General features: G+C 35.2%; 1 protein-coding gene across 1 annotated transcript; it reads right to left on the bottom strand.

Moving 5' to 3' along the window:
- Positions 1-4,569: 4,569 nt before the first annotated feature.
- LOC149567783 (26S rRNA (cytosine-C(5))-methyltransferase NOP2B-like) lies at positions 4,570-43,179 on the bottom strand. The gene is made up of 17 exons (XM_089821032.1): positions 42,676-43,179; positions 42,457-42,602; positions 41,986-42,049; positions 41,712-41,845; positions 41,472-41,555; positions 37,230-37,304; positions 37,079-37,150; positions 36,892-36,965; positions 35,538-35,590; positions 11,514-11,623; positions 11,230-11,298; positions 11,026-11,100; positions 9,972-10,064; positions 9,756-9,835; positions 7,513-7,612; positions 5,244-5,500; positions 4,570-5,124 (listed from the first exon to the last, which is right to left on the bottom strand). Exons 1-17 carry the CDS (start codon positions 42,965-42,967, stop codon positions 5,064-5,066), a joined length of 1,839 nt encoding a protein of 612 aa, XP_089677158.1. The 5' UTR covers positions 42,968-43,179; the 3' UTR covers positions 4,570-5,063.
- Between the last annotated feature and the right edge of the window lie 28,910 nt (positions 43,180-72,089).

Consider the following 72,089-nt stretch of genomic DNA (forward strand, 5'->3'; position numbering starts at 1 on the left):
GACTTTCACATAGATTCTGGCACACTAAAGTTTTAATATACGAGACATTGTAACTGTTAATATATGAGCACAATGGCAGTAGAAACTGTTAAAATTTACTATAATTTTATTTATTAGGAAGTATAGAGGTTACATAACCACATCTTAACAGCATATATTATGTGATTAGATACTTACATTTTGCTTTAGTAGCATGAACTAGTCATCCTGCGTGGTCTAAGCTCCGCTATATATTGCATACTTTTGTAACCTTGCTTGGCAACTTGACTTTAGTTTTATTTTATTCCCATCTAGAAACATTTTACATGTTTTGTGCCCACCTTAAAACACCAATTTACATTAATCAAAACAGTATGCAAAGATTACTATTCAATTTTTATCACTTGCACTAAAAGGAGATGCAATAGATACTCCAATAGTAACGTATAATTAAATAATTTATCAAATATGATAAATTTAAAAAATAATGAAATAATATCATAATACAATTATTTATGTTATATTATTATAATTTTTTATAATATTAAAATACTTTTAAATGTGATCAATTAGATATGTTAATTGTAATTAGTTATTAAAATAAGCCAAAAAAATCCTTTTTTTTATTTTTCAAAATCATAAGCTTATCATTTATTTATTATAATAACAAACTTTAAAATAATTAAATGTGCACAAATAATTACTATATCATTTTGTAATTCCTATTTTTTTAAATAATTGTTTGAATTGTAGTTCACTTTACTTTTTTAAATAACTAATTTTTAATATCATAGAAAATTCTTTAAAAATTTATAATGTGTTAAAAGAAATTGAAATTCTTATTATTTGAATTTCTATTTGGGTACTCTGAGATAAATATGCTTGAGAATAAAATGATTCATTATGATTTATAAATGAAGATTGTTTCTAAGCATACTTAAGAAAAAGGACTTCTCAAAATTTTACTATGTGAAATTTCAATTCACTTCTAATTTTACAATAACTTACAATAATTTTACAATAACTTACAATAACTTACTGACAAGCCTCCTACTTATAACTAAAGTTTGAAGACCACTGACAAGCCTCCTACTTATAACTAAAGTTTGAAGACCACATCATATTTGATGATGTGATACATATTTTTGGCTAAACATTTAAATAAGTCTTAAAAAAATCAAAAAAAATCCACGCATTGATGTCCGGCCTCGTTCAATTTGTCATAACCTCTGCTCTTAATTCAGATTTGACTGCTCAATGGATGTTTTATCATTAATTAAATTCCAAAATTAATGTAGTATTACTTATATTCCTACAATTCCAAGTTGAGGCCAACACCCAGTGCCTATTCGTAATGACTGCTACTCAGCTTTCACAATGCCATTGATACTCTGCCATGGTTAGCAAATAAATTTTAAATTATAAGCTCAAGAAAATAAATATGAAAAGAGTTTGATGATGAATGACATTCGACGTTGTTTCAGAAATATTTGCATAAGTAGAATCACGAAGTTAACATGCCCTTTCTGAAATGCCTTTCATCTGAGCGACGACTACAGGAAACATCTCACTATTGATATTAAAAGCATTTTACCAATTAGATGTCAGTGTCTGTCTAAACCCCAAATCTGTAAAAGGATCAATATGCAGAAAACATGTGGTACAGAAAGTTGATCTCTGGAGTCCATTAGTGACGATTTGATGCAATTGTTGAATTTTTTAATTCTCAGAATGGTATGCCATGCCTTCAAATCTATATTTGAATACTACACTCCTGGTTCCTGTTTCTGTAAAGCCAACAACAGATTAACCTCCTTCTCTAGTAACCATTTCCATCCTAAAAGCTTCATTTCAAATTGGCTGATATACATGTACTACATCGCCCACTCGTCATTTTTCACATTGTCAGTTTTCTGGCAGCTCTTTTAGACTTTTTTTTGAATATTTTGCGGCTGCTGTATGAAGGCCAGCACCAGCGACAACAGCAAATCCAACATGGCATCCCCAATCGCAGTGTTCAATTCTAAATACACCATGTGTTCGTTTTCATACCGCCTGCTAAACTTATCCATTTCCTCCAAACTCTGGAATATTTTTAATGCCCATGCATACTCCAATGTCATACCCCACAACAAAATGTTACCCTTCTCTCTCCTTCCGTCCATTTGCTATATCGATACCTGCAAATTTGCATCGTTCTTGATTTTAAAACTCTTTAATTCAATATTCAGTATTTTTTTCAAGATTTCAACCAGGGTCCTTGCTGAAAGCATTTCAGGGAATTCTCTAGGGATTTTTCAGCATTGCTCAACCATATGAGTAGTATTAAGGATGGCATATGTTGCTCAAACATTGAACATCTAAGATGCTACATACAGCATCCTTCCTGTCTTCTTTACTTTCATATTGCATATAGATCTGATTACCTCTGCTCCATCAGTACATGCAAGTAGACGTGGATCTCAAATCTTAAAAAAGCCGCATGCACCCAAAAGTTAATAAAAAGATACTTGATAACCCACAAAACCAGAGAAATTATCTACCTCTTCCATAACCAAAAAATCCCTACGAAGGACAAAGGAGGAGCTCGTCAATGCTCTTCAATGCTACTGGGTTATTTTTCAGTTATTTTTCACTTTAGAAAAGGGGAGAGATTTTGAGTCATCGAAGCTCATGAGACTCTGTTTCTTTCAAACATTTCGTCCAACACTTGACATTCACCTGTTTTGGAATCTAGGCTCGTTCTGCAACTATCACATTGTTAATGAAGTTGAACCTCATCGTAAGATATTTGCAACTTCCCACTTTAGTATCAAGCAGTTTTCATTAGTTTATTAGCACTAATGTCATTCTGTAAGATTTAACTGCTGTACCCCTTTTCTATTTAAAAAAGGGGACTGATTTTCCTGCAAGAAGATGGCATGAAAACTTAAAAAATCAGAAGGATGGACAGTTAAGTTGCACAAACCATCCTATGCGCCTGCACGATAGGTGGTAGTTTGCTTTCAGTAGAACTTTAGAAGATTTTATGTAAAATTTTCTATTTAATGTCAGTTATATTATTGTTCGCATTGTTTGTCTTCGGGGTCTGGAAATTGGCGTCATCAAAGGCAGACTTATTTTTTTCCTCTGACCTAAGCTTATTAATTTTAGGCACAGCACTTACGCCCCCTTTAAACCTGTCCAAAATATGCGAATCTTTCTAGAATCCTGTATAAGATGGTTTACAACCATATGAGAATCTTATTTTTTCTCGATTATGCTCGCTTGAAGCATGCATTTGATTAGAATTTGCTTATGAAGCAAAGATTTTGGTATGGAATTTTTTTCAAATATTGGTGCATGAGACTCACAAGTCCACTAATCGATCTTCAATAGAAGCATACAAAATCGCTTGTTAAAGTAGCCCAGATGCATCCTATATCAGAGTGCGAAGCACCCAATCATTTTTGCTAACGCATCGTTTATGTATAATTTCACCCCCCTATGCACATCGACAGAAATAAATAGAGAGGCATCAACGATGTCATCACCATAAACACCATCTTTGTCATCCACCGAATAGAAGTCGAGCATAGTGCTTCCACTCTGGCTCCACTTTTGTGGACTAAGATGCTCTACCTCCAGCTCTGACAACACCAGCTCAGATGCATCCTATATCAGAGTGCGAAGCACCCAATTATTTTTGCTAACGCATCGTTTATGTATAATTTCACCCCCTACGTACATCGACAGAAATAGATAAAGAGGCATCAATGATGTCATCGCCATAAACACCATCTTTGTCATCCACCGAATAGAAGTCGAGCATAGTGCTTCCACTCTCGCTCCACTTTTGTGGACTAAGATGCTCTACCTCCAGCTCTGACAACACTTACATGGTCAAAGTCCACCGAATTCTTCTTACCGACAACACTTCAAAAAGTATTTTCCATTGCGTGCTACATAGCAATCTCCAATGTGATTCCCTCACCCACTAAAAAAAATAGCCTGTCGGCTAGTAATTTTGTTACCTCCACAAACTAGTTACCATAATTGTCTATTCTTAAACGAATGATAAAAAGGTTGAATATTACCAGAATATTACCAAAATCACCAAAGAAGTATGAAGACTGGCGACTTTGACTTGACGCAACTATATACAGTCAAGCTAGCTAGCTGGTTCCATTAACACTTCTATCCATGCAATTTTTTGCTTCAGCATTTGAGATATTTTCTTTTAATGTCCCTGTTACATTCAATTTTGTGGAAAGAAACCATTCATCATCATCCTTTACTGCGATTCAAGGCTGCTACTGCAGAAACTTAGGGGTATTAATTACTGTCACCCACTTTGAAGGGGCTCCATCTGTGACTGCAAGTTCCATAAAAAAATCATATGAAGTCCCCTGGGTTCAAATTTCAGAACATACTGGCAGAATGGCACCATCAAGTATGCATTTAAATGTCTATTTTGTATCATCTAAATGTGAGTAACATAATGATGTGATATACAGCTCAATTTTCTCCAAGATCATTATAGTCATACTAACATTGTCAAAAACTACTAGAGTTACCATTGTCTTTATATAGTATATTCATACCTCTAAATTTCTAATGTTTGAATGGTCACGGTAATTTGCCATTATAGAGTCATATAGTCAAAAATTAAACATACCAAGTTACCAACCATGTGCAGCATTCAGGTCTACCGTGACTAGGTCAAACCCTAAATGGAAATATATGTAGTGACAAATTACTTTGCCTTGGAATATTATAGCAATACCCTCTGCATGAAATTCCTTAGTACATCCTTATCCAGCTAGGACAAAAAAAATTACGCTGCAAGTAATTGGGATACTGTTTGATCATTCATCATACACAGCTCAACAAGCCATTATGTAAAATTACACCTTTTCCTAAGTATACAAAAATGGCACTTCAAAAGATGTTATTTAGACCCCCTTTTGCCAAAGATGACAACCATACGACAGATTGTATCTCAATGTTGAAACATTCTTCCCTAGTTTTTTCATGTTTCAACTGCCTTGTCTTCCGTCTCTGATTCAGTTTACTCGACAATTCCTTCAACTCGTTCTCCTTTATCAGGATCTTTCCTCCTGCTTGCCTGTTTTACCTTTCCTCAAGGCCTCCCTTTTCTCCTCTCTGTACATGAAATCATCAAATAGTAAAATTAGCTAAGTGTCATTATTGCAAATTTCAATGGCGTGTAAAGAATAATAAAATGTGTCACAAAAGCTTTTCTTCTGCATAAGAATATTTACCTGACTTTGGAAATTTCCTCTCTGGGTGGATATTTCTTTTTCCCTTTTGAAATGTGACTAACATTTGATTTCTTCATTTTAATCTCAGATGACTTGAAACTTTTATTGATTCCAGAAGTTGCATTATCTAATTTTTTACTCTTAGTTGTAGCATTTTCCACAGCTTCTTTTACATCATCTCCATTATCAATATTACCTAAATCTTCTGCTCCTGCTCCATCTTTTTGAATTCGGACGCCATTGCTCATTTTTTTAAGCTGTGCAACATTATAAATAAATAAACATATGTCAAAAATCTATGAGAATTCCTAAAGAATAGCTTTAATCAGGGTCTGTTCTATGCCCGAGGAAAAATATATATATTATGCTATTCAAATATCATTTTCATGAATAAGTACTCTTGCACGTCTTTATCAATACTACCTTCAAAGCTATTGATGATTAATTGTCTATGACTAACTAAAACTTGTAACTTGTTGCTTAGGAATGAATTAGATCTTTCATCTGCTTCGCCCAAAAGAGATGATATGGCTACAATTTTCCTTGTACCTATCAGAAAGCTTTTAATCTATATCATAGTTCCATGGAGTTCTCTGATGGGCGACAGGGGTACATGGACAAGTTTTGGGGACTGGGGGCTGAATTTGGGGACAGTGCGGGCAACTGCAGGGGGTATGAATGCAGGGGGAGGGAGAAGCCAGTGCTGATATAGAAAAATTAATTGAAATCTAGAAGGCAAAATCTGTAATATATCATCTCTGTGAGTGCCCCATGAAAGATCAACTACTTTTCACAAATAGACACTGACATATTTTTGGCATGACACGTAAAGCCATGGAATCTTCAGTTCAGAATTTTGAAAGATAATTGACACAATGCGTTTGATTATTTAAAACACTTACGAATTTGGTTGATGCATCTAGAAAAATAGGTCTTATGAAAAGATAATGACCCATTGTACCATTCCTATAATTGTTTTAACTTTGTACAAGATTGATATTTGTAATCTAAATCACTTTCCACAGAAAACTTATATGCACAATAATGATCCTTGATTGCCATATCTATCATAGTTTTCGAGCATATATCCTGTTACAATTAAAGTACTTGCCAAAAAATTTACTTAAGCAGTGAGGGACCGAGGATACCTTTCAAATCATAATATTTTTTGAGGAATCTTGATAGAATTTTATTTTTTAAAAAGCTTGATTTGAGAATAAAAGATGTTTCTAAGATCTCCTATAAATACTCTCAACTCTTAATAACCTCCTGACACATTTATCCAAATGCTGCCGATGAATTTTCATTACTTTTTTGGCCTATACTCTTCTTTCGTGTTAGCTCCTACAATTTTCACTTGAATTGCTTTGTCAACACTGGTCTAGAAGATTCACCCTTTCTCGTGCCAATTTCAAATGCCTCTTCCCCATCTTCATTCTCTAATCCTCTGAAAAGTAATTTCATGATATTATGAAAAAATTCTGTGACTTGTTTTAAAAAATCTATGGCAAAAGTATGCTATCTTCGCAGGAGTCAATATTCAAATGTTGCAATAATCCTCACATCATTACTTATCAAATGCATCCACAACATACCAAAGAAGTCCCGATTATATTCTTGATTGCAGTGAGATTCTGCATTTTTAACTCCCATTTCAGTATTCTATGTGTTACACTATCAGAAAATGCATGTCAGAATCTCTTTTAAACCAAGGCACACTCATGTATTCACAAAACTATTAAGTTATGCCTTGTTCTTGTTTCAATAAATCTTTTGCATCTCTGGTCAGAAAACTACTATTCCATAGGCTATTAAAAACTTACACTGTTTCTTGCTCGCATTCATATTGGAAATATTCTTGTATTAGACTGTCTTTTTTATATGATTTTATACAGCTTTCATTTGCAAATCTACGCCACATACATTAGAAATTTAGAACTGTCCTTTGGCTATGCTTTTTCGTAACTACAATGAATACCCCAAATTTAACCAACTAATCATTAAACCAATATCCCACACCATGATCAGACTTATCACAAATAGATCTAGAGTCACATTCAACAAAAGTGGTCAATGTTGTGTTCCATTTAAAAGCATGTCATCCACTATAGTACATCTTTTCTTATATATGGAATCCACACACCAGTAATCTGGATCTCATATAGCAAACACAAAATAGAAAACAATGCTACCTCTGAATATTCAGCAATAAATCAAGAAATTCAACTCTTATCTAATAAACACAATGTTGTAAACCTTGTACAGTTACCTTGGCAACAAAAAAGCCATCCATGTTGTGTACGTGAGGGTAGAAACGCCTAGTTTTTTCCAAAGAAGGATGAAAGCGATGCTCGCGGTAACGCACAAATCTGTTTTAAAAAAATTAATGACTAATGGTTATTATTAAATAACCTCTTTTTAACAGAATAAGTCTATAATAATTTGATAACATTTGAGATGTAATACAACAGAATTATGAGCCCATAAAAATATTACCAGAAACAAAAAAATAGAAAGTTCCACTTGGAGGATGTAGACTAAATTTTGAAGCTCCTCAGAAGGGAACCTGTCCCAGACTGATGCTGAACAGGTTCTAAGAGATACATAGTGTGACTTGGTTCTTGGGGACCTCAAAGAATCTGGGCAACACAAAGAATAATGACACAGAGTGAAAGGCCACTCATATTGGATCAGAAATTACTTTTTTGGCTGGTTCCATGGTAATCATCATGGAAGGCACTTGCAGCTTAAAACAGCTCTCAAAAAACAATCCTCCAGAAATTTAAAAAAATAGAAAGTTCCACTTGGAGGATGTAGACTAAATTTTGATAGTTCCTCAGAAGGGAACCTGTCCCAGACTGGTGCTGAACAGGTTCTAAGAGATACATAGTGTGACTTGGTTCTTGGGGGTCTCAAAGAATCTGGGCAACACAGAGAATAATGACACAGAGTGAAAGGCCACTCATATTGGATCAGAAAAAAAAATTTAGCTCATACCATGGCAATCATTATGGAAGGCACTTGCAGCTTAAAACAGCTCTCAAAAAACAATCCTCCAGAAATTTAACATAGTAGGCATTGTTGCAAGGAGCAAAATTAAGTTGGACATTGCTGACAAAACACGCAAAATAATTGACAAATATTTCCTCATTCAAAGAGAGAAGATTTACCTAGGCTAGTGAACAAAGATCATTCCTCTTGAGATTCATCATAAAATGCAATTGGTAATTATTCTGATATTTGTGCTGTATTAAGAGATAGAAGGAAAGGGATGTTTACCATCTGCCAAGCTCTCAAGAAATTTGTTCTTCCTCAGAAGGGATAGTAAATGATTTGTGAAAGGATGGAGTTGGATCGTTATTCCACATTTGTTTTCTGGGCATCAGATGCTGCTTGTGAGCAGGTTTCTCCTTACTGACTTCATTAAGGGGTAGGTGTGAGTTTGATCTTCATGGCTGCACACGGTGTTAGATTTTATAGCAGGTCAAATTGCTAGTTTCTTTGCACAAATGGCTACACTAGGGTGGTCTTTCAAATCATCACCTACCGAAGATAATTCAATACTCTCAAATAGCAATGCTTGAGTGTAGCAAAGACAGGATAGCACATAAGGGGCAGTTGAGAGCTTGTGCGAACATCCTTGTAGATTTCCAGAATAAGTTTGAAATAGGTGTCTAGAATGTAAGAATCCATGAGAGCCTAGTCGAGCTTTTGGTTTGTGAGGAAAATGAAGTATGGGAGATCATGAGTTTAAAGAACAGAGCTTTATCTAAAGCAAGGAGGCATCAGTCACCCTAGCTATTAAAGCCATGAGCGGAGATTTTAGCACTTGGCAAAGATGTTAGCACTCAGGCAGAATTCATGCAAGATTTAGGAATGGTCATCAAGCACATTGTAGTCCCCTACAATAAGGGCCTATTGGAGGTCATAAGAGCCTTAGACTTCCAAGACTTGAAAATGACAACTTCCAGAGGATGGTGCACAGGGCAGATATCATTAATATTGTCCATTTTGAAGGTTTGGATAAGATGTAGGTCAAGTGAACGTACACTCAGTGGCTGTGTCTGGGAAAGTGGGGGTGAATTGTGTTTACGATAGATGGCATTCCCTCCCTTGCTAGGCAGGGTTGGGGACTGTCCAAGAATACATGACTGGAGGTTGCCAGGTCTGTGGATGCTATAACAGGTTCTTTTGTGTAGCTTGGCGCTGGAATCGCTTGTTGTTCAGTTACCTAAGTCCCAGATTAGCCTGTCAAGGCTCTTTATCAAGGCTGTTTATACAATTTTCTTGTTATGCTTCTATGGTCTTCCTCTTTTGTCGCATTGTAGATGTCTCTAGTTTGACCTATTATATACCCTATTTCAGCTATTTATACAGGTTTATTGTTGAGTATGTAGTAGTTTAAATGGTATACTTTGGGTTTGGGCTCAGGGCCCAGAATAGAACCCCAAAATTATGAAAAAAATCTTGCAAAACAGAATCTCTATGACGAATTGAGACATGAGCACCCACCCAGAACGGCCAAAGTCCAAACCACATGGGACAACTCTTACATCACGCTTACGAAGTGCATAGTCCACGACTGCCTCATTCTGCAAAAACAGGTGAAGATAACAATAAATTTATAAGTATGAATTATTGAAGCTGAATTGCATAGACCACAAAATATTTTGCTATATAAAATTTTCAGAAAAGCATTGCACAATACAAATCTCCAGATTTTTATACCTCTGCAACCATTATTGAGCATGTTGAATATACCACATAACCCCCTGATTTTGAATTTGCATCCACCATGTCAATCGCGGCCAAAATTAGTTTCTGTAGACAACAAAGAAAAAGATCTAAAAACGTAAACAATTTCAACAGCTACAACTTCAATGGTGGCTATTCTCCAATAAGGTAATGAGCAACAACTATTAAATTTAATATTAACAATGTTTTCCATCAATTATGAGGCATTTACAGATAGTATTGCTCAAATGGTTATTGTGAAATTATTAAAAATGGAATTGATTGTATTAACAACACACACTTAAATATAGTTTTACAAACGCTAAAAATAGTGTGAACCAAAAGCAAGGTTGTCTAATTGAAGACATCTAAATATATACAATTTAAAATTATAAAAAAGCCTAAATGACCATTAACTAAGGTTCTAGAAAAACAAGCTAAATATAGCAAGAACCTAGGATAATTAAATTTTTGTCTTATGTTGTAATGGCAAGCAATAAACATGTTAACCCTAATCACCTGTTCACTTTCTACATAAACATACTAATCCCATAATAATTTATCTGTGAAGCATTTTAAAGATACTATCAGATGAATGAAAGAGATTATCAACATTACAAGAAATCAAAGAGTTGCACATGGTTTTATAAATGTAAATGGTAAAGGTTGCCTATATTCCTATATTCATAAGATTTATAATATGTTCAGAGATCTTTATTGGCTAAGAGATTCAAGGGTTACAATGTGATAGAAGATTTTATGGCATAGTGTCGACAGTGAAAATTACTCCTAAATTTGACCAAGTTCAAGCATGTGTAGAATGAACTACAGCCAGATAAGTCTTCAAAAACAATAGGCTATTTGAAATTCCTTTTTTAAAACAAAATTACTAAATTTTAGAAAAATGTGATATTCTTCCTGAGGAAAACATATTAACTGGATCTACAAAATATTTTGGCATCAAGCACTACAATATTCACCAATATAGGTGCCTACATATGTCTATCCCAAAAATTAAAGGTGTGCTCTGAATGCATGCACCATGCACCTTTTGCAAAAATGAACATTTGGAAGTGTCCTCAGCACTCTTGTTAGTCTTAACTCTTTCATCTTTTCGTATGACCTGCAACCAAACAGGAAACAAAATTCAACAAGATCACACAACCTAGGAACAGATATTATAAGATCAACTTTCAAATATGACTACATTCAGAAAGGCTGTCAATTAGAAGCGTTTTCTCAAGTAACTCACACCAGTCCCACTACAGGGTGCATCTAAAAGCACCCTGTCCATTGAATTCATGCTCAAAACCTTTGGCAACTGCAATAAAATGCACATAGTCAATATCTATAGCATTATTGCCTCATACATCAAACAATTATATTTTTTTAAGGCATGGAATACTAGGAAAAGCATTGGGAATAGCAGTACATATTGCAGAACTCCTCTAAATTGTCACTTGAGCAAATGGAAAGGAATACAAACATTTGAATTCTGAAATTAAAGAAAGAATTGCATTAGCATTAAATAAAAACCTCATTGCCATCATAATTGCAGACAATCGTATTTGTCACGCCCATCCGATGAATATTGCCTGTCAGAGATTTGAGTCTCTCCTTCTTTAATTCATTGGCATATATCATTCCTGCATATAAATCAAAAGACATTGACAACAGCAATTTTTAATAAGGTATTCAATAAATATAAAGTTCAAATCAATAAAATCAGTGCAATGAGAAAATACATGATAGTTTAAATATCACTAATTGAAATTGCAACACTAAAGAGAGGGCCTTTTCAGTTCTTAGAAGTCCATGAACTGTATCAGCTGTGTGCATTAGCCCAATGTTTTTCATATGACACAATTGCTGATGTTCTTTGCAATAGACAAAACACTGTTTCTTTTGTTAGCATCCTGGTCAATGGATGCTTCAACACAAAGCTTTATAATAAAGTTTGGATTCAAGTTTTCAAAGAAAAAGATGATTTTTGAAGAAAGTTGATTGTGGAGTTATTTTAGTTGATATTCACTTGTGGGTTTTGGGATTTTGATGTGGTTCTCAGTGCAGTTCGCAGAGTTTATTCCAGACCTGGCTGTACCCTTCATAATGCTCGTCAAAATCCTCAAAATGCACACAAAAGACTAGGTTTTGAGAAACTTTTAGGGGTACTGTTTTAAACTCATCCAAGAGTATTAAGCAACCAAGTGTGACAACTTATTTTGGCTTATAAATTGGCAATGATTTTTTACAACGCGTCACCTCTACTAAGCTGTACAAGTGACAGTAGGGTTGATATTGGAGTTGTTACAGAATTTTGAGGATGTTATGTGGCTGGAAATTGTTCTAATGTGGACCGCGATGACTTGGAACAATGACAAAAATTCATGGAGTACAGTTTGGACAGCTAAGGTTTGAGTCAGGATTTTTACATTGCCCCTATGAACTGGGCACTCTGTATGTGGAAACAGGGATTCCTAAGTGTGTATCTTGCATGTCAATAAAGCATATTGGCATTCATAGTAACGGGATAGGTGACCTCCCATGAAGTTCTGATGCTTCACCTCTGTGATCATCAGTTAGATGCAATGAGAGTACTAAGTGTTCCATTCATTCTCATGGGAGATAGAATCTTGTTAACCACTACTCATGAAACATGAATCAACGAGTTCAACTCAAAAACTACACAGTTGAATCATAATACCAATGTCACAATTTGACTTGATGAAATATATCTCCTATTTCTCAATCGTTGAGTTTAGAGAGCTTTATAATGAATGTTCCATAACGCACGACACTTGTTGAAGTTTTCACAAATGGGGTCGCAATCAAAGTGGGCTTAGCAACCTTGAAGAAAACTCCAAGGTTGAGTGCGCTTGAGCTGGAGTAGTACAAGGATGGGTGACCTCTTGGGAAGTGCTTCACCTCTATGAGTATCACCTAGATGCAATGGATGCTAAATGTTCCATTCATTCTCATGAAGGATGAGTTCATGTAACCATGAAACATGGATCAATGAGTTTGACTCAAACTACACAGTTGAATCCTAATAACAATATCAAAAATAAATTGTTGTAGGCACTATCTCCTACTTATCAATTGTTGAGCATAAGAAGCTTTGTAATTAATGGTTCATAAGGCACAACACTTGTTGAAGGTTCTATGAATGGGGTTACAAGCAAAGTGGGCTTAACCTTAAAGGAAACTTTGTTCTTAAGCACGCTTAAGCTAGAGCAATACTGGGATGAGTAATGTCTTGGGAAATCTCAATGCTTCGCCTTTGTGAGCATCACCTAGACGCAATGAGTGTTCCATTTGTTCTCATGAGAGTTGTATCCTCATGAACTGCTATATATGAAACATGGGTCAATCAGTTCAACTCAAAAACTACAAAGATGAATCCTAATAGGCTGATAGCAATATCATAATTTGACATGTTGTGGAAAATATCTCCTACTGATTAATTGATGAGCTTAAGGTACTTTATAATGGATGGTTCATAACGCACAACACTTTCTAAAGGTTTTGCACATGGGTTTGCAAGCAATGTAGGCTTATCCTTGGAGGAAACTTCACATTAAGTGCACTTAAGCTAGAGTAGTACTAGAATGGTTGACCTCCCAAGAAGTCTAGGTGCTTCACCTCTGTGAGCATCATCTAGATGAAATGAGTGCTAAGTGTTGCATTCATTCTCATGAGAGATGGCTTCTTGTGAACCACTACTCATGAAACATGGGTCAATGAGTTTGACTGAAAAACTACATTGGTTGAATCTTGATAGCAATATCACAATTTGACTTGTTGTAAAAACATCTCTTATCAATGGATGAGCTTAAGAGGCTTTTTAATGTCACAAGGCACAAAACTTGTTGAAGGCTTTGTAAAATGGGTTGCAAGCAAAAGTGGACTTGAGCTTGGAGGAAACTTTATGGTTAAACACGCTTGAGCTGGAATAGTACCAGCATGGGTGACCTCCTGAGAAGTCTCAATACTTCACTTTTGTGAGCATCACCTAGTCTCAGTGCTAAGTGTTCCATTTGTTTTCATGAGAAATGGACTCTTCTGAACCATGACTTATGAAACATAGATTAATGAGTTCGACTCAAAAACTACACAGTTAAATCTTGATAGCAATATCATAATTTGACTTGCTGAAAAATATCTGCAATTTATAAAATGTTGCTCTTAAGGAGCTTTATAATGAATGGTTCATAAGGCACAATACTTATTAAAGGTTTTGCAAATGGAGTTACAAGCAAAGTGGGATTACTCTTGGAGGAAACTCCATAGTTGAGCGCACTTGAGTTGGACTGGTACTAGGATAGGTGACCCTCTAGGAAGTCTCGTTGCTTCACCTCTACGAGCATCATCTAGATGCAATGAGTGCTAAGTGGTCCATTTATTCTCATTAGAGGTGAGTTCTTGTGAACCAAAACTCATGAAACATGACTCAATGAATTTGATTCAATACATATACACAGTTGAATCCTGATAGCAATATCACAATATGAATTGTTGTAGAAAATATTTCGTACTTATCAAATGATGAGCTTAAGGGGATTTATAAGTGATGGTTCATAAGGCACAACAATTGATGAAGGTTTTGCAAATGGGGTTGCAAGCAATGTGGGCTTAAGCTTAGAGGAAACGTTGTGGTTAAGTGTGCTTGAGTTAGAGTAGTACTAGAATGAGTGACCTCCTAGGAAGTCTCGACCATTTAATCTCATGAGAGATAGGACCTTGTGAACCACTGCTCATGAAACATGGGTCAATGAGCTGACTCAAAAGCTACAAAGATGAATAACGATGGCAATATCATAATTGTAGAAAATATCTCCTACTTATCAATTGATGAGCATAAGAGGCTTACTAATGAATTGTCTATAAGGCACAACACTTTTTGAATGTTGTTCAAATGGGCTTGCAAGCAATGTAGGCTTAACCTTGGAGGAAAGCTTGAGCTGGAGTAGTACTAGAATGGGTGACCTCCCAGGAAGTCTCAGTGCTTCACCCATGTGAGCATCACCTAGATGAAATGAGTGCTAAGTGTTTCATTCATTCTCATGAGAGATGGGTTCTTCGAAACTACTACACATCAAACATGGGTCAATGAGTTGGACTAAGAACTACACAATTGAATCCTGATAGCAATATCAATGCATGAACTTAAGGGGTTTTTAATTGAATGGTTCATAATGCATAACACTTGCTAAATGTTTTGCAAATGGGGTTGAAAGAAACATGGGTTTAACTATGGAGGAAATTTTGTGGTTAAACACGCTTGAGCTAGAGTAGTTTTGGTGTAGGTGACCTCCTGCGAAGCCTCAGTGCTTCACCTCTATAAGCATCACCTAGATGCAATGAGTGCAAGTCTACCATTCATCCTCGTGAGAGACGAGTTCTTGTGAGCTATTAATCATGAAACTTGGGTCAATGAGTTTGACTCAAAAACTACATAGTTGAATCCTGATAGCAATATCACAATTTAACTTGTAGTTGAAAACATCTCCTACTTATCAATTGTTCAACTTAAGGAGCTTTATAATGAACGACACACTTGTTGAAGTTTTGCAAATAGGGAAGCAAGCATTTTAGGCTTAAATTTGAGGAAATTTGGTGCTTAAGCGCACTTCAATTGTAGTAGAACTAGGATGGGTGATCTCTAGGAACTCTCGATGCTTCACTCTGTGAGCATCACCTAGATGCAATGAGTGCCAAGTGTTGTAATCATTCTCATGAGAGATGGGTTCTAAGGTTCATGAAAACATGGGTCAATAAGTTTGACTCAAACTCCACAGCTGAATCTTGAAAACAATATCGTAAATTGAATTGTTATGGAAACTTTCTCATCTTATTGACCCAAACTACACAGTTGAATCTCGACAACAATATCGCAAATTCAATTTGTTATGAAAACTTTCTCATGCTTATAAATTGATGAAATTAAGGGGGCTTTATAATAAATGGTTCATAAGGCACAACATGATGGAGCCTTGTTTTTTGCCAATTAGGGCCTTTATTTGAACACCCTCTCTAAATCTCTTATCCTGTACTTGATATTTTATTTTATTTACATACCTATTTTAGGACAAAGATTTAATGGTCTTTCCAAATAACTAGCCAAGATAAGTATTCTCCTGTATCCCGAAGTCACGGTTTTATAGCCAAGTAATTCTTAATCTTCACATAAATCATTATTCATTATAAGGCAATTCTAAAAATGTCACCATATTCATTAATTTTAACATTCAAGCATTTCAACTTATCATATTCATTAGTTTTAACATTCAAGCATTTCAACTTACTCTGTCTAATTTATTCTTGTTTTCATCTTGTAGATAATGATGCCAGGAATTCATATTGCATTCCCAAGCATTTGACATTAAGTCTAGTACATAAATACTTGGAAAGTTTTAAAACAAAGGCCTAACGAGGAAGGCACCATTATGGACAAAGGACAATCATTTATGATGAAAAAGTTTTTTTATCAATGGGATTGAAAGAACAGAAAAATGCCAACAATGTAAGAGATGGTGAAGGCCTTGTAGTTGTTGTTCGACGCAGTGCAAAGGATTGTTTGGGACTATTTGATTAAGGTGTGCAAGATGTTGAAGTCCAACAAACAAATTGGAATTTGTCAAAACACCACACAAGCTCCAGTGAGATGTTGATTCTTATAGAGTGTCTATGCAAACTACTAAATCATCTGAGATTAAAAGACAATTTCAGATGCAACCAAACGAAGCCTTTTCCGAACCTATGGCATCTCTTCTTGAGGTCGAATCACCAAAACACTTGGCTAAAAATAAGGAAGCTTCTACAAATTTTTATAGAAAAAGTGGCATAAGATTTTACACTCATGATTGTTGGAGTTAAGCTTAATAATGTGTCCTCTAATGGGATGATTAAAAGATCACAAGAGATCCAGCCAATGAAGAAGACATGCAAGTCCTCATTTTCATGACAGAATAATGTCTTTATGTTGGGATTATACCCTATAAGAAAAATAAAAACGAAACAGAGAGATGAACTCAACCCTGTCATTGTTTCTTTTATACATGGGCGTTTATTTTTCAAAATGGCAACAAGAAATATGAACGCAGGTATTTGTAAGCTCCTCGAGCCTGTGGATTATTCAAATAGTGTTGGAGAAACCAAAGGTGTCTATATAGGTATCACTGGTATAACTGAAGCTGTAGGAGCTACTGGAGCCCTCCCATCAAGTGGACCTAATGGAAGCCGAATTCCCAAATCATGAGCCATCATAGGCTGGTCTGTTGGATCAGGAACAGAAGAAACAGACATGAATGGTCCTCGCTACTCATCAAAGACTACATCTCAACTGTAGATGAGACGAGATGTCTCAACATCGATCAGGCGGTAGGCTTAGTGAACACTGTAGCATCCAGCAAGCATGAGTTTCTAACTCTTGGCATCCAACTTGGTGCGTGACACATCAGGGATCGAAACAAAAGCAAGGGAACCAAAAACCTTCAAGTAACTGATTCTAGCCTTGTGACCTAACCAAGCCTCTTTTGGAGTTTTACCTTTGACCGCCACTGTAGGTGATTGGTTCGACAGGTAAACTGCAATGTTAACTACTTCGGCCCAAAACTTCTTCGAAACATGTCTGTGTTCAAGCATGGATCAAGCCATCTCAGTGATTGTTTTGTTTCGACATTCAACTACACTATTCTGTTGTGGCGTGTGGGGTGTAGTTAACTAGCATTTGATGCCATGTGTATCCAAAAAGCTAGAGAAAACATTAGAACAAAATTCCCCCCCATTGACTAATCTAAGAGTAATAATAGATTTCTCAGACTCTTTTTCAACTAAAGGTTTAAATTTTTGAAATACAAGAAATGCATCTAATTTCTTTTTAAGGAAATACACCCATATTTTTCTACTGAAATCATCAACAAACAACAGAAAATACCTCGACCCAAGAATAGAAGGAGCGGTCATAAGGTCGCAAATATCAGCATGAACAAGTTGAAGTACCTGAGAAGCGCATCATGAATCACCAATGGTGAAAGGTGTGCGATGTTACTTCCCAACCTAGCATGCATCACAAACTCCAAGTTGTTGGGTTTGAATCTCTGGCAATCCAAGAACAAGTTCATCCCGAGCAAGCTGTGGGAGATAATGCACATTTAAGTGCCTATATCACTGATGCCAAAGTGTGCTAAAAGAAGACCGCCGAGCAGCCATAGCTGTCCTAAGAATCACTAGAATCGGTAAGTCTGAAAAGACCATGATCCTCAAGACCCACTGCAACAGTTCACTTAGTCACCCAATCAATGATGGTGCACTGATGCGAACTGAAGGTGACTGCCAAGTGTGGAGAATGTCGCAGCAACTGACTGACTGAGAGTAGATTTAGTTCCATCCCTGAACGTAGTACACATCGAGCAATATGAGATTCCTCCCATGACTGAATCTGAATGTTGTCTTTGCCAACAACCGTGTACTCTTCTCTGCCACCAAAAATAACAAAGTTGGAATAAGGTCGGTAGTCAGTAAACCAGTCTCTGCGGTGAGTGAAATGACGAGAGGCATCTAAATCAATGTACCAAGCAAACGACTTCACATGATCTACAGGTCTTTTAACCATGAAGGAGTACAAGGTAGATTCCGCCCGCTCAGTGTGCTTTGCACTGTTTGCTTTGGGCTGCGAACTTGATTGCTTAGATTGTGCAACTAAGCGTTTCCAACATTCAACCTTCATGTGTCCAAATTTGTGGCAGTAGTTGTATTGAATGTTCTTTTTTCGGGAACCATTTGATGTTGAATCAGAAGATTTCTATTGAGATGGCTGTGGAAACTTGCCTTTATCCTTCTGAAAAGATTTCGCAGCAAAGGATTGCTCTATGGAAGTAGAACTGGAGCTGCTACTAAACTATTGTTTCCACCAATCTTGCTGAAGCAGCAAGGTGCAAAGATCAGTGAACTTCAAATCAATACAAGAAGATGTGATGTTAAGAGTGTTGATAAAATGCTCATAGGATTTTGGTAAACTCTGAAGAGTGATAACCACAATATCCTCTTCCTCCATCTTGCAACCGATGGCAAGTAACTGATCATGGACTTCTTGAATCCGATTCAGATGTGCCTGGAGCGATTTGCGCTCATCCATGACAATAGAATACAGAGTGTTTTTCAGAAAGACGACTCTACTTTTGTCAGAAGTCTCATGAAGACCTTTGAGATGTGTCCAAATCTCAACAACTGTCATGCCAAATGGAATTTGAGAAAGTTGATCATCAGCCACGGATAATTTGAGAAGCATCACTGCCTTCCGATTATTCAGATCCTATGTATCCTGATCAGGACCCGAAGAAGTCGAACACTTTGTAACACCCAAAACAAGTAGATCGGTATTCCGATATTCAAAAATTGCGATGATTCGCTGCTTCCAAGTGCCATAATTTTGACCATTGAATTTGGAGTTGTGCTCGAGCATGATGTTTGTCAGAGATGCCATGGCACGTTGTTCAATGAAAAAAGTGAAAATGTATAAAGGCACATTCTTCGAGGCAAAAAATGGAAGACCCAAAAAATTCAAAGAGTGACCCAAAAAGAGCTTGAAAAACCCAAAAGGAATATGCTGTGGTTTTTTGGATTTGTTGGCTCAAAAATTGAAGCACAAAAATCGAGGCACCTAGAAAAACGGACGACAACCCAATTGAGCTCTCAAAAAACCCACCAAGAATCTAAAATCAAAATAATTTTTCAAACCCAAAAATTAGGGTTTCAAAAAACACCCTAGTCAACAAAGATGGAGGCAAAAAAAAGGCAGAAAAAAACATTTGTAGACAGAAAAATGGCCGATTTCTTCTATAAAGATTGGTTTCCTGCCAAAACTTCATAGATTATGAAGAAATAGACACCAAAAAATGGTGTTTCAGGCACTTTTTTAGGAAAATGACAAAAAAACGTGGCTATTAAAAACGTCTCAAAAACACAAGAGTTTGCTTCAGAGCACGACCATGGAAAAGCAGCAGCCTCTGTTGTGTATAGGTGTGATTTGTTCTTCGAAAACAAAAATAGACAAACCCTAGTTCAAAGCAAATATTCCCAACAAATAATTTCGAAAATAACGTCTGATAATTTCAAAAAGGAAATTATAATTTTCGAAAATATTTAAAAACCCTTGCTCTGATACCATATTACGGAAGCAATTGGTAAATACTTGCTTGTTATTAACAAAGACCAAAAGGTCAATTTATACAAAAGAATAAAGCAATGTTTCCTTAGGAAACGATCGTAAAGAATAGAAACATTCTATTCTAACAAAGAAAGCTAAATAAGCGAAAGCTAATTAGATATTTACAATAGATAAACATTAACTAATAATAGACGACTATCTATTATTGTAATAGTTTTCTGCTTCAATTATAATTAATTACCATCTTAAATGAGAGAAGAGAAAAATCGGTTGCTGGCCACAACAAATTATTATATGTTTTAAGCAATTGAAGTTATGATATGTAATTAAGCAATTTCAATGCTATGGTAAATCGATGTTGCTCTAGTTGTATTAAACAGAGGAGCTGAAAACTCCTTATATAGATTTACAAACACAATGTTTCTAAAAGAAACAATCGTGAACTAAAAACGAAATTAGAAATTACTTAATAAACTAAGGACTAACTAAGATGACCATTAAAGAAACATTATAATATTCTAATACCCTCCTTTATTGGTCATTGTCTAATTGTGGTCTTTTGGTCACAAACTCTACAAAACATTTTGCTACTGTTGAGACCCTCCCTAGATCTACAAAATGTAAATGACCAAAAAGCCAAAATTCGTCCATAAAAGAACAGAGAAGGGTGTCCCCTTCTTCAAAACCAAACAATACAAAGCTTTGTTTTTTAGGAAAAAAACAAAAACCCAAAGGATAATTTTTGAGGAAAAACTTAAAAACTCGACAAGGAATCCCACGCAACACTTTGCAAATTACAGAATCAAAAAACTTTCCGAGGATAAAATTATGAAAACCCATCAAAAAATTTTAAGAGAAAAAATTATAACCCATCAAAAAAAAATTTTTAAGAGAGAAATTTACGAAAACCGCCATAAATTCTTAAGCTGACACCAGACTTTGCATGGTAAACCAGCACATACAAGTACATGCAACAAACATGCAAGTACATGCAACTCTATAAAATCATAGATTTTTCCTACAACCAAGAAATCGTGGGATCAAGACACTCAACCAGGCTTGCAATCTCCAGCAAAAATCCTCGAAGGCGAACCACAAAAGTTCCATAAAATACCTCTTACGATTTTTATTTCTAGAAAATCAAAAAACAAATTTCTATGAAAATTTCCAGACCAAAAGAGGCTTGAAATTTTATTAATAAAATCGTCAAGTTTTATAAAATCCCATTGACCAGCTCTGATACCATCTTATAGTAAATCGATGCTGTTGTAGTTGTATTAAATAGAAGAGCTGAAAACTCCTTCTAAAGACAAAAATAGAAACTGCATAATAAACTAAAGACTAACTAAGATGACCATTAAAAAAACGCTATAATATTCTAATATGCAACCGGATTAGGGAATTTGAAGCAATGCATTGGTTCAAATTTGGTTTAGCACCTTTTTGAATACATATAAATATAGATACTCAGAACAAACAAAGGACAACATATAACATATGATATGATATGATATATTGATAAGAGCAAGACAAAGACGGAAAGAAACATTATTTTAGAGGAAAAGAATGGATTTTATAATCTGATTTAGAGATAGAATCATTGCCAAAAGTATACACATATATTCTTATGAACTACAAAATATATTGTTCTCATTCACTGGGAGTGTCGTTATAAAGCTGCAGACAATTTTCATCCTTTACGGTCACTAAAGCAATTGGTGGATTGGTGGATTGTTCCAAGTCTGGTATGACAGATTTACTCACAGTATTTAATGTTTTATAATCAGAGACTGAGAGAGAGGTAAGTGTAATCCTCCATCTTTGTTTGATTGGTCTTCCTACCAGAGAAGTTAAAATCCACTCATCTAGCATCAAATTACGTACATGATTAAGTATTCTACGTTCAGAAAGGTTGAATAATTGATGATATATATATATATATTCATTCTCCTATGAAGTGGCCTATAAAAGTCTGCATTAAAATAGACTCCGTTGCCCAAATAATAAGGCACTGATTCTGAAATTCATTAGAGGATTATCATCTGTTTTGCTGTTGAAAGTAGTGGTTCATATCTATAATTCCTCAATACATTTACAAATTTTTTTATCTCTTAAATTCCATAAAAGCATTTCAATTTTCAAAAAATGGATATTTAAAATGATATCATACGAAGCATTTATATTATGAAGTCATTATTAAAAGTTTTGAAGAGAACATATTTTCAAGCACTTTTAAATATTTATTTACTTTGATGCATTTTGAGGATTCTTTAGATTCTTGCCATTTGAAGAAGAAGATTTCTATTGCATTTGTGATAAAAACAACCTGCAACAAAAAGCCTAATGCCTAGGAAATTGGCTTAGGAGTAGGTGTACCCACCTTGGTCCTGCAGAGGTAGAAGTGCAGAAGACAAAGATCATCCTGGTCAAGTCTTGTCAAGTTGGCCATAATAAAATTGAATATCCCAGCATTGAATTGGCAAGGTTCATAGGATTCCAATCTGTGGATTTGGGAACCAACAAATTGGCGACTCTACTATGGAAGAGTTGCAAAATAAACCTTAAGAGTTTCTGATTTCAGACCAGCATAAGAAGTCAATATTTATTAGTTTATTGAAGCATTTTAGTAATTGATATAATTCAGATTTTTAAAGCATTCACATCTGATATAAAAGGGGTTCTAACTTTTCTTTAAGTTCTCATTTGTATCAAATTTATATACCTTCAAAAATCTTTGTTTCAAATAAGAATTTTCTGTGATTTATACTCTGTTGAGGACAAAACCCAAGACATTTATTTACATTTCCCTTGAAGAGGATAGAACTCTATGATAAATATATTATTTCATGAATGATCAATTGATTTGTATAGAAAAAGAGAAAGGACAGAGAAATTTATCCCTGAAGTATATGTGGGGAAGAAGATTGTTAATTTTGTAACATGTAATCTGATAACAGATCAATTTGATCTGATATGGCATGAACAAATATTGATTTAAGTCCTTGCCTTCTTCTCCTTAAGACATCTGCATCTATCCTTGTGTAATAGTTTAAAACTAATTTAAACTCCTTAGTTTATGTTTGTGTTGAACTCATTTAATTCTTGGAAAGTCGCCAACTTCTAGAGGTTAGCCATAAATGGACTCTGGAAGAGACATGTCCTTTCTAAGGACATGTCCCTTGATTTACATATTTATAGAGGGTAAGGTTGAAGTCTAAGAACACACAAGAACAAAGACAAGTCTGCTCCTTAGTCAATACTGCCCACATTTGTATTGCAGAATTAAAAGACAGAATTCTGAATAATATTTCTAATTCAATTGAAGGCAATGCTTTGAAGTTATTCTCAGCAAATAGAAAGGAGAGGAAGAAGATCAAATCTAGTCTATATTCAGTCATAGAAATTTCAGAAACCTTACATTGTATCAGAACTCTAGTAGTCGAACCTAGGCTCTACAAAATTTAGTAATCAGACTATATATAACTAGCAACTACCTCCTATCTTCAATGGCATACACAATCAGACCCGTGGACAGATTTGATGGGAAAGAACACTTCGATGCTTGAAAATTCAGAATCATGATGATTCTTGAAGAGAATGATGTAAAAAAATTTGTTGATAAACCATCCAAACAACCTCCAGTTGAACCTCATAAATCTAACTGGAGCAAAGGAAATAGGAAAGCCATTCAAATCATATTAGATGGAGTAAAAAATGATATCGTACCCATGCTTACAAAACATCAAACAACATTTGATATGATGAATGCATATGAGGTCAACAATGCAACTAGGGTTCTCGCACTGAAAAGGCAACTAAATCACATACAAATAAAGAAAGGAGAATCAATGAATTCTTACTTCCTAAGGGTTGCCAGTATTAGAGATAAATTGTCAAGTGTAGGAACCATTATTAATGACACGGAACTAACACTAATGGCTATAGATGGATTACCAGATCCGTGGGAAACTTTTGCACAAGGCATAAGTGTCAGAGATAAACTTCCTAACTTCAACAGAGTTACGACGGATTGTCTTCAAGAAGAATCCAAAAAATTAAAGAAAGAAGGGAAACTGAAAATAGACGATGAAAAACTTCATGTTCTTAATACAAACTCCTATAAGGGCAAGAAGAAGCATTTCAAGAAGAAAAAGGGAAATCAAAAGAATGGAAAACCCAAGAAAGATCTATCCAAGATAAAGTGTTTCAGATGTGCAAAGTTTGGACACTATAAATCTAGTTAACCTGAAAATTCTAAACAACAAGCAAACTGTACAAATGTTACTAGGGAAGAAGATAACTATGATCCCGAGAATCGTGTATTATATTCATCACTATCAAATGAAATCTCAAGTAAAGCATGGGTAATTGATAGTGGATCGTCTAGACATATAACAGGATACAAAGAAGCACTAGACTCTATTTCAGAAAAGGTTAATGCCGAAGTTATCATTGGTGATAATTCAACACATTTCGTCGAAGGAATTGGAAACTACATCTTGAAACTATAATCAGGAAATTCTCTTCTTCTCAAAGGTGTACTCTGTGTACCAGGAATAAAAAGAAATCTAATCTCAATTACAGCACTTGAAGATGATGGGCATAATGTTGCATTCGTGGACGGTAATGTAATAACCTAGGCAAAGAACTCTTCAATCAAGAAAGCAAAGTTGATTGGTCAGAGACAAGGATATTTGTATGAATTGAATTCAAAATCAAGTCGACCTATTCAAGTCTTAATTCATGAAGGTGGAGACATAAATGAAATATGGCACAGAAGATCAGGGCATCTAAATTTCAAAACCTTATCAACTGTGGAGAAGATGGTTACTGGTCTACCTAAACTAAATAAAGACCACTCAGGCATATGCAAAGGGTGTGCACTGAGTAAAAACACCAAAAGTCCATTTCATGATAGCACTAGAAAAACAAATAATATTTTGGAATTAATTCATTCAAATTTATGTGGACCTATGTCTGTTCCTTCTCTTGAAGGATCTTGGTACTATATTTTGTTCATAGATGACTTCTCTAGGAAAACATGGATTTACTTCTTAAAGTGCAAAGAATCAGAAGAAATCCTAAAGAGATTTGAAGAATTCAAAACATTAACTAAAAACTTATCAGGACATAAAATTAAAACTCTTAGAACTAATAATGGAGGAGAATACACCTCAGATTTGTTTAAAAGGTTTTGTAAAGAAACAAGAATTAAGAGCGAGTAAACCGTTCCTTATAATACAGAACAAAACAAGGTAGCAAAAAGAAAGAATAGAACAGTTAAAGAACTTGCTAGAGCTATGATATTTGATCAAAATCTACAATATTATCTTTGGGCAAAAGCCTCTTGTACTGCTGTCTATATTCAAAATCGAAGCCCTCACTCTTACCTTAGAGATAAAACTCCTGAAAAGTCTTTACTAAGGTTAAACCCAATATAAGTCATCTTAGGATTTTTGGGTGCCCCGTATATATCCATGTTCCAAAAGAAAAGATAACCAAGTTAGAACCCTCTAGGAGGAAAGGTATTTTAATAGGTATAGTGAAACAACTAAGGCATATAGGATTTTTATACCTGGACAGAAAAGTAGGGATGTAATTTTTGAAGAAGATCTAGCATTCAAAAGAGCCCTAAGTTCTGAAAAACCTTCTCCTTTACCTAGTTCCGAAAGCAATAGTGAGTCTAAGTCTCAACGGGAGAACACAGAAGAAATTGAAGATGAAACTCAAAATCTAAATCTTGGAGAAAATCAAAATTCAAAGAACAGACCACTTTGGGCCATTAAAAACAGTAGAGGAAGCACAAGACTTTGATGCACCTTCAGGAACAGTCAAAGAAAGCAAAAGCCCTAAAAGATTTTCTAGTTCTACAGCAAACATGAATGATTTGTCCAAAACAGAACCAACCAATCCTTCAGATGCTATTAAACATACAGCCTGGAAAGAAGCTATGACAGAAGAATGCCAATCTATTATAAGGAATGATGTTTGGGAAATTGTTCCAAGATCTAAAGGAAAATTTGTTGTTTCTTCCAAGTGGTTATTTAAAATAAAGTATGTTGCTGACGGTAGCATTGAGAAATATAAAAAGCCAGATTTGTAGCTAGTGGATTTTCTCAAAAAGAAGGGATTGATTATGAAGAAACTTTTGCTCCTATCGCCAAGTATACCTCCGTAAGAGCAGTCCTAGTAATTGCAACATCGAAGGGATGGAAAGTTTATCAAATGGATGTAAAAACAGTATTTCTAAATGGAAAGATTGCAGAAGAAGTATATTTGGAGCAACCTAAAGGATTTGAAACTCATGATCCTAACATTTTTGTTTGCAAGCTCAAGAAAGCTCTCTATGGGCTTAAACAGGCCCCAAGGGCTTGGTATGAAAGAATTGATAAGTATCTCACCAGCTTAAGATTCTCCAAGAATGAAGCTGATCCAAATTTATATTATAAAAGATATAAAAATGATATGGTAATTCTGATACTTTATGTTGATGATTTACTAATAACAGGTGATGATCATCTTATAGATCAATGCAAGAAAGATCTAATTAGAGAGTTCGAGATGAAAGACTTGGGACTCCTTCATTACTTCCTAGGACTGGAAGTATGGCAAAATTCTGACAGTATCATACTTAACCAAGGGAAGTACACATCAGACATTTTGAAGAGATTTGGAATGTGGAATTGCAAGTCTATGTCTTCTCCAATGGAGACTAATCTACATAAACTTAAAAGAAGCAGCAACAAAATCACCTTCCATATATTCTAGTCTCTACAAACAGATGATTGGGTCCCTTATGTACTTAGTAAATACAAGACCTGATATTTGCTATGTTGTTAATGCCTTAAGCCAGTTTATGTGTAAGCCAAAGGAGATTCAGCTAGTTGCAGTTAAACACATTATGAGATACAAGGCACTCTTAATTTTGGACTCAAATATGAGAAGGTTGGCTTGGATTTACATGGATTCACTAACTCAAATTGGGGTGGAAGTGTTAAATATAGGAAAAGTAATTCAAGATGTTGTTTTAGTTTAGGATCAGCAATGATATCTTGGATATGCAGAACACAGTCTTCAATAACTCAAAGCTCCACGGAAGCCGAATACATTGCAGTAGCAATGGCCTCTTCAGAAGCAGTTTGGCTAAGGAAGTCACTTGTAGGATTATTTGGGCAAGCCATGAATCCTACGATTATTCATTGTGATAATTAGAGCTCCATCAAGCTTTCGGTGAATCTAGTTTTTGATGACAGGTCCAAGCATATTGAAATTCCTTATCATTATGTAAGAGATATGGTAGACAGGAATTCTATAAAATTAGAATACATTTGCACTGCAAATCAAACAGCAAACATACTCACCAAACCTCTATCTAGAGTGAAGATAGACCACTTCAGAAGAAGACTTGGTATGGTTGAATTGTAATCCATTTGTATTCTTTATATTATTAATAGAATAATTTTTTTCAGGCTATTCACTGTTATGGGCTCCACCATTTGTGTTCATTATTTAAGAGGTGACGATCTCAGAGATAATGAACACTTGTATAACAAAAATTATGTGATGACGATCTCTTAGATAATATGCTGAACAATAGAGTTCTACTGTAAGATCTAGGTGAGTTTAAGATCATATTGTGATGTAGACATTGTTATGTCTTTAAGTCACAAATTGGATAAAGGAAGAATTTTATTATTCTTTGGGGTTTATCCTGTATTCTAGTAGATCTTAAACTCAGGATCATGTTGTGATTTAGGAATACCAGTATCTATGAGTCACAACTTGGATAAATAAAGAACTTAAATAACTCTTCAGATTTATCCTATACATTGTATTCTTTGCAATACTTTTATCATTAGTAGCAGTGATTTGTCATATTACAGATTTAGTAATATGACATTGTATCATGTATTCTATGATACCACATGCTAAAAGGATTTAGATAGATATAGAGTATCAATTCTTGCTTGTTCATCTTTATTGATGTTGCTAGATATGATATCTCTCAGTATGATTATCAAGTTAAGAGGGAGTGTTAATTATGTAACTCGTAACCATACTAATCTGATAACAAATCGATTTGATCTGATATGGCATGAATAAATATCGATTTAAGTCCTTGCCTTGTTCTCCTTAAGACATCAGCGTCTATCCTTGTGTCATAGTTTAAAACTAATTTAAACTCCTTAGTTTATGTTTGTGTTAAACTCATTTAATTCTTGGAAAGTCGCCGACTTCTAGAGGTTAGGCATCAATGGACTTTGGAAGAGATGTCATTTCTAAGAACATGTCCCTTGATTTATATATTTATAGAGGGTAAGGTTGAAGTCTAAGAACACACAAGAACAAAGACAAGTCTGCTCCTTAGTCAATAATGCCCACATTTGTATTGCAGAATTAAAAGACAGAATTCTGAATTATATTTCTAATTCAATTGAAGGCAATACTTTGAAGTTATTCTCAGCAAATAGAAAGGAGAGAGAATATCAGATCTAGTCTACATTCAGTCATAGAATTTGCAGAAATTTTACAAAGATCAGTAAATAAAGGACAGAATAATCTAACTCAATTAAGCTTCGACAAGAAGCAAAGGAAGAACAAAAACAAAGCACCAAACATGATTTTTTCAGGGTGTAGAAACTTCCATGAAAGAGTTAACAGGCAAATAAATTATAATAAAGGAACCACTTCAAATCACAATACTCCTAAAAGAGAAGATGAGAACTTTATCTTCCAAATCCGTGAAGCTGATCAAGAGTATCAGTGTGAAATGACACAGGTTGAAGAGGAAGAAGATGAAGAATTACAACAATAGGATGAAATCTTTAAGGAGATAGCTGATGTTTCACACCAACACCAAGATAATAAAATGGCAAAGATGCTTAAGAGACAGTCTGGTTATATCCTTGAGAAGATGGGAATGTCAAAAGATCAAATTGTATCTCCACAAAAAAAAAAAAACAATGAAAAGAAACAAAAGCAAGAAACAGGAAAATATGATCAAGAGGGAGTAAACAAAACACACAAGTATAATCCCCCACATAGAAAAAATTTAGACCCTCTCTTTTTCAGTAGCCATATAAATCCTCTATTTGATCATGTGGATGATAAGAATGGAAAAACAAACCAGAATGAGAGCTTTGGGAAATGTTTTAGTGATGGTCAGCGTGCTGGAAATTCAGGACAGCATAACAAAGGTATTCCAGAGAATGGTGGTTTTTCTTATAATGGAAATACGGGGAATCCTCGCAGTGGGAAACAAATTAACAAAGGTATGACAAATATGCGTCAAGTACAAATCAATATGTAGTACAAGAATTCAATATTGATATCCAAATAACAAAGTTAGTAAGAGAACAAGGCCTAGCCAAACTCATGGCAAATGCAAATCTAGAGGCAACACAAGTGTATCAAGTTGATCTTGAGCATACAAAAGTCAGCATTGAAAGGTGCCCTTGGTAAGTGAGATAGTTTATATTCTAAGGCATATGAAATGTCATGATAATTTGAATGATAATCAGAAAAGGACTATTAAGCTTCAAGCAGAAAAATATATTTTAATTCAAGGTTACCTCTACTAGAAGAATAGAGAGTTCTATTTTTGTGCCTAAACACATGTCAAACAGAATCTATTCTTAAGGAGACGCATAAAGGAGTTTGTGGTGATCATTTTCCGGCCAAGACAACAGTACATAAGACCTAAAATGCAGGATATTATTGGCCACAACTCTTCAGAGTTTGTCAAGCTTATGTAAAGAAATGTGAGGCTTGTCCAAAAATCTTCAGGAAGTTAAAGTTTGATGGAGCCCTTTCCCCTAAGGAGCTTGCAAACAGAAGAACATTTTCATATGTGGGGAAAAGACTTCATAGGAGAAATTGGTGACAAGTCAAGTCAAGAGCATAATTGGATCCTGGTGGCTACTGACTATTTCACCAAGTAGGTGGAAGCCACACCTAATAGGCAATCTGTGAGAAAAGTAGTTATTAAGTTCTTAATGGAAAATATTCTCACCGGGTTTGGAGTTCCTCAAAAGATTATTGCAGATAATCATGTGTGTTTCAGCTCAAAAGAGTTCTCTGATTTTTGTAAGATGTATGGTATAGCTGTCTCCTATTCATCCCCATACCCTCCCCATGGAAATGGGTAAACCAAATCAAGCAACAAGAACATATTGAAGATCATTAGGAGAATGGTGGATAACAAAAAGAGAGCTTGAGACTCCAAGTTAAACCTGGCATTATGGGCAGATAGGATCACAATAAAGAAATATATTGATTTCTCTCCTTTCAACTTGGTTTATGGTAAAGAAGGAAGGCTTCCCCTGAATAACCTACTTCCAGTATATAAATTCATGACTGAAGAATACTTAGAAGACATAGATTTTATGGAAGAGAGGTTGAATGCACTTGTAGAACTTGATGAAATCAGAAGAAGTGCACAAGAGCAGAATATCATCAAACAGAAGCAAATTAAGTTTTTCCATGATAAGAAGGCTAAAAGCAGATCTTTCAAGGTGAGAGATAGGATCTTGAAGTGGAATGCTAAGGAACAAGAAAAGGGAAAGCACAGCAAGTTTGAAGCCTTAGAGCCTTTCATCATTTCAAAAAACGCAGGAGAGCACTCTTACTTTCTGCAAGATACAAATGGGCACATGCAGGAGTATCTTGTCCATGGACACATGGACAGTACTTTAAGCCTCCATGGACACATGGACAGTACTTTAAGCCATTCTTCTCATGAAGATATTCAGGGGGTTCTCCTTTCCCTTGTTAATTTTCCTTTACATATTTTTATTTGATGGTTCTGACATGGTTGCATAAATTAATTATTGTTTTTGCTTTATCGTTTTGCAGGTCTGCCTCATCCAAAGAAAGCTGGGATACTCATTATACCTAGAAGGGGCATATATCCCCAACAAGAGCCACTGATAGAGCACTAATTTGCAAGCCTTCATTTGAGCACCCTCTCTAAATCCTTTATCCTATGCTTAATAATATATTTATTTTTACATACCTATTTTAGGACAAAGATTCAATGATCTTTCCAAATAACTAGTCAAGATAAGTATTATCCCATATCTCCAAGTCACAGTTTTATAGCAAAATAATTCTTAATCTTCATGTAAATCATTATTCTTCCTAAGATAATTCTAAAAATGTCGCCATACTCATTAATTTTAACATTCAAGCATTTCAACTTGCTTTCTCTAATCTATTCATGTTTTCATCTCGTAGATAATGATGCTAGGAATCCATACTGCATTTCCTGATCATTTGACATAAAGTCAAATATATGAATACCTGGAAAGTTTGAAAACAAAGGCTTGAAGATGAAGGCGCCATTATGGACAAAGGACAATCATTTATGATGCAGAAGTTCTTTATTTCAATGGGGTTGAAATAACAAAAAAATGCCAACCATGTAAGAGATGATGAAGGCCTTGCAGCTGTTGTTTGACGCTGTGCAAAAGATTGTCTGGGACTGTTTGATTAAGGACGTGCAAAACGCTACTAAAGTTCAATAAACAAATTGGAATTTTTCAAAACACCACACAAGCTCCAGCAAGATGTTGATTCTTATAGTGTCTGCGCAAAATCATCTTAGATTAAAAGACAATTTTAAAATGCAACTAAACAAAGCCTTTTCTGAACCTGTGGCATCTTTTCTTGAGGCCGCATCACCAATACACTTGGCTAGAAATAAGGAAGTTTCTACAGATTATTACGGAAAGATTGGCATTAGATTTTACACTTGCGATTGTTGGAGTTAAGCTTAATGATGTGTCCTCTAATGAGATGATTAAAAGATCACGGGAGAGGCGACCAGGGAAGAAGCCACACAAGTCCTCATTTTAATGATAGAATAATGTCTTTATCTTGGGATTATGCCCAATAAGAAAAATAAAAGCGAAATAGAGAGATGAACTCGACCATGTCACTATTTCTTCTATCCACAGGAGTTGATTTTTAAAAACAGCAGCAGGAAATATGAACACAAGAATTTGTAAGCTCCCCAAGCCTGTGGGATTATCCAAATAGTTTTCCGCTTCAATAATAATCAATTACCATCTTAAATAAGAAGAGACAAATTGGCCGCTAGCCACAGGAGGTTATTATATGTTTTAACCAATTGGGGTTATGATATGTAATTAAGCAGTTGCAACCGGATTAGGGAATTTGAAGCTGTGCACTGATTCAAATTTAGTTTAGCACCCTTTTGAATACATATAAATATAGATACTCAGAACAAACAGAGGACAACATATAACATATGATATAATATATTGATAAGAGCAAGATAGAGACAGAAGAAACATTATTTTAGAGGAAAAGATTGGAGTTCATAATTTGATTTATAGATAGAATCATTGCCAGAAGTATACACATATATTCTCATGAACTACAAAATCTACTGTTCTTATTCACTGGGAACATAGTTATAAAGCTGCAGACAATTTTCATCCTTTAAGGTCACTAAAGCAATTGGTGGATTGTTCCAAGTCTGTTATAACAGATTTATTCACAGTATTTAATGTTTTATAATCAGAGACTACAAGAGAGACAAGTGTGCTCATCCATCTTTGTTTGATTGGTCTTCCTACCAAAGAAGTTAAAATCCATTCATCTTAGCATTAAATTATGTATATGATTTAAGTCTTTTACATTTAGAAAGTTTGAACAATTGATGATGTGTGTGTGTGTATTCTCCTGCCTGCATTAAAATAGACTCTGTTGCCCAAATAATAAGGTACTGATTCTGAAATTCATTAGAGGATTATCATCCGTTTTACTGTTAAAAGTAGCGGTTCATTACTATAATTCCTCATTACATGTACGAATTTTTTTATCTCTTAAATTCCATATAAGCATTTCAATTTTCTGAATATTGATATTTAAAGTGATATCACACGAAGCATTTATAGTATAAAGTCATTATTAAAAGTTTTGAAGGGAATATATTTCTAAGCACTTTTAAGCCTAAGAAATTGGCTTAGGAATAGGTGTACCCATCTTGGTCATGCAGAGCCATAAGTGCAGAAGACAAAGATCATCCCGATCAAGTCTTGTCAAGTTGGCCATAATCGATTGAATATCCAAGCATTGAATTGACAAGGTTCATAGGATTCCAATCTATGGTTTTGGGAAGCAACACAATACTTGTTAAAAAAAATTGCAAATGAGATTGCAAGCAAAGTATGCTTAACCTTGGATGAAACTCCAAAGTTCAGCGCACTTCAGTTGCAGTGGTACTAAGATGGGTGACCTCTCAGTAAGTCTTGGTGTTTCATATCTGTCTGTATCACCTAGATGCAATGGGTGCTAAGTGTTTCATTCATCCTCATAAAGATGGGTTCCCACTTCTCATATAGGTCAATGAGCTTAACTCCAAAACTACATAGTTGAATCCTGATAGCAATGTCACAATTTGACTTGCTAAAATATCTCCTACTGGTTCATTGATGAGCTTAAGGGGCTTTATAATTAATGGTTCATTAAGCAAAACACTTGCTGAAAGTTCTGCAAATGGGGTTGCAAGCAATCTGGGATTAACCTTGGAGAAAACTCTATAATAAAGTATATTTGAGCTAGAGTGGTAGTGGGATGGGTGACCTCTCAAGAAGTCTCAATGCTTTACCTCTATGAGTATCACCTAGATGCAATGATTCCTAAGGGTTTCATTCATTTTCATGAGAGATGGGTTCTTTTGAACCAATACTCATGAAACATGGTTCAATGAGTTTGACTCAAAAACTACACAATTGAATCCTGCCAGCAATATCACAATTTGACTTGCTAAGGAAAATATCTCCTACTTCTTGATTGATGAGATTTAGAGGTTTTATTATGAATGGTTCATAAGGCACAACTTGCTGAAGATTTTACAAATGGGATTGCAAGAAAAATGGACTTAACCTTGGAGGAAACTTCACGCTTAAGCAATCTTGAGCTGGAGTTGTACTAGGATGGATGACTCCCCAAGAAGTCTTGGTGCTTCACCTCTGTGAGCATCTCCTAAATGCAATGATTGTTAAGCGTTACACTCATTCACATGAGAGATGGGTTCTTGTAAACCACTACTCATGAAACATGGGTCAATGAGTTTGACTCAAAAACTACACAGTTGAATCCTGGTAGAAATATCACAATTTGACTTGTTCGTAAAAAATATCTCCTACTTGTTAATGAATTAGTTTAATGAGGGCTCTAAAATGGGTGGTTCATAAGGCACAACACTTGGTGCAGGTTTTGAAAATTGAGTTGCAAACAAAGTGGGCTTAAACCTTGGAGGAAATTTCATGGTTAAGCATACTTGAGCTGAAGTAAATTGGCATGGGTGACCTCCCAAGAAGTCACAGTTCTTCACCTATGTAAACATGACCTAGATGTAATGGGTGCTAAGTGTTCCATTCTTTCTCATGAGACATGGATTCTTATGGACCATACCCATGAATCATGGGGCAATGAGTTTCGATCAAACTCACAATTGAATCTTGGTAGCAATATCACAATTTGACTTGTTGTAGAATGTATCTCCTACTTATCAATTAATGAGCTTAAAGGGCTTTATGATGAACTGTTTGTAAGGCACAAGCACAACACTTGTTGAAAGTTTTTCAAATGGGATTGTAAGAAAAATGGGCTTAACCTTGGAGGAAACTTCGTGGTTAATCGCACGAGCTGCAGTAGTACTAGGATGGGTAACCTCCCGGGAAGTGCTCGAGCTTCACCTCTATATGCATCACCTAAATGCAATGAGTGCTAAGTTTCCCATTCATTCTCATAAGAGATGGGTTCTTGTAATCACTACACATGAAACATGGTTCAATGAGTTTGACTTGCAAACTATACAATTGAATGATGATAGCAATATCACAATTTGGAGTTGCTGATTAGAAGAGCTGAGCACTTAAGGAAAGTTTATGGAATTTCTGAAGGTACCCTAGGTCCTCTCAGCACATTGGGGTGATGATCAATTGCTACAGAATGCAGTTTAGTGAAAGCTGCTGAATGGCATCAATCTGATGCAGCCATTACATGTCTGAAAGTTGCCAAATTTCATATTTAAGATGTTATTTCAATGTATAGTCTGATGGTTAGATGTGTAAAATCTCCAGATCAGAAATTTTATAATGGCCAAGGGCATCAATTTGCATAGTTGACTGAAACAAAAGTTGTGACAGCAGTAACCTGACATTTTCTTTATTGATTGCAACTAAGCAAATGGGCAAATCTTTTTCAAACAAAAAAAAAAAATTGGGTGTATTTTACATCACAAATTGTATGGTAAACAGTTATGAATGAAATCACTGAAAGGTTCTAGTATTCATATTTACAATTTGAAAAAAATAAGTAAAATAGCACAGATCACCACACAAAAAATGGAACAATACCTGTATTTTTCATTAGAGCAGCAATGTATGTTGTTTTGCCTCCAGGTGCAGCTCTGAGAATAAAGAGCGCACTTATTAAATTATTGTTAACCCACTAGGAAACTAGAAGGCTTCTTAAAAGAAATAATATCTTAGGCATCCTAATAATATCTAAGGCATCCTATTTCACTTGACCTCAAACAAAGAAATTAATTAGGATGAGAGCAAGCAGACTTTATTTGATTTATAAAAGCATCAAAATTAAATTAGAATGTAGCAAGGAAGGCATTTTAAAAGATATAATATCTAAGGCATCCTATTTCACTTGACCTCAAACAAAAAAATTAATTAGGATGAGAGCAAGCAGACTTTATTTGATTTATGGAAGCATCAAAATTAAATTAGAATGTAGCAAGTTGTATGACCATGCATATACATGTAGATCAATATTCATTTTACAAAGTCTGCAAACATTCAACTCAAATGGGTTTTTATCTTAGAAATCCAACTACTAGCGCAACAGTTATAATATTCAAGCACAGCATATGTGTCCCTTTATCTGTCATTTATTGTCAGCACAAAAGAGAGATGGCAGATAGGGAGATGAAAGATATAGGCATTAACTTAAGTTTATACAATATTTGCACAGTTCATTATGGTGTTGTCAGACTACCAACACTCATATCATGTATGAACGCGCTATCACCATGTGTTAACCTCAAAATCCCAATAACCCTGCTCTGCATGTTAAAATGCACCAACTTGCAAGGCCTAGTTGAATAATACTAGCAAAGTAACACTAGAAAAAACGTTCCAATCACATAACCTGTTAATCAACTGTCAATAGACCATTGCATATGCAGTTCAAAGTAAGACGAATGGAAACCACAGAGGACACTAAATTAACCATTATGCATCGTAAATCAGAAAAGAAATTGTTAAATCAGAAAGACTGAATAGCCTTAATTGTTTGTACAATCCTGGATTACGAAAGACTCCCTTTGTTGAAGATTGGGCAAATCAACCAGCATCAAAGCCAAACTTGGATATGGTGGAATAATAGTTCAATTGTGCAACACAATTTATCTTGCTTTGAGATTTCAATCACATCTTCTAATTCCTTTATTAATGTAACACAAGCATTCTAGATTTGGTAAAGTTTCTTTGTTGATTTAATTTCTGTGCTCCTAAAAATAACTCTAACATGTGAGAGGATAAATTGTAGCAGCTTATGTTTACATTCCATCCTCTATCATGGAAAACCAGCTGAAGTAAAATAAAGGTAAAAAATTATAATAAACTTTGCATAAAATAACATTAGTTAAAAATTATAAGAATCTTTGCATAAAATAAAATGAAATAACACTGTACTTACGCCATATCCACCACTCGCTCTTTCTCCTGGGGAGCTAATGCAATCACTGGCAAAAATGAGCTGGCACTTTGAAGCTGTAATCATGTGTCAGAAAATGGCATAAGCTCGAAAATACAAAATCATTAATTGTTCCAAATTAGTAAACTGTTGCAAAAAAAAATATTTCACAGTTAGGTTAGGATAAAACCATGTAATGACCAGCCATATATTCTGGGGTAGCACCTACAGGCACTTGTGAATCATATACAATCAATCCAACCTGCGAGAAAGTACACATTAGCCAGGATCACGAGAAAAACAGGTACTGAAATCCGGAGAAAAATCCAAGCAAATTTTACCTTGGACCATTTACCCAGAATATCAAGGTTTACCCCTCGATTAATTAGAACTCCAGCAAGATCCCTCCGACGAGTCTGCAGAAATGTATTATTATTATACCGTTTCGGCAATTTAGATAAATATGACAAGAATATCCTTTTTCAAACTTACAGACCTATATGCATTGTCAAACATGACTAAAAACAAGTTTCCCAAACCTATTATGATGGTGTTCTATCAAAATGTTTTCTATGAAATAGAAGAAACGATTATGTGTGTTGGCTTGTAGGAAGTTAAGAAAAATGTAAGTAAATGAATCTAGAAGAAAGTGTGCATTATGTTGTTTAAATGTACGCATGAACTAAAAGGAAAAGGATTACATATCTTGATGATTGAAATGTACTTTTATCAAAGGTTCCTTAATTAATGACTCCCAAGTGAATGGTTAAGACACATTAAGAAGGAAATTATGAAAATGATATTATGTAATGATCTAGTATTAATGAACCTATGTTTGATATGTATGTACTTGTGTTCAAAACTTAGTAGGATATGATGTACTCTTGTGATTGTTAGTCTGAATTGAAATATACTGTTAATTCAACTTGGTCACTTAAAAGAGATTGTCTATGAGGCTAATAGTATGAAAGGTTGTATTCTTTACAAGAGAATTAAAATTATGTCCATCAGGTTAATGTAATTGATTAAAAAGGAAATGAATATGTTAGTGAAAGATATAGTGAATGTCTTGAATGCTTTATTGTTATGAATGTTCAAAAAGGAAGTATCTTAGGAACTTTACAATGAGACTAAGGATGATATGTAATTTCTCTTGTCGTTAGGTTTTAGTTGTTGCTTCTAGTAATGACGTTACAAAATCCTGACAGATCTTCCCTTAAATTGCATTCATGAAATGTACAATTAGAGAGACATTGTTACTTCCACTCTCAACTTGTGTACTTGTTGAATGAATGAGATATTAATGTCAATTTACTAATGCACTTAAGTTGAGAGAGTTTGCAAGTGTTTTCTTGATGTGTGTGTGTGCATGTATCATCATTCTTTGGGTCCGAACAGCGTTTCCTCTCAAGTTCCTTGGCAGGGTGTTACAAACAAATCATCTCATCTTCAATCGTGATGTGGTCTTTGTCAAGGAACAACGGCCACTTCAGCTCTCTTCTCCAATTATGAATTTAGACGATCCACTATATTATATATATATACGGTGGATCGTCTAAATTCATAATTGCAATACATACATACATACATACATACATACATATATATACATATATATACATATACATATACATATACATACATATACACATACATACATACATACATACATACATACATACATATATATATATATATATATATATATATATATATTGCATCATTCTTTTAGTTAGAATAGTGTTTCCTCTCAAGTTCCTTGGCAAGGTGTTACAAACACATCATCTCGTCTTCAGTTGTGATGTCGTCTGTGTCGAGGAACAAGGGCCATTTCAGCTATCTCCTCCAATTATGAATTCAAACAATCCACCTCTTAAGGCTCAAAACTTGGATGTTTGTATTCCATTAGGTCCACCTCATGGGAGGGCTCTAGCTATTCATGTTCTTGCATCTCCACTAGTTCCTTCTCTTGTAGGCTCACCCAAACATGCAACTACACCACTTGATTTTTCTCAGGATTCATCTGATCTTCCATTTGATGAACTTGATCTTGTTGCACCTCTTGCTACTTTAGTTGGCACTTCTACTCTTCGGCCTAAATGGTGGGCTACAACAATTGGTGATCTCCATGACGATGAGTTCATCGAGTATGCTCAGAAAAAGGGCAAATATTTTGATTCTATCAATTTTGCTCTGATGGCTAACATTCAGAATTTGTATGAACCTCAAACTTACACAAAGCCAAAAGGGATATGTTAGTGGGAAGAAACTATGAAGACTGAGCATCTTAGGCTGTTGAAAACTAGCACATGTTTTGTCAAAAAAATTGTCAGGGAAAAAATCCATCATATGCAAATGGATCTACAAAGTTAAATACAAGGTTGATGGTACTTTAGAGAAGTACAAGGTTAGTCTCATTGCCAAAGGCTTCTCTAAATCTGATGGAATTGATAATGAGGAGACCTTTGCTTCGACAACAAAGATGAGCACCATCAAAATAGCCCTTGTCGTAGCAACTTAGTGTGGCTAGAAAGTCCATCAAATAGATGTAAAGAGTACCTTCCTCAATAGCAAGCTACAAGAAGAGGTTTATGTGATGCAATCTCATGGATTCAAGGTTTTTGATAAAGAAAACTAGGTACTCAAACTTGTGAAAGCACTTTGTGGCCTAAAACAAGCTCCTCAGACATGGTACTCTAGACTCAAATCTGTGTGTCAAGACTAATGGCGGTAATATCATCCTTCTGATTATATATGTTGATGATTTGATCATCACTAGCAATTCGACACCTTTGATTCAAGGAACCAAACAAAAATTATGTCAGTCTTTTGAAATGACTGGCCTTAGGCTTTTGCACTACTGCCTAGGTGTCAAGGTTTGGCAGCAATATAATGGCATCTTCATATCTCAATCTAAGTATGCATGGGCTCTACTTGACAGTTCAAAATGCATGACAAAATATCTACGTCTGCACAAATTGAGGATGGTCTGAAGTTGTCATTGAAATCTGGTTCTCATGTTGACAATGAATCCGCATTTAGGCAACTAGTGGGCAGTTTGATCTATCTTGCCACCACTAGACCTGATCTCAACCTTGCAATGAGATACATATCACACTTCATGACAGCTCTTACTTCAAATCAGTGGCTTGCAGCAAAGCGCATCTTGAGTATGTCAAGGGCACTTCAGACTTTAGTATCCTCTATGGAAGAACCAGAGTTCCCATACTTGTAGGTTACGCAAATTTAGATTAGGAAGGATCTATTGATGACAAAAATTCCACTTCCAAGTATGTCTTCAGTTTGGGCGCAAGTGCTATTATTTGAGCTAGTAAGAAGCAATAGGTCGTATCTCTTTTCTCGACGGAAGCTGAATATTGGGGAACAATCAAAGCAAGTTGTGAAGCAGTTTGGCTTCAAAAGATGTTTTTCGACATCCAAATGTCTCAGGCAAGCCTTTCACCCTTCCTTTAAAACAATGATCAAACTTGCCAAAAATTCTAGTCTTCTATGAGCAAACCAAGCATATCGACATTAATTGTCACATCATACATCGGTTGAAGATGGATCTGTGGATTTGCAGTATGTTCCTACGGTAGACCAGACTGCAAATATTCAAATCAAGTCCCTCCTTCTAGATAAGTTTGTTAAGTTCAGGGAACTCCTTGGTGTAGTTGACAAATTGACCATTAGGGGAGGGTATTAAAATACTATCTCTGAATATCATGTTTATTATTATTTTAATGGTCTGAAGTTGTCGTCCAAATCTGGTTTACAATAGAAACATCGTCTTTGTAAACTATAAATGAGCATCTTGCTCATTCATTATTTTTATTCAACATTTTTACCAATAAGTTTCATAAAAGTTACAAACCCTGAAAAGATGACAACCATTTGAGGCTGTTTAGATATGCAATGAGGAAATACCTAGAAGTACCCCCAGATCCTAGGAATAAAATTAAAATTAAGATAACAAGAATGGAGGTATGAACGTTGTGAGAATGGCCAAGGAACTACAGGCAGAGGCATGTGACTGTGGAACATAGAAAATACAAAGCTAAATGTAACAAGTCAACATCGCAAGTGTGAAACAAAAGTTGGATTTGCTTCAACCTTTGAGGGGACTTTAGAAAACAGTAAGTTGTAAAATGCAAGGAGAAATTTGGATATCCTTGCTCAAAGTTTCTAAGAATGTTTACTCGTGGGACAGTTAGGTTGATATGAAGCAAGATTTTGTGATCCAGTTTGCCATACAGTACTGATAGGTAATCAGGGTCATTGTGTATTTTTTAAGTTTATCATTGTGTATTTTTTAAGTTTAACAATACATCTCTCGGGGAGATTCTTCCTATGTTTGTTTTATAGACATAAATATACTTTTCGTGCATGCTTTCCTGTGTTTGTTTTAGGCAAATTAAAATATTTTACATGCATCATTCGTGTGCTTGTTTTAGGCAAATTGATATATTTTACATGCATAATTAGGCAAATGGAAGAAAAGAAAATCCAAAACAGATGCTCAATAACTCATGTGAGCAATAAATATTTTATTCAACTCTATAATAGCTATTCCAGCTGCTGACCTTTAAAGTGTTGGTCCGGAGGCATGTAGGCGGAGGTGATTCGTTTGCTTCAATAAGCTCTACTGCTTCAGCAACAGGAAACATCTGAAATTTAAGACGAGTTTACAGTGATTCAGCATAATATCACCTCGTCTAATTTTTTTGAAAATTCACTAAACTGCAAACAAACTGCTAAAATAGTAAATAAAACAAGGCACTGGAATAGAAAATAACAACAATTCCAAAAACTTAGGCTCAAACCTCGAGGAAGGTCTGGATCAAGTAATCATTGTAGCCATAATACAGAGACAGATCTGCAACAAGCCGCTCAGTATACTCCTTCCGTGTAGACTCCTTTTGCCTTAAAGTTTTAAAATTGGAAAGGACTCTCACAACTGATACAAAGGATCGATATGTAAGATTAATGAACATTATCAAACAGATGAACGCTATCAAACATACTCCAAATGGATGAAACAAGTGATGCCTTATTGTGTTTAAAGTAACGAAATAACAATAAAAAAATACAGCATACCTTCTTTTATTCTCCTCTTCAGGTTTGGGAGGTCAGGCGGGCGCTTCCCCTCTTCTTGAAGCTCCTAAAATTCAGTACAAAACATATGAACAAAGGCAAAGAATAAAAAAGGAACTATCATAATCTGATTCCCCGAACCTCTAGTTTCGCCTTAACATGTATGCAAACTAATTAATGCTCGAACAGACATAGCCCCAGATAGTTAATATGCCATGCATAATTTAAGTGTGTGTCTGTTACAAAATATGTTCAATTCAAGCATTCTACATCTCAAGCCAACAACAAAAGACATGGGTAAGAAAAATGCAATTATTTGTTTAACCAAAAGACACGGAGCCGAGAAATCTATATTGAAGTAGATGAATACCCAAAATATACAGATAAGCATATGGGATAAAAATCAACGTGGAAAAGTGACACTGGTGATCATGCTGTGCACTAAACCATGAGCACTGAATAAAATTTACTGACTTCAGCAGTGGGCAGTGTGAAATCATCGGACTCTTGCTGAATATTAAGCTTCAATTCCGCATCTGCCTCGTCATGCTCTCTTTCCTTTTCAGCATCCAATATACGAGACTTCTTCTCGATGTCCAGCTCCTCCTCATCACTTTCTTCTGCATTGAAAGAATAAATATGTGCTTGGCAATAAGCAAAATAATAATAATATTAAGTTTCATAATGGCTTGCCTTCGTCCGAATCATGAAAGGTAGGCTTGTCCCCCTCGATAAAATCGTCCCTTAGAGGTTCACCGTCTGATGAAATATCACTCTCAACACCATTCGCGTAAAACCCCTCATCTTCGTTATCAGATGCCAATGGAGAGGGAGAGACAGAGGCGGCGGCGTCTTCCTCAAATAAGTTGCTTTTGCTGCGAGATGGAATGGGATCTGTGGGGTGAATGATTTTCTTCTTCTTGATAGTGTCGTGATGAGGCTTCTTCGCTGTGCCTGCCTTACGTTTCTTCATCGCTCCCGCCATGGAAGAAAGGAGAGTTTGCAGAGAGGGGTGTAAATCCTTCCGAAGAAATTATAAACCCTCTGAAGTATATTTCGGCATGTGAAGGGAAATATTCTTAAGATAGTTTAGGTCATTTTGCTTAAATAAATTATGGAACTCTCAAAGGGTCTTCAGATCCTCTCTACTCGACTAGAAATTTACTTCACAATGACCCAAAAGAAGAAAAAAGGGACGGCATGACGGAGGTGGTTTTATGAATTTGATAGTCTAGGGAAACGACCCAAGAGTCGTTTAGGCTTACCTTCGTGCACCTACAATTTATAATCTGCATGTTGAAAGTTGTCGTTCTTTTTTGGTGAACCTCCATAGGTGAGTGAAGAGCTTAAAGCTAACATTTCGGTTTTCTCTTATTTACGAATTCTTTGTAGAACTTGTAAATTGTGAGGTGGTTTAAAAGTGTCATTTTAAAACATTCGTTGAATACCCGTCACTGAGACCCCCCAATAGTCTTTATAGTACTTTTTGTACAAATGGACCAATCAGCAATCAAGAAAACTCAAAAATGAAAGAAAAAATGAATGCCTATTGGTGTTCATGGTGATTTGTTTTGGTATGTTTGTGTGCAGTACCGAAATTTTCTAGGGCAGTAATTAGGGGGAAGGTAATAGTTAATGTGGTGGCATTGCAAACATGAGCAGTAAATGGCTCATTTCTCCTAGTTGAAGTTTAGAAGTTAAATTTTTAGATTATACAACTTGATGATCTTATGAATTTTATTGTTTAGAATATTTAGTTTAGCAGAGTAAATAAATATAATAAATTATATAATTTTATATAATTAATATGTGGTAGGAATAAAAAAATTAATTTGTGGGACAATTATTTCTAGTTTTCTCCAAATTATGCTTACTTCAAACTCTCAACTAAAAATTATGATTAGTTTGTGTTGAAGAAAAGATTATATTTAATCGTGTAGCATTTTTCATTCACATCATAAGACCCTACTTTAAAAAAAGATTTTGAAGCCCTCTATGAGATCTCGCCATAAGACCATTTCTTTGGGTGTGAGTATGACAAGAGATTGGGTTGTGTAAGGTTTTTTATTTAAGATGAGTAAAATAGATTCAAATGTTTGATGTTACAAGATTAAAGAAGATTTATAATACATTAGATGTTTTTTTAGTTTTATTTGTAGTCATGTTCATAGCTATAAGTGAGAGGTGGATGGAAGTGACCCAACATTTATTGCTCTTTGATTCCTCAAAATCAAATATAGCTCTCTCCAATCAAATGTGGATTCTTGTGCTTTCAAGCTCTATTAATATGAAATGATGTATCTCATAAGACAAAATAAGATTGTATAGGAGTAATTAGTCTTTTATTCATATATAGGAGCCCCTACTTATAACATTGTAATTTGAAACATATGCATGTACACTAGTACATTTCCCCTTGTTTTTTGACCAAATTTTTTTAGCAAAGGCCATATTGGTCTGTGATTTCTTCTTCTTTTTGTTTGTATGCCCGATTTGGTTAAAATTTCGACCAAATCAGGTTCATAATGAAAAAAAAAGAAAATCTTGATTTCATCATTTGCATTTGGCATTTTTTGGCAACAGTCTATGCGGGAGCCATTTCAGGTTAGTGCTAATGGCTCGGCTGACAGTTTTGACTCAATGAGTCTTGTATTGTGTAGATTTAACGCTGGACATGTCTTGCCATTCAATATAGTTCTCAGTAGGTTATTGTGAATTGCTAGTGAAACCATTATTTTTGCAGCATTGATTGATGTGTGTCATTTTTTAGTGATATCCCTTGTTAGGGTGTCGGATTTGCAAAAAGTTGTATACTAGTGTTTGAGATTGGGTCATGGCATGTGAGAAATTTGTTGGCATTATTGGAGTGGCTAAGTAGCTAGTTGCGGGAGTAGGTGACGAAGGGTACCAATTCCTATTCAAATCGGGATCAAGAAAATCAATTGTTAGATTCAGGGATAGTAGGGCCATATGCGTATTCGGTTCCAGGTGCCTATAGAAACAATGGGTCATATCCAGTAGTTTTATTACCAGCGATTGAAGCTATTGATTTAGTTGATCGAGAACAAGACCTAGCACCAATTTCATAAAGGTTGTTAGGATTTTCATAAAGGTGGATTTCATCTCGTACAATTGTTTTTATACCTTCTATGCTCAAATTTGATCAAATTTTGATCTATCTAAAGGTTGAGCTCAGCAGATATTTTTGAAGGAAATAGTGGTCTTTAGATATGACTGGTCTACAATGAGGGCTATTTTTTTTTAGGATTTTGTTTTTTGTACATAGAAGTTAGCTTTACCTTTCCCTCGTGCATCTTTTAATGCATTTTCCTCAACTTATTTCAAATATGTTCTTCATGAAAGTATCATTATTTACCTTACTAATAAATGACAATAATACTTCTTCTCCATCACCTTTGCCTCCTAAACCTGAAATTAAATTTCTTATCTTCTTCCTTTAGACTTTGGTGATCCTACTCCTAATAATCCCCACAAGCTCAGTTGGTTGTTCATATTTCTCATTCATCATCTTAATCACCACTACACATCCTTTCTCTTTGATTCATGGATCATTGGTATTCTCTAAGTTCTTCCACTCTACCTATCAATATACTTGATTTTTTTTATGGCTATCCATAGACAATTGTAGTGCGCATAAAGAAGAGTTTTTTTTTAAATATTCTTGAACATATTGATGCTAGGTAATTAAAGCCCCAAGGTCATATTCTAAATTGAATGTTTTTTGATTAAGGAAAATAGGATTTAACAGGGCCTTGAAACCCATACAATAAAAAGAACAGTTATAAAAGATCACTTAAAGTAGCAATAGTAACTAAAAGCATATGAAAGAAACATCTCCTTACAAAAAGATAGGAACCAGTGAAAAGCTAGAGAGAAAGGACAAAAAGCCAAGCCAACCCAAAAAAGCCAGGGTGCTCAGGAAATCTCTCTTAACATTTCTATTGCATTAATTTCGAACTTCAAAAGTCTGCCTACCGCCTCCTTCATTTATGAATACTCTTTATCAAGATCTGAAGTTTCCTTCTTCCTCATGTTGGATCTTGTACACTTCCTAGAGTAGTCCTCAAAAGTATTTTCCTTGGTGTTGTGGGAGGTTAGATCCTCATCCTTATTGGTTCTATGATCCTTCATATTGTTGTTAAGGATCTTGATGTTTTCATTGGCTTCCTTAAGGATATTATGGCTTTGTTCTACAATGTTCCTAATGGAGCTTTCCATAATTTCAACCCTTTTTATGACTTCCTTCACCCTGTCATCCTTGTTCTTTTCTTCCTCAATGATTTTGTTCTTGAAGGTGTAGTTTTCTCTTTCAAGGTTGCACACTTTGTACTTTAGGTCTTGGAGTTCATGAAAGATCCATTTTGTGGTATGGAAACTATCGACTACACTGTCTTGGCATTGTTGATGACGTCCAGATCTGGGTGCTCCTTAGCATTGTCACTCAAAATAATCAGGGTCGGATCAATTAATTCCTCCATTAGTATTTTGCCTCAATCATCCTCTTTTACTTGAGTTCTAATTAATTCTCTATTTAACCCCATCTTGGCTGAGGTACTGTCAAAATTTCTCCATACCACCTTTCTATCTCTGCCAGTAATCAAGCACTTGTATCGACTAGTACCAAAATCCTCAAGGCCTTGGTTTTGATCATCCCTCTCACTTCCTTCCGACACATCCCCCTTGACCCCTTTTTTCTCCTTCTTGGCTTCAGGATGTTTTCTTTTTTGACCCCTAACAGTATACTCTGAATCCTCTTTGTTTTTTGACATTTTTATAGTGATAGTTTTCTTTCCCTTTTTCCTCTCCAAACCCTCCTCTTCTCTAATCTCCTTCGTGCCTTCAACACTCTCCTCCCTCATGTCTATTCTTTCAACCCCTTCATTATACTCCCTATCAGAGGAGGAATCAAGGTCATGCTTGGGTTGAGGAGTAGTATCTCTTTTATTCCTATCTGATGTTGTGTTTCCAGAGCCTCTCTGTAGAGTATCATCCTTATCTGATTCAGTGTGCATATCTAGGCTATCTTATGTGTCTAATGGCAAATATTTATCTTCCAACTCTTCTGAGTCCATATGTCCTTCTTCCCATCCTTTTTAGGTTTAATTTGTTTTCCCATTGTCCTAGCTTTGAAGAATTCATAAATTAATAGTAAAAGTCCCTCATGGAGCATCAGATTCCTAGTGTGCTTCTCCTGATATTCATTTATATTTTCATTCATCGAAGAATAAAGATAAAAGGGGATAGAAATTTTGGCCCCGTACCTAAAGTGATTTAAAATCATGGAGTGGTAAGTGCATAGCCAATCAAATCTGGTATCAAGGGCGATATACTTGATAAAAGCCCTTAAAACAAACCTCCATAGCCGCTTTATTGAACTTGGGAGATAATGGGTACCTCTCTTCACAAGAGCTTTCTTCTCCTCTTGATCCTTAGTAAATTCCACCACCTCTTGGCTTGAGATTTTTCAGTCTCTGTAAAATTTCTTCCCCATGATGGGAATACCAGTGACTATAGAAATGACATCCTCAGTCACAGTAAACTTATCTCCATCAATTTTCACAATGCCCTCATTCCAGCTTTTCACCATAGCCTTGGTGACTAAGGGCTTCCAACCATGGAGCCTTTCTATACAGGTCGTGAGATCCCCTTTTTTCAAAATTTCTCAGACCTTTGACCTCCTGCACCATTTCTAGGCTTTGTTCTCGGATTCCCTCCTGTGGCTTTCCCCAACCATTTTACCCTTGATGCTAACCAAAAACCCAGTATCGAAACCCCTCAGAGTAGAAGAGTCTCTTTTCATTTTCTTTAGCTTGTTATCAGTCTTATTACCAAGCAATCTGAAATCTATCATTGAATTAAGGGGATAAAGATGATTGATGTGAGAAGTATGAGTGATATCGTACTTCTCTATCACATTTCTACACATTCCCCATTAAGCACTAACTATCATAATAAATTTATACATCAAATTTTTGACCTTCCCCTAGGTCGTATTATCTATCATAATGATTTTTAATTATGCCCAATCTTCCCAAGATCATTTCTCGTTCAATCAAATCTTTAATTTTTGACGGGAGATTATTGCCTTCTGTCCACTTGGCCATATCATTATACTTGATGGCCTAATTGGCCAAGCTGTTAGCCACTTGGTTGGCCTCCCAATACTCATGAACCAAATAGATTCCTTCAAAAGATTTGAGAAGAGGAATGCATTCTTCTATAATATTCTTCGTTGTCCAAGTAGGTTTATTCTTCTCATTAAGGTAGTCTATAATGTTTTTTGAATCACCTTCCAACCAAAGTTTTCTCACACCCATATCTTTAACCATCTTAATGATATAGTGAGCCGCTATAGCCTCTGCATAATGGTTAGTTTGAATTCCAAGGGGAGTAGTCATCACAGCAATACCTTTGTCGAAGTTGTTTCTAATAATACCTCTTGCACCAACCTTTCTCGAGTTTCCTTTGGCCGCCCCATAAAAGTTAGCTTTACACCAACCCTCAAGCGGCATCAACCATATACACCCTTCCCTCTTGCTTTTATTATTTTCATTGGTGCCAATAGAGGGGATAGGACCTTTGATAGTGGAATAATTCTCCATCAGAGAATTAAAGCATTTGTGGGAAACAACCTCAGCCTAAGTTTCCTTGTCCTTGAAAATTCTATTATTACGCTCTTTCCATACCCCCTAGCATACATGGGGTAAGGTCCAATTCCACAAAACCCTATCATCACTCCCAAATCTACCATGGCTCCATTGCTCAAACACATCCAGGATGTTGGAAGGAAAAGAATAGGATATGTAAAAAAAAGACAAGAAAAGAGACCATATGATGTTAATGAAAGGGTAATGGATGAAAAGGTGATCAACACTCTCATAATGATTTTTACAAAGAATGCATCTATTAGGCATTATATTTGCCCTCTTTGTGAGGTTATCCACTATCAGGACACGATTTTGGAGCATATTCTAGAAGAAGATTTTGATTTTTGGAATGAACCCAGAGAACCAGGCTTTGGCCCACACAGGGGAAGGACCAAAATTTTGTAGATTCTCATAGTCAAAGGCCATAGTGTAACTGCCATTAACAGTCTCTCCCCAGATAATGGTGTCTTTCTTAAGAGATAAGGGGATATGTCTAATCAGGTCCATGAGTGCCTTGAGATCCAAGGATATCTCAGCTAAGTCAATCCATTCATTCTAGTTCCTATAGTCACTCACCTTGCTCCCAAATATATTAATGTAGACATTTGCCCATCTGCTAAAAGGTTCAATTTCCCAGATAGGGCCAACATTGAGCCAGTCATCATGCCAAAAGTTGATATCTTCTCCATTGCCAAGTTTCCATTTAGCTTTGTCAGAGGCAAAGCTCTTAGTCCTCAATATGCCATTCCAAATAATAGAACCCCTAGGATTAGCTTCTATGTTAATGAAATATTTGAGACTAAGGTTTGTTGCATACTTTAACTCCAAAATATCTCTCCATTCCCCTTTAGAATTGAAGATTCTCTTTTGCTTGGAGAGCATTATTAACCTGTTTCAACTTTCTAATCTCTAGGCCCCCTGTATTCTTGGGTCTACATAAATTCTCCCAAGCCACTAGAGGGTTTTTTTGTTCTCATTGGTTCCAGACCAAATGAATTGCCTCTGAATGGCCTCCAAATGCTTAGGAACCTTGGGAAGGATAGTAAAGAGGCTGAGAGCATAAGTTGGAAGGTTTTGGAGGGTAGACTTGATCAATAATACTTTACCTGCCTGGCTAAGAGTAACACCTTTCCAACTCGCCAATTTTCTATTGAACCTGTTAATGAGATTGTCCCAAAACCAGTTAGGCAATTTGGTTCCCAAAGGAAGGCCTAAGTAAATGGAGGGAAGAATCCCAATACTACAGCCCATGATGCAAGCAATTTTCCTCTATCTATTAGGGGGAGTATTGAAGAAAAAAACCGAACTCTTATCCCAGTTTATGAGCTATCCAAAGGCCTTGCAATAGGTATTGGAAATCCCTTTGACACTCCAAGCTTCTCTAACTGAGGCCTCACCTCCCAAAATCATATCATCCACAAATTGTTGATGGGTAAAGACTAGAGGACTTGAAGAAGTTTTCAGTCCCAGCAAATTCCCCTTACGTCTTTTGGAATTAATAAGTCTGCCTAGATCTTCAACAAGGATGATGAAAAGAATAGGAGATAAAGGATCCTCTTGACAGAGTCCTCTAGAAGATTTGAAAAAATCCGAAGGGGTACCATTAACAATAACTAAAAAGGTAGGGGAGGAGATCAATTGAGAAATAATCTTTTTCACTCTGGAATTGAAACCAAAAGCTTCAAGCACACTATCCAAAAACCCCCAATCCACCCTATCATAAGCTTTAGAAAGATAAAGTTTAAGCAGGAAGCCCTCCTATTTACTAGCTTCTAGAGAATGAATAACTTCATCGACCTCAATGATGGAATCAAGAATTTTTCTACTAGGCACTAACCCAGATTGTTGTGGAGCAATAATCCCAAGAAGTAATTTAATAACTCTGTTGGTTAAGACTTTAGCAAAAATCTTGTAGAGAGAATTGCAAAGGCTAATAGGCCTGAAAGATCCAAAAGAATCAACCCCTATAACATTCAGAATCAAGACCAAAAAAGTAGCATTAATTTCTTTAAGCAGATTCCTAGCACCAAAGAATCCCTGAACAACTTTGACAAGGTCATAATGGATAATATCCCAGTACATCTGGAAGAAAAAGGTGGGGAACCCAATCAAGACCAAGGGCCTTTTCAGCAGGCAAAGCAAAAACTGTCTCTTTAATTTCCTCCATCTTGGGAATAGCCAGTAAGGCCCTATTCTGAGCCTTATTAATAACAAAAGGGATAGTATAAATGATAATATTTCGATCCTTTTAAGCCAAATTGAGATCTTTAGTAAGAATAGAGGAAAAATACCTGATAGCCTCCTCAACTATCTCATTATCTTCCCTTATCATATCACCTCCCTTTTTAATTTGATTGATTATGTTGGCCACCCTATGTTTCATAGTGGAAAGGTGAAAGAACCTCGAGTTTTTATCTCCTTCTTTGAGCCAGATCGACCAGGACCTCTGTCTCCAAAACATTTCCTCCTTTCTAACAATATTGTGAAGATCATCAAGGATGTCCTTCTGTGTATTCATCTTAATTTCGTCATAGCCCATGTCTAGATCTCTTCCTATACCTCTGCAAGTTCCTCCATAACCCTTTCTTTGGTTTGGAAAATATTTCCAAATTCACTTTTGTTCCATATTCTAATTTCGAATTTAATAAATCTTTATTTTTTGGCCACCTTGTACATTGTCATTCCATCAACCTCTATCTCCCACCACCCCTTGATTTTGTCATATAGGCCAGGGTGCGCCAACCACATCTTCTTAAATCTAAAAGGGAAAGCTTTCTTTCTGTTAATTATATCAACAAAGAGAGAGAGATAAGGGAGTGATCTGAACCAAGCCAAACCAGTGAATAGAGCTTGCATTAAAACTGACACATCCAATCCAAAGTTAAGAGAGCTCTATCTAGTTTCACTTGAATACAATCCGAGTCTATTCTCCTGTTGGACCATGTGAACTTGCATCCACCATGATCCACATACATGAGAGCTAAATCCCTTATCAGGTCAGCTAAATATTGCCTACTATCCACATCAGGCGAAAGACCTCCTAGCTTCTCAGTAGCCAAAAGGGGGGTATTAAAATCTCCCATAATAATACCCTTGGACTCTCTAATCATAGAAACTAAGTTCAAAATTTTAAGCCAAAAGATTCTTTTGCTATTCTCAGTATTGGAGGCATATAGATTAAGAAGAAACCATCTCTTTGAAATCTTTGGATCGAAAAAAATTCATGAGTAAGATATTATCTTCATCAAAAATGATATTAGCATCCAAGGAATCCTTCCATATAGTAAGAAGACCACCAGACGCCCCATATGAGTTAGTGGCCGAGTTTCTCCAACCTTTACCAAAGGAAATCTTTTCAAAATTTTCCTATTTCATTTTAGTTTCCTGAATTAAAAAAGATATGGCCTATGATCCCTAATCATATTCCTAACAATTTCCTGTTTGTGGATTCTATTGAGTCCATGAATGTTCTAGGATATAATCTTCATATTTTTAAAATATGGCATGCTTCCTAGATGGTCTTTTGAGTTCCATCTCTGCTATTCTAAATTAAATGTTTTATAAATTACTTTAGCTCTATTCAATTCTCTAGTTGAATGCGTTGTTTTATTGTTTTAGATTTAGTTATATATTATTTGTAGCGTAATTTGAAGAATAATATGACTAGATTTATTATTTAAATATGTTCTCATATATGTTAGGATGTCATTCTAAATGGCTCATTGGGCCAAAAAAAAAAGATTTTACAAAAGCTTTCATATCATCCTCAATGTGTCCCATAATCATATGTAGGCATGACATGTATCGTTAAGGTAGATGACAAACATGCATGAAAATTTTAAAAAGAAGAAATCTCAACTAAATTCAATAATTCATCCCTCATTATATAAACATATTTTCTAATAACATAAATGGATGATAAAATAAACAAAGTTAATAAAAAAATTGCAAAACTTTGCTAACATGCTCTATATACTTGCTATTTCACTTGCAGACCTCTCATGGCAAGCACTTTCTATACTGTTTCAACACCAATGTTCTTGCTTCTGAGCTAACAGTTCTTGTGGTCGAACAATTCACTGAGAGCTATAAATTTTGTCACAAATACAGTAACTCTAAATTCAATGTAGATACATGTTACTCTACCAACTAAAGATTTTTATGTGTTAGCCTTAATTTGAGTCACCATATTTTAAACTCTCTCTAGTTTCCTTTGAATCCCGAAGTCATACATTGAATTAGCCTTTATCGGTCTTGTATCTTACAAATATCACCAATCCTTGCATATAGAGATCAATCTCGTGATGTCTGTCGCAACTCTCGTGTCTTGAACCTCTTCGAACCTTAGTTTGAAGTAGTTCAAAGTAGTTCAATGAAAGGTTTTGATACTAATTATTTTCTACAGGTGGGACATGTTGAGCCTAATGAAGATGTTTGTTTGAACCTCTTCAAACCCCAGTTCAAAGTGGTTCAAAGTAGTTCAATTGATGAAGATTTTTGAGCAAGTATTAATGATTCTCCAAGGAAAATTGGTTCCAGATAAACTAATTGAGATGTCAGGAGTAATGATTGGGGATTGTGTCAGATTCAATTTTTGTTTGAGACACGAGATTAGTTGTCATCATGATTCAAAAAGGAAAATCTTTCATCCGGGGGTTGGATTATTTGTCAAAAATTTGTAATTATTGCAAGGACACCCATGAACGATGATCATTAAATGAAGGTGTCTTATCACAGTTTCGATCGTGCAAATCAAGCCATAATGAAATTGCCATGAAAACCTCATAATGGGGTGGTATTTTTGCCAGTATGTCTCCTTTCCTTTTAAAGTACGAGTTTCCTATTTCATTATTTTATCATGCGAAAGTACAAATTGAAGGAGGAGCAGCTATAATTGAAGGAAAAAAGGTCTAGTATTCTCTCAACAAATCATAGGTGAGAACACAAGAAACCCCTTGTTCTTTCCTCTATGTGCATGTGTTTTGAAGAACAAAGCAGTGTTGGGTTTTTATTTCCTTCACTTAAAATGAAGTCTATTCTACATTTCTTCAAGAACATTTCCAGTTTGGAGTGTAGGAGGCCTATCATTACTTATACTAATTTGGAAGGTGTCAAAGTTGAGAAATTGCAAGGAAATTTTCTTGAACAAGCTAGTGAAGTTAATGGTTATCTAGGGATTTTAACAAGTGGTTTGGTTGAAGTTGCGGCTTTTCCCTTGCCCTCTTGAGTCCTGAGTTGCTCCAATTATGTATTGACCACTATGATGCGAGGACTAAGAGTATTTTGAATAAATATGGAGAACCAGTGTTATCCATCTCTAGGGAGACTATTTCATCAGTCTTGTGTTTTTCAGAGTGTACTTTTACCATTTTTAGCCCTGCTCAGTCTTTAGTTGAGTATCATGAAAACCCAGAGAAATACCATAACATGTTGGCTAGGAAGTGGACAGAAACAAATTATAAAGGTAGTTCAAGACTCCCCAAAATAATCACCAAAGATCATATGAAACCTCATATTCACGACCTCATGGTCTTACTACACCGGATTAAGGGTTCTTCAGATGTTTTTATCTTTGGAGAGTGGATGTATTGTTATGTAGAAATCATTACAAAGGGAGAAAAACTATTGGATTGGGTAGACTTGATAGCCAACTCAATGAGAAATCAGCTAAAACATGATAAGGTGTCTAGAGAAGATTTCTACATGTCTTCCTATTTGACCTATTACATTGCTTGTGTTAGCAATATTACTTCCCTCCCTCATGAAATTGGGAATGAAGAAATAATTGTTTACTGGTATTGTCCTTTGCTCCAAAGAGATAGAGTGTTGGAGGATTTTAGGAAAACACATGATGTGCTAATAGAGAGTGTGCACTTGAACCTCAAAAAGGCACCCATGCCCAGACTATCCCCAGAGGCTCAAAAGCTAGTTCAAATTTATGGGAGCTATTTTATCCAATTTCCTAATTTCACATACTTAAGAATAGGAGGATTTGAAGAAGAACCAGTAAAATTACTTCATTATGCTCTTGATTGCTTCACCATAGCTGAAATTTGTAGACAATTATTTTCAGTGATTAAAGATAATCTACCGACTTGTAGCAACATGATTAATGCCTCAGTCATTGTGAGCAACTTGCTCAATTTTAATCTTGGAACCTACCATGGAAGAAGAAATTTTGATAGAAAAGGTTTCACGGCTAAAGTACTTGGTCTGAAGGGTCAATCACTCATGGTTCCACGTTTAGAAGATTTATGGCAAGATTGTAATGATGAAGAAGAAGTGATGAAGAAAGATCATTCAAGACCAACACTCCCACAAATAAGTTCTCTAAAATTGAAGTTTTAGTTGGAAGGAGTAATTGACGATGGTTCGGATATTGTTGAACTGAGATGGGAAGAAGCAAACAAGCTAAAACAATTGGAGGTAGATTGGAACTAAGGGGAAGAAGATGATATAAATTTAAGAACCAGATCTATCCTTACTCACATAGATAATTGGTTGAGAAGGAGAAACATGAAGGCTATCAATGAAAAACATATTGGAAAATCTCCAAAGAGAGTTTTTTTCTCTAAAACATTGACCTCTGACATATCAATTTTGTCTCATGTTATACGTAGTATTTTGGCTCCCACCAAGCAGAAAAGAACACCATCCCCTAAACAAAAAACAACCCCTAGAACTAGGTCAAAGATTAAATCTAAGGCACTCATGCAGTAGGAGATTCAAAAAGAGAAAATGATGTCTCAAGGACAGGGCCTAAGAGAAGAACTCAGCTCCTCATATACCCAGGATGGTGATGCGCAGTTAGTAGAAGCTCCTAGATTAGATTAGCCTAAGTTTGTGACTCCTCCTAGGGAAAGTTAGGGGATGACCACTACTCCTACTATTCCATCATGGTTGTCTGATTATGTTAGCAAGAAGTGAACCCCACAACCTGTTTCTATACCTGTTAAAGATATTGTCACCAAGTATGTGGCTCGTGGTTCTAAGAGTAAAAAGATGAAGAGTGATGCGTGGCTGATCAAAGATCCAATAATTGGAAGGGTAATGATAGAAGTGGCCACATACAAATAGGAAGAGGAATCTTGAGAAATTGACGTTGAATGCTTTAAGGTCACCATTGTAGAATTGGGGGCTATTACCAAAGACATTGGTAATCATTCTTCAAATTCTCTATAGACCATATGCTAACTTGATCAGAAAGAGATGATAAGGAGAAGAAAGAATTAAAGGCATTGGTAATCACCATGGCAGCTTATATAGATTCACTGATGAATTTAGGCACCCTTCCATTAGTCCAGACCCCACAATCTTTTGATCCTAATTCCTTCTATAGCCAAGAGTTGGTTAAACAGATGCAAAGGAGTAAACTACTCTTAGATGCGGTACAAGAATGGGTGGTATCCATTGTAAAGGAAGGTAGTAAATTCATTTTAGGTTTTACCACCATATTCACTAAAAAAGAAGTGTTGTTGGGTGAAATTCAAACCCTCTTGCCAGTTTGGGAAGCTGACACCAAAATCACTACGAAGCCATTTTATTCCAAGTTCGTTCATGAAGTTGAGAGATATGCGGTATTGGTGAAAATCCCATGAAAATTGTGGATTCATGCATGCTTTTCATTCTTAAGAGCAATTTGGGATGGAAGGAGTCAATTTACAAAGGATTCATTGAAGAAATGTGATCAGTGAAAACTAAAATCATGGGAATGCACAAAGAACTCCTAAAGGACATGCAGGTTGTTAATCCTACAAGAATCCTGCAATTTGAAAATGGTAACATGGACTTTGAGGTCTTGATCAAGAACTTCAATGATGTTGTGATAGAAATCAAAGAAAATGACATGCCTACCCTCAGAGACTTCACTACTCTGGCAAACATCGAATCGATGTTATATCTAAACAAGAATCTCATGTTGAGGCAAAGCCGAAGAATTAAAGAGTTAAATGGAAAAAGGATGCTTGCAGATTGAAGTTACTCAGTCTAAAGAATCCTCACTCCCATGCAATGTAGGAGTTCAAAAACACCTTCAGGAGCTGGAAACCAGTGAAGCAAACTATGGCGGATGGAGGGAATACCGATGAAGGTGTTCAGTCAGGAGAAATTATTTTTTGTTTTGTTTTCCAAGCTATTTTTAAAACTATTTCTTGTTCTCGCAACAGTTTCTAACCTAAAGGTTGGGTTTTAACGGAGGTCTTTTTGGGTTTGTAATGAACTATAAATGTTGGAGCATTTAGCTAGTTAGGGGTTAGATTTTTAGTAGTCAAAATATACTTTGTTAAAGTTAGTATTGTTTTAAGTTAATTATCTAGAAGTAGTAGACATATAGCCATATATTTGGAAATGTTTTCTTAAATGACTTAGTGCTAAAGAAGTCTTTTTGAATATATATCTATCAAATTTCGTTGTGCTATAAAACTTGGTGTTTAAAGCGGTTCAATCATGGTTACTTTGTGAGCTATAATGATTAGTTTTATGTGATATCTATTGTTATTTCTTTATTGTTCGTTTTCATTCATCTTCTTCCAAATTAATCTAAACCATTGTAAAGTTCAAATTCCTTAGTTAAATTTTGCTTGTTTGTGGAAAGATTATAAGCTTTTCATTCATTAAATCTTTGAATATGTAAATTCTTACCTCAATACCCAAGAGTACATGAGCGTTCCTTATGCAATTTCTGGCAAAATTGTGTATTTAGTTAATTTTGATCTTTTGAGTTTATTGATAAATCTTTTGTAAAGGGAGTTGTACCTATAAAATTTAGAGGGAAATGAATAACACAATGTTTATCCAACTGTTATGAACTTTATTGGATTTTTTGAGCCTTGGGCATAGATTGAATTGTTGTTTTAGTAGGAAAAGGCAATCTGTTTACTAACATTACGTAAAAGTGTAAACACTCGAGGTTGAGCAGACCTAGAGAAAACACAATCAGACTTTGAGAACACGCCTTTGAAATATAAAACTTGCACCAACACAACTAAATGAAGATATACTATCACCATAAGCACAATTCCAAATCCCTAGCACCATAAACCAACAAGCAAGAAATGTGGGGCATATATTTCTCAAAGAAAACTCTATCAAAAACTATCACACACTGGTGAATACTCTTCTAAATTGAGATCCAAAGCACAAAATCTTGAATCTAATATCTCTAAATGCTACTTAACAACACACACAAACTAAATCAATAGATTTGCAATATAGGAGAAACGTGGAAAATATCTCACAACACCACCACATGGAAAACTTAAGACCATCTACAACAACTAGTCACAAATGATAATAAATACATGTTGACATCAATCACAACATCAAATACTTATTCAACTTCTTCAACTCAAACCCGCAACACGATATCTATCCTAATTTAAGCCTATTTCTTGGCATCTGATGATTTTGGGAGATTGACCACATACCCCTCCTAAATTACACTTAGATATTGCATGCCACAAAAACCTACATAGTTGAATCCAAAAATACACACTCTGATATGACATGCTTTCAAAGTGAGAATCTTATTTAGCTTTAAGAAAGATGAGAATTTTGCCCTGCTTTCTAGATGCATTGTTGACAATATTGTTTCCATGTACTCTAAATTTATGACATGTTCTAGTTGTCAATGTAGATGCAAGTGCAAGCTAATAAAGTTGCACTTCAAGTGACTCACTTATAGGAGCTTCTTGGCCATTGGAGTCATGCACCTTGTGCAGTTACTAGAGTTTATTCAATATCTTCCAACAAGGATCAATCCCCATCACAAAGGCATCAACGTGAAAGAAGTCAAGATACTCATGGAACTGATAATTCTCATACTTCTTGTATCAAGATTAGGTCATAGTGTTCATGGCTGGTCCCAATCATCCCATCAGCATTCATCTTCTCAACTTTGCACCAGAGGGGCTCCTTAATGACCAGACAATAGAAAAGTCCTTCATCTCACCATAGTTGGTTCTCTTACAAAGGTTGCTTGTGAACCTCATAAAAATTGCAAATTATTGAAGATAACTAAAGTTCATCTTGTTGGTGGGAGCCTACAACTAATGATTAGAATAACCCAAATGTGTGGAAACTAGATGACAGTGACTCACCTTCTACTATTGGTGCTTTAGCTCTTGCTACTTATTATATTTGTTTCTCTCTTTGGATATGATGATTAAGGTTCTCTCTTTCTGTATTAATGCCTAGCTTTACTCACCTTTTGAAGTGATATATTTGTATTTTGAAATCCATTTTAATATTAATGCATGTTTCATCAGAAGAAAACAAGTGCATATACAAGAAAAGGTCAATTGGCAACTACTACAGAATGAAAGTACGTAAAAGATCTGAAAAACAATATAGCAGACAATGTCAGACCATGTTTGGATTTAATGGGAATCGATATGCTATTTCCATTATTATATTAAGGTGATGATTGGCCCATACTTTGATTTTTTGTGAAATTTGCATAGTTTTAACACTTGATCATGCTTGATTCAAAACTTTTCTAATATTAAGCTTATCATGATTATATGAAGAAACTATGTCAAGTGGGTAGTTAATGTTGGCATGACTCTAACTCTTATAATTCTAATTGTGAAACTTCTTAAATTGAATTGTGTTTTAGACTCTTTCAATTGAAGAATAGTTGAATACTTAGAATTATATCATATTAGTAGTGATGCTAGAAGTAGAGAGATGAATGAGAAGTATGGGAGAGTATTTTCATTATCTTCTAAGCATTTATGGATACAAACAAGAAATTATGTAAATATTGTAATTTGTATAGTATCTTATTGTTTGGTTCCCATTTCAACAATGAAAGGACTATGGTATATTATGCTTATTTTGTAGGGTTGTGCTTATGTTTGAGGCTTTAACTGCTACCGTTCTTTTCCATTATTATTACAATCTTTGAATAACTTAGCCAAGGTTTCAATTCAAGTACTTGTCTTAGATCAAAAGCAACACATGTTACTTGGAGCATGAGATACTCTATTCAATTTTACTTCTTAGCCTGCTTTCCAATAAGATTGGCTTAGAGTGTCATGTCTTATTTTCTTCTCACCCTGTCTTATCATTTTATGCCAATTCTTGTTTAGAATCCACATTTAAGAGTGAGAAGAATCCTTTGTGCTATGCAAGAATCCCTTGCACCCTCCAATCAAAGTAGTTCTGATCAATAGCTTAGATTCTTTTTCGATACATAGCATACATAGATATCATACATCCTACTTCACTACCTTGCATGTTCACTTTGAGGTTGTTGAATAGTTTTACAAAAAGAGATCTTGGAATCAAATACAACTATGTTGAGGTTGTTGAACAGTTCTAGAAAAAGAGAGCTTTGGTTCAAATACAACTACTTTAAGAGCAAGCCAAAAAAACCAATCTCACTAATAGACAATAATCTCTAAGGCTCATCTTCTTGATAGAAATTTAGAAAGAACTAACCATAAATTTTCAAAAATCATTATACACAAGATAATCTCTCTCTCTCTCTCTCTCTCTCTCTCTCTCTCTCTCTCTCTCTCTCTCTCTCTCTCTCTCTCTCTCTCTCTCTCTCTCTCCTCACACTCACACACACACACACACACACACACACACACACACACACACACACACATTTTGATCAACATATTTATAGGATTTTCTAGATCCTATTTTATAGGGAACAACTTTCCAAATATGAGTTGCTTTGAAAACTCTTACTATAGTCCTGACTATAATTACTTCCAATTATAGGATTTTTTGAATTTTATTTTATAGGGAACAACTCTCTGGATACGAGCTATTTTAACAACTCTTATTACAATCCAAACTAGAATTACTTCCGAACTTAGCTTAAATATTTTTATTCTATATAATTTTCTTACATCAATGCATAAATTAATATAAATATTGATGTAATATTAATATAAATATTGATGTAATATTAATCAAATTTGAAATAAAGAAATGTCTCTTTCTTTATTGATTAGAAATTAGGCCAGGGCTTGCTAGAATTGGCTCCATTGGGTGCATAAAATTGATCTATTAGTTTGGTGACCTCCTACAAACTAAGAATGAACTGTTCCATCTGGAAAATCTAACCCACAATCTTCCCTTATTGATTACTTGCTCAAACAATGCATTCTAAGGCTACATACATAGTCATATTTGGCCTAGGACATCAAGTTTGAAGTGGCTAATGGGATTTTCCTATCCTGAGCCTTTGAAGTCTCAAAATGCATCCTACCTACTTGTATTTCACCTCAGGGCATCAATTTCCAATGGTGAAATTGCAAGTTATGGCCATTTCTTCGCATTAAACCCTTGAAATGAGGGTTTCAGACCCACAGTCTGAAAATTTTCTATAACTACCTTGAAACACAATCAAATTCAACCAAATCAACTACAAATGAAAATTAAAACATGCATCCAACTTCACATGTGCATCATCTGTCTGTACTAATCGGTACAGATCCATCTATATAATGATATTGCATAGCTACCACACATAAAGTAGAGGTAAGGAATTAAAATACATATAATCATTTTGATGAATGCATCATGTAATTTTTGTATTCTAAATAATTTGTAGCATATATATCATGTAATTTTTAGCATATATATCAAAGTAAAAGGATCGCTATGTAGATTGATGGAAAGCCAAAAGCAATAGAGAATATTGCAAGATTTATAAATAGTTCTCGACCTGTGTCAACTAATAAGTGGTTGAGTTGTATATTTGAGGCACACAATGGAAATCATGTTTATGTATGTGAGATACAATCAATAAGTGTAGGGGAAGAGCTTCTAATAGATTACAATTTGAATCATGTAGATACAAAAATTATCCCTATCATGGGACTAGTAAGTATAACATTTAATCCTATTGCCTCAAATTAATATTGACTCCAATATTTAATCTATTATTTTATTAATACATTTTTTGGTAAGTCTATTACTTTCATTTCACTATTGATTGCTAAGAATTTCTAATATTTTTCGTAGGGTGACACAGATACACCACAAGGCACAACGCGGGGATGTACCTCACACCTACCTCAACAAAGGTAAACCTTAATTAGTGTAATTGTACATATTATATAGAAACAAAGGTCATATTATTATGTTCTTTTCTTTATGGCTTTGGAGTTATTTTGATGGAATTTTACTGATATTGATGTCACATCTTGATACTTATTGATAGGGAAAAATAAAAATGACAACAGATCAAATGTGATTCGAAACTCAGGTGGCATTTGTAGATGACATCGTGTGTAGCACTAACCTCAACGTCATGTCCCGTAAGCTTCAAATAAATATAGTGATGAAATTCTCAACCTTTTCCTCGATAAAAACATAACCAAGGAGATAGAGGCACCAAAAGAAGAATTGATACTTAGAGTCAATTTTTTGAAGGTACGCAATAATTAATCTTAAGCAATAATAAAAGTTCAATAGATGTTTATATTTTATAGTATCTTATGGATCATGATCTAAAATATTATGTGTTCTTCTTACATATCCCATTTGATCTTTAGCCATTGCAAATGTCTTTGCTAACAATGTACTATTTAGCTCATGATAAAGTGTGGACACCTCCTTCGGTCACCTCTCTAATATTGTTGACTACATTATCAGCAATAAGGAGCTTGCATACATCTTCGACTATACCAAGTACAACTAGTAAAACCTTGGTTTGCTATATTTTGTTATGTGCTAACCATGCATTGTTTTTTTTGTTGGGTGGATTTTATACTGTTGGGTGGATTTTATACTCATGGACCTATTTTGTGTACTAATAGATACACCTACAATTAATAGAACAACAGAGAACACCACTAGTGAAGTTGAACCATTTCCTAGAGAAACTCATGTGGCTAGTACTGGTTTATTTATGGGACACTATTGCTGAACAAGAAAACTATGTTTCTGTTAAAATTACCAAAGCTTCCAGGTGCTTTAAAATTATTATTATTTACAGTGTAATTGTAGTTTACTTATACATAACTCATTTTGGACTAATAATCCCATGATGTTTTTGTAAGAAATGGTGTTTTCTATAATCATCTTTTTGAAATGACATTGAAGCTATTTGGACCCACCATATGTAAAAGGTATGTAGTTTCATATCATTGCTACAATATTTTTCTTTTCTTCCATTTATTGTACTATATTAAAGTTATTGATGTAACAATTTTATTTTTAAAAAAAGGTGGAATGAACAGGGTCCTGAATTAAAAAATCAGCTCATTACATTTTTTGAGGGCCTCTTTGGAAAAAACATTTTTGATAGTGCCCTACTTCTTAAAAGATCATCCAAACATATAAAGATTGTGAGGGACCAATATAGAAGGGGTCTAAAGGATATCCCAAATTACGAGCATCCTCATATGATTCACCGATAGAGTGGAATGGAATAATAGAAGATGCAAAAGAGAAAAGGCTACATGGTAAAGGAATTAAACCAAAAAGGGGCAAAAGAAGGTATGTCATGATAGTATTAATTAGAATGTAATCATGCACTAATTAGTGATATTTGTAAATACATAATCTAATATGTTTCAAACTTTTCATAGACTGCAAGACACATCAAAAGCTACATAAGTGAGACTACAAAAGGTTGGCCAACACAAACTTGGCTCTAGTGGCTATATGAATCTTCACTCTCAACTTGTAAGTAGAAGCAATGGAATTTCACAAATTTTATTTTATATATAATGTTGCAAACAATTTTGTTTAATCAATTCATACATGCAAAATTGATGATATTAAGCAAAAAATATAGGGCACACAATTCAATGTAGAGCCCACATATGAAGATTAAAAAATTGCCTTGAAGGAAGGCTATAAAGTCATGGTTGCATGCCTATGCCAAGAATCTGAAAGCCATGCCCAAGAATCTAGTGCACCAAATGAGACATAGGTAAATTGGTCAAATGAAAAGTAAATCAAATTGAATAGTTGAGAAATTTCTTTTTTTGGTGTTAGTTTCCAACATAAATTGATTGCATAACAATGCGTATAACATTTCATCGCAGCCTTCAAATCCTATCACATAACCTATGCGCGATGAAGGCCATGATGTGCATCATAGTGGTGGAGGTATTAATTTGCTATTGGAAATTAATTATGTGTAACCTTTTTTTGAATATTTTAGATCATGTTGAACATCATGGTGAACTAGTGGAGCATGTTCGAAGTGTTTAGCATGTTGAGGTGGTGACGGATCAAAATGCCATTGTACATGATGTGGCATTGTTAGGAAAGAAAAATGCATGTTATGTTCTATCGATTAATGAAATACTTGTAATAGTAAAAAAGAAGAAGAGTCTGCCAAGTTAACCCATTTACTTGTTATTGCAATAGAGCCCCCTTTAGTGTAGTAGCTTCGTGCTCCTCAAAATAGGAGGAGGCATCATAATTTGACATTACAGGTGCCACAAGAGGAGGAGAATGAGGAAGATATTGATGCTCGTATCAACCTTTACCTTATGAAAGCTAAGAAAAACAAAAAGAAGAAATGATTTTTTAAAAAAAATCTCTTTGATAAACCTTGTTTGATAAACTTTGTTGGATAACGAAAGAACATTGTTTTAAGTAATTATCTATGAATGTTGCATATTATATTGATTTTTATGTCATATTAATGAATATTGTTATGTGTTAATGAAGTCTTGATTAGTATTGCATATTAATGAATTTTATATCATATTAATGAATGTTATGTGATTGTATTGATTGAATGTTATAGTTCATAAATGGATGAATAAATGAATGAAGTATGTAATTAGATGTTAATGGGGAATTTAGATTGATGTTAGGGGGAGAGTGGGTGAGGCCAGATGAGCTTCCACCTTCATGTGGTTGGCCTTGTTAAGTAGAGAATATTAAAGTATTCCCAAAACCAAGTGAAGCACCACAACCCTATCCCTAACAATTATTCCATTTCAGCCTTCTCAAACTCCACATTTATCTTTATATCAGCAAAATCCAAAACTTTTCCTTGACCATAGCTCTATTGCTCTCTTTCCAAATGCTTAAGTGCATTAGAATTCTATTTATAACTTCTTAGATTTCCTTCTCTAAGATAGTCTAAGTAGTTTCCAAAAAACTAGAACTCAAAGTGAAACCTATTCTAGTGATCCCATATTTACCTCTTGCAAAGTTTGAAATGAAACTTTGCTAAATCTGGAAAACCAATGAATTATACAAATATAACATACCTAGATTTTAATTTTCTTGCCCTTTTTATCTCTGATTTTTGAAGAGATCTTCTTGTTGTTGTCTAAATTGGGCCCTTCCTTAAAATCCCCCTCCCCGCCACCCCCCTCGCCCTTTAGATATTTCACTTCACCTTATGATAGGTTATTGCTATTTTAGGATGAGTTCGCTGCAATTTTGGAAGGAGAACATTGCCTCAGATGAAGAGAAATCATTGCTAACAAGAGAAGTCGTTGCTAGTCAACAGAGTTAAAACATGTTTATTCAATGTTAAAATGAATTCATGTGTCCTTATTATAGGAAATGAATACCTTGATTATGTGTGTCCCTATGAAGGCCTACTTGACCTATTTAAGCCAACAAAAACATTTTATTTAATCATTTTATTCCTCCTACAACAAGATTGACCTGTTTTTATAGTGAACTGAAGGCATGTTTTTATCTTTTGATTTCTCAAAGCATCTCCCTTGGTCCTCTTCTTAGTGGGGAAAAATTTGAGCACGAAGGAGGATTGATTCATCCCGCCATCCCTCAAGGAATTATCTTGATTCATCTCTAAAATTCAATTCCATTATTCAAATTTTTGTCATCTTCCTCGTCGTTCTATGTGAATTATGAGATCATTGATTATCTCCTTCCCTTTCCTCACAACTTTGAGAGCCAAAACATTTTCTACATTTTCTTAGAATTTTTGGATGATAGCTTTTGCATGTGAGCTTTGGTTTTCTTTCATGTGGATGGTCTCTTCTAACATGGCATGGAAGTTTCTTGGGTATAATACATACACAAAGAGGCTTGTAGAGAGGTAGAAATAAATGTTGCTTATTTATACATTTGTTTTATTATCATAAAAAGTGGAGGTAGAATATGTTTATTTCTCTATGAGTGAAGGTTTTATATGTTCATTCCTCTTTGAGACACTTCAAAAACTTGGGCGTTGCATTATGTTTTTATCTTGTAGATATAGTGGACAATTTGTTTCCAAGCTTCCTGTTGTAATCACCTAAAAATGGTCATCTAGACCATTAGCCCTCTTCTCAGTATTTTGGCTAATTTAATTAATCATTTACCTAGACCAAATTGCTAATAATCAATTAATTTGATTATAACCTATAGTTTGACTATGCTATCCTAAGTTCATTATTTGATTAAAATAACATGTTCCATTTTAATTAAATAAAAGACCCCATTCTTCCAACCCACTTAAAGTGCACATATAAAATCCGTTTTCTATTTTTGCAATTAAAAGAAAAGGCTTTTGAGACTTTTGTCTTATATGGGAAGTCAACTTATATTCTATTGGTTGACTTGTGTGTGCACATGGATCACTCTTTTTTTCCAACACAATCGTTGATCATTCACCATCTCCATCTTGATCTCTACTGTCCATACAACTTTAAAAGGGAGAGAGCTTTCCTTCTCAAAGGATCCACACTCTTGAGTATTTTTATGCTATAGGTTTTCTATTCAAATTCTTGAGAGCTTTTGTGGATAATTCCATTTCTTGTCTACATTTCTCTCATCCATGACATTTTTGCATATGACATCCTAGTTTAGTTGCATGTAGTGTAGTTCTTTTGCGAATAGTTTAGATCACATATTCTAATTAGTATGGATGTAACACTTTCATTTGCTTAGCTTAGTTGCATTGTGCATTTTATCTTAGTTTACTCTCATCCTTTGATCTGAATTAAAGATTTAGATTATAATACCTGGTGTGAAACCCGCGGTATTGAAAAACAATAATAATGAACAATAAGATTGCCAACCAAAAACTGAAAACTCCCTTCTATTTGAAATATGAGTTTATACAAATATGGAGGATCTCAAGGGTCACTAGAAGCCCCTCGAAAATGAAAATGAAGAGTCGTTGAATATTTAATACAAATAAACTTATTCAAACTACCAAGATTATCAAAAAACTATATAAAAAAATAGGTCCACTTGGATAAGGCATAACTTTCTAGTCATAGCTCCGATTTGTAAATCGTTTACTTCGTTGGAAAGCTAGTCAAAAACTCAAGAACCAAAATTAGGACATCAAAGATGTCCATGAGGAAGATTGTCCCAGAAATGCTCCGAAGGCCTTCAAAAATGCAGTTTACTGAGACATAAAAAAAAATTCGAAGAATTTTTATTATTTTTGTATTTTTCCACTGCCAACCTGATCATCCTTGCATTTTATATTCAAGAGTTCTTTGACACTAGCATTCTAGCTCTTGCTCAAAGAATCTCCCATCTCATGGTTTACTAGCAAGGGTTGTGTTTCTAAGGCTCAACTAAGAGCTTTCTTTGTGTTCATTTGTATGCCTCTTGCACTCCATGATTAGGGAGCTCCAAGCTGCCATTTCAAGCTTTCCAATCTATGGAAAACCTTGGATAGAAGGGTTTAGAGAAGTGCATCTTTCTTAGCTTGCTTTTTTGGCGCCCACCATGGGGTAGAAAAGTGGGTTTTGTCCTCTCTTTTGTTGTTTTCATTACTTTTTTCATTTACTGTTTTGCACTTTTCTCTTTTTTATAGTCACAGTTTCGGGTGACATTTTCTAGTTTTGTATGATAATTCACATTACTGTTGTGTGATAATTTTTTAGAAATAGTGTCGCACGACCATACTAGACTCTGTTGCCTTGGTATAGAAATCTTTGTCGTTTGGCTGAAGAAGAAATATCACATAGAAAAGTTCTATCACACAGCTATATTGTGAAGTATCACACAACAGTCTTCCAGTAAAAACTATCGCCTGACAACAATTTGCTTGTTGTTTGAAGTTTTTATTTAGTTCTTAGCTTTTGCTTGCTGATTTTTGGTTTTGCAGGTCTTTTATTACTTTACAAAGGTTTGTTTATATGTATTTTTAAATTTTTTTTAGAGCTAACCCATGGTGCTAATGGTTGTGTTTGTAGGTTTCCATCTTGAAAACCTTAACATTGCCTAAATGCATGTCAAAGCTTCAAATGCATAAGGGCTACTAATGATTGTTTGTAGGGCTGCCAGATGCATAAAAACCCAACTTGCTTGTTTTTTGATTTCATGTGCGACATCTACTAGTTGTTCTTTTTTAGGCACATTAAACTTGTGATTGAGGTTCTTTGGTGGCAGGAGAGTATGCTCTTCATCCTTGCGATGAATCAAAAATCTTGACCCACCTTTGGATTTCAAAAGCAAGAGGGTAATTCAATCTTCTTGGCATGTTTGGAGAAGCAATCGAGCTAGGAGAGTATTCTCCTCACCCTTGAGGTGAATCAGAAATCTTAACGCTTGAGAGTGGATTCATTTTGTGGTAGTTAGGATCCTTTAGAGGGCCTACTCTCAGACAACTTGAGAGGAACGACCCAAGTGGGGACAAGCAAATTACCCAGCTCTTCCAACCCACTATAAACTCAAGGCTATCAAGTACACAAAACCTTGGTAGGCATAGTGTTTGTCTTTGCTTAGTGTGATTACTTATGGGATTTCAACCATAGGAAGATCACTAGGCAAGAATGCTTAAGGTGCTCTTGTGACCGCGAGGTTTGTTACCCACTACAAAGTGGGGTGTCCCTTAATTGGGTGCAAGAGGAACACTACGAACGAAAGCCCTACCTAGACACCCTAGGTTAGTATCCACCCTATTTTGTCATTCAACTTCTTGGTGCAAGGATCGATCCTAGTAGACTACCCAAATCACCCCAAGATTTACACTCACCATATGTGTTCCCTTGGTTGTGCTTATGGCACTTCTATGACAAAGCCAATATCTCATGTGGGTAACCACTTGGTGTGAGGCAAAGAAGCATCAAGCGTGGGTCAAGTTGTTGAGTAATGAACTATGACCTTAAGGTAGATTGCTTGGCTACTATTTTCGAATGTGTTGACTAGTGTTAACATTCTTGAACATCAAACAATCTTGGTAATATTAGTAGAAAGGTTGTTATGATATCACAAGTGCGTGTTGGCAAGGTTGTTTTTACCCATGTTCAACTATTTGAGACATATTAAAACACTTACTATTTGCAAACCTTGTTGATAACCAAGACAAACTAGAAACATACACTGTCTGATTCAAAAAATACTTGATTGTCAAAACTGAAACACAAATTTTGGAATCAAAACTGGTCTTTTGTACACAAACTAGTACTGTATCACCTATCTTCTTGAGAAATATCGTGCGACACTATTTTGAAGAAATTGTGCCACCCTATTACTATGAAGTCTGTTGCCATAACTTACTAAGTTCCATTGTCTCACTTTCAAAAAACTGTCATCTATAATAGAAGTGTCGCCCTCCTATTCTAAAGTGTATCGTACAATATTTTAAGCTATCCTACTGTTACCTAGTTTCTGAGAAAGTATCGCCTGAGGTTAATTGTTCTCAAAATATAGTTTGTGTTCTAATTTTTCTAATTTAGGGTCTCATTACTTCCATCTCCTGGGTCTTGGTTGCATGTTCGTATGTTAGGAAGCTATCCTAGGTTGAAAAGATGGGTTTAGTTTGTCAGATGTAAGTCTTGAAACATCACTGATAAATCAATTGTCAAAATTTGGTTACCATTCTATTTTAGCTACTTGCTCGCTCGCTCGACTCGAGTCACCAATGCTATAAATTATTGAGCATTTTTTGACAAGCCATCTATCACACTTTGACAAGTGACTAATCTTGATTGTAAAAGCTTCAAATCTGACTTACATTTCTCATCCTATTAAACAAAGACAAGTCCTTACATGCCAGTTACAACTAGATTTCAAGTTGGGAGCAGTAGCCATACCCCTTTTATTTTCAAACAATTAGAAACCCCACCTAGATGTCCTTGCAGACAACCTTGTGTGGAAGACCTTGAGCCTATTGAAACAAACAACTAATGTTAGGCATAATCCACTTTACTGTTTTGAAAACCCATTCAGCCACCTTGTGAGACACCTAAGGGTGAGAATAGTTTGGTCACCATTGTACACCCCGATGAAGTCCAACATTGTTTAGAGGAACAAGCACATGAAAATCAAAGGATCTTAGAAGCCATGTACGTTAGGGAGAAAGAACATCAACAAGCTGAAAATAATAACGATACCTGCCATGAAGGGAACAAGGGGACTTGCTCTAGAAATCCTTTTGATGGTAATGATGGAAACAACACACCTCCAAGAACTCCTAGAGTCACCATGGGTGCATGCCCTCATCATCATCAAAGTGATGAAGTAACCATCGAAGATGTTATAAAATTTCAATAAGATGGATTTGCTCAAAAAATGATGCTTAGAGCTTTAGAGGAAAACAGAGACCAATACTTTTGATACATGGCAACAAGAGGATGGAAATTCCCTCAAGATTTTGATATAGAGTGCATAATTCCAAAATGAGAACCCATTGAAGCTAAAATATTGAGGGAAGAAATACAAGAATTGAGGAAACAATTTGCACAACTGTAAGCTTCAAAATAACCACCCAAAACTTCATTTGTTGTATCAATATGTACACTTCCATTTGATAGGAGTCTCTACATGCTACCATTTCCTAAGGAGATAGAGGTTCCTAAGTATGACAAATACGGTGGAAATGGTGATCCTCATGATCATGTGAGGAATTTTTATGCTCTTAGCATGGATTTTATGCATGAAGACACCTTTCTTATGAGGTTATTCCCTAGGAGTCTAAGAGGGCAAGCTATGGAATGATTCACCAAATTGAGTCCTCTTATTAAAACATTTGACAAACTTGTGCAACGTATTATCCAAAAATACTCCAAAAATATTCAACATCTTGTAATAGTGTTGGACTTATGCAACATCAAACAAAAATTGGGAGAACTTTTCACAACATATCTTCAACGATGGAGGCCATTATACTCTCACTATCCCTGAGAAGTTGTCGAGGCTGAAAATTGATATTTTTGTCAATACTCTCATACTAGAATTATACTTTGATCTAAAGAAACAATTATTCACATCTTTCAATGCCATAGTTAAGAGTGCGTATCGTATTGAAAATGTTGCTAGCAAAAGGGCTGATAGTGTCATAAACAAACTAGACAAGAACAACAATGGAAATGGTAAAGACAAAGGTAAACCTTGGAATAAAAACAAGTATGTTTTTAATGATGGAGTAGTGGACACTCCTAGCACCAAGGAACTTGTGTTTAATCTTTCTACTTCCATCTATGCCACAAAGCAGCAAGAAAATGCAAACCCACAAACACTTGACAACAGCTCTAAGTTTACCAAGAAATGACGTGTTTACACACCAATGGTTGAGCCCTATGAAGTGGTCTTAAAAACTCTATTTGCAAAAAAGTTGATTACTTTGCTAGGTAATTCTTGACCCTATGAACCACCCGTCAAACCCTCGTGGTGGAGAGAGGATCATATCTACAGTTATCATTGAAGCAAGGGTCACAACACTGAAAATTATTTTAAGTTCAAAGATATAATTCAAGATCTTATTGAGGAAGGAAAAGTTGTCATAGGTGGTCTTGCAAAAAATGCTGATCACAAAGCTTTTAAGCAACCCTTACCAAAATATGAGAAGGGTGAAACCTCTAAAGCCGCTAAAAAAAATTATGATGCCAAGATTAGCTATGCTTATGCTGACACAGACAATGTTATAGGTATGCTTGAGCCCTTTGAGTATTTATGCATGGCAAGTTATAATGATGACAACCAATATGTAGATGAATGACCTAAAGTTGTCTTAAAAACACTTGATGTTCCTCAATATCGTAATGACTCTAGACCTAAGGTGGTGCTCTGGGTGACCGATTCTTTTCCATCACAAAGTGAACCATTTAATGTTGTTACTAGGGGGCAATCTAAGGTTGTTCTAAAAGTTGCCTAGGATTCTAAGAATACTTCATCTTCTAAACAACCAACTACTTCTAGGATCTCTAACAATGACCTTGTTAGTCAATTACAGTGTACCTTGGCTCAATTTTCCATTTTTGAGTTGTTAGAGTTATCTCATTTCCACAATTATATCCTTGAAAAAGCTTTACGCTCTGCTAATGTTCCCATAGACATTGATGCAAAATGGTTCCAAGCTATGGTGAATCATATCTCTTCACCTCATCACCTCACCTTTTCTGAAGAAAATGACTGAGCTCTTAGTCATCCCCACAACCTTGCTCTCCATGTTGAAGTCCAAATCTTTTGTACTCACATTCGCTGGGTCTTGATAGATAATGGTGTAGGGTTAAGCATTATTTCCTTTAATGTGATCTAATAGTTGGGCATGTCAGAATTTGCTATTGACCCTAGGCACAAGATCACCAT

This window comes from Cupressus sempervirens, chromosome 3 (assembly GCF_028749045.1).
Source record: "Cupressus sempervirens isolate cs-2001-9-10 chromosome 3, ASM2874904v1, whole genome shotgun sequence".
Lineage (NCBI taxonomy): Eukaryota > Viridiplantae > Streptophyta > Pinopsida > Cupressales > Cupressaceae > Cupressus > Cupressus sempervirens.

Excerpts from the sequence above, each read along its gene's own strand:
- LOC149567783 (XM_089821032.1), bottom strand. The coding sequence starts at position 42,967 with ATGGCGGGAGCGATGAAGAAACGTAAGGCAGGCACAGCGAAGAAGCCT. Across the intron at positions 11,624-35,537 it reads TGCTCTAATGAAAAATACAG|GAATGATATATGCCAATGAA; the intron begins GTATTGTTCCAT and ends ATTTATATGCAG. Across the intron at positions 9,836-9,971 it reads GCTCAATAATGGTTGCAGAG|AATGAGGCAGTCGTGGACTA; the intron begins GTATAAAAATCT and ends CTGTTTTTGCAG.